The following is a 72,089-nucleotide window of genomic DNA, read 5'->3' as shown; positions in this document are numbered from 1 at the left end:
CCAATCTGGCTTTGCGTTAAAACAAATGTACAAAGAAACAAATGAAATTTTGTTAAATTCAAAGTACAGAAAGTGTGTAAATGCAAAATAGTGAGACGGTAATTTTATCTTACCAACAGAGGTTTTCATTCTTGCCGATTCTTATACAAATACTGAACTATAACACTAGATAAAGTATGAACAGGATATTCATTAATATAAAGGGTACAGCTGATATTCGTCCTGAGTTTCTAAGTCAGGACAATGATGTAACGAATGTATGCATTGAAATTTTGAAATATGAAAATATCAAAGAATTGTTTGTTGTCAAAGGAGAAGGACATCAAATTGTAGTTAAATATCAAGCATTATATTTTATAAGTGAACTCAAGCAAACTTGGCATTTAAAATTTGAATCAATAAATGGTTTAAATTATATTATGAAAATATTAATAAATATTATTCTAAATAAGCAAACTAAAGGATTAGATGAAAGTTGTAACGATGCGCCATCTGTATTATTTCATCAGGAAAGAATCTTCAGAAGTTAAGAAACAAAAAACTTTATTGTCTGACTCTCCGTGTTCATCGTTGGCCTTGATGTATTTATTGAAACCATAAGGCACGCGGTGAATGCCAAGAATGAGACTGGAAGACAACAACTAAAAGATTTTAAAGCATCGGGAAGAAGTTCTGTGGATGTCCAAACTATACTGTTGAAGAGGATGATTGGAAGACGAGTTTGGAGTTTTAATGACACAGGATAAATGGTGCTGGCTTTCAGTTTACACTGAGGAGGATCCGTCGTTGAAGAGGAATCGTGAAAGGTCTAAATTAAGATATCAGAAAAGAAGAAACGCGTAAAGCTTTATTCAGTAAATTATTATTTTTTTGTAAGTTTGTAAGGAAATTTTTCCTAATGGCTCTTTAGCTGCTAAATGTCCACATTATGTTTGGTTTGTTTAAAATTTCGCGCAAAGCTACACGAGGGTTATCTGTGCTAGCCATCCCTAATTTAGCAGTATAAGACTAGAGGGAAAGCAGCTAGTCATCACCACCCACCGCCAAATCTTGAGCTACTCTTTTACCAATGAATAGTGGGACTGACTGTCATGTTATAACACCTCCACGGCTGAAAGGGCGAGCATTTTCGGTGTGACAGAGATTTGAACCCGCGACTCTCAAATTACGAGTCGAGTGCCTTAACCACCTGGCCATGCTGGGTCTTTCACATTATTTTTAAGTTTCTTCTTTTGAATTGAAATTATGATGTGATCCATTTCCCAAAGATCTTGGATTATTTAAACCTAATGTGCCACCTCCTGAAGATAAAGCAGAAACGTTTCTAGATTTCACTCAACATATTTATCTTTTAAAGAACTGCTTAGTATTTTCAAAAATTAAGTCGACAGTGTTGGTAAGCTTTAATCTAGCAGGAGTTTTTACTGAGTTACAGCGACAAGGTTATTATCTTGGTTTAATTTCTCACTTAGTACAATTTTGTTTCGTGTGACTGCGCTAGGCCTCTTACGCTACGTTCCTGTCTTTGCAACAACAACCTGCTCTTCTGTTGACTTACATGTGAGGAAAATAGGGCTGTACAAGGTCTCGTGTGGCGCGTTCGGATCAATTACGGGGCTTTTCGAGTTGCAATAGCAGCCTTTTATTGTCTTGGTTTAATATTGATATGATAACAACTTAGTTATGCGTTGTTGATCCAGGCGTCGTATGGCACGTTCCAAGCGACTGTTCATCTAAAGTGTGTGCCATCAGTTGCACTTTTTCGTTTAACAGTACAAAACTAAATATTTGTTGTTTCCATTTAATGTACTTAGACAAGAAATACAGAAATTAGGAGAGCGAGATGCGAAAGCTGAAGCCCACAATGTCCCACATCTATATCACCCTTCACTGACCGCAGACAGTTGTGGAAAGGTAACTCTTCTACAAAGTAAAGAAGATGAAGGAAAGAAAAGAAACATAAAAAATAAAAATAAGGTACTACCATTTGGGGTAAGTAATTAAATAAACTTACCTCCTGAAGTTAGCATTTCAGCTCCCATTAGCCCCCCCAGTGGCATAGCGGTATGTCTGCGGACTTACAACGCTAAAAACCGGGTTTCGATACCCGTGGTGGGCAGAGCACAGATAGCCCACTGTGTAGCTTGGTGCTTAATTCAAAACAACAACCAGCCCCCATTATGGTGGTTAGGTACTATTTCACAGTCCAGTAGACGAATTATACTAGTATGGAGAGTTCCAACCAGTTATCTGAACTAACTGGTATAACTCCCAACCACCACCCATAAGTTTGCTGTAACTATTTCAACAAGCCTTTACATGCGGTAAGGTGTACATGTGCATAAAGTAGTACTAAGCTGTGTAAGGACCTCATTCACATCTAAAGATAATTATCAGAAACTTTTAGTAAAATGTATTTAATTTGTATTTCTTTATATTTATTTAATGCACTCATATATATTACAGAATACTTTAATTATTTTTTTAAAGTTTCTTTATTAAATCCATTAACTCTTACTTTTGTATCGATATTTCAAATTACTAATAAAATATTGTAATTTATTACAAATTTTGCAAAATCTGAATAATTGTGGACTTATAATACTTCTAACAGAAGGATGTGGTACATTACTAATAAAAGAGGGTAAACCATATACTGGAAAAGCAAAATATTTATATTGATATCATTATCAATTACTTTAATTTCTAAACCTAAACAATATGCTTTTATATTAGATATTGAAATATTCTCAGGTTCCTAATTCTACCACATAAATAGTGTTACTAACATTATTTTTTCATGATTTTGTATAATGCAGTATAATGTAAATCTTTGTATAATAAAAAGATAAAAAAGACTTTTATCGCAATGTCTCTAGAGAAATTATCACCAATGATTGTCAACACTTTACATGTAATAAAAGGACACCTGATTTTAATAAACATAATTAATTAATTTATTTGCATATGTCGTGTTTTCTGAAAAATCTGTATGCGATGAAGAAAAAAATGGATATCATTTTCGTGTTCAACGTACAAGAATTACTGTAGGACATGTAAAAACTTCCAAAGAATAAAACCATTGCAGGCCTGTGTTATAGTTGTTAGAACAAACTATTTGATTTTACACAAAGTAAAGGAAGGAAAAGTTTAGACTAAATTCATATCATGTATTTTACGACTATTTTGTTGAAATTTCGTGTTGTAAAAGACGTAGTTTAAATGCTAAAATATTGTGGAAAACCAATGGGCTTAAATTTGATATAAAAAAGGTTAACTGTAGATAAAACTGCAACAAGAAGAAAGCACTTATTGCAGCGTCGCTCTAACAAAAAAGTGCACATTTCCTGTTCTTGACATTCCGTGTCAATTCTTACTTGCTGGCTGTCCATTATCCGTCCGTTGATATTGATTTTGTCATCAAAGTTCAGTATGTAAACAGATAGGTAGATATATTACGTACATTTTATTGACCTCGATGAGGCAGAATCGAAGTTATCCTAGACAAACACAAAAAAGACTATAAATTATGCTTTAAACCTTCCTCTACACAAAGGTCTGTGAAATTTTCTAGTTTTTGTTGTATTTTTATCATCATTTTTATTTGTTTAGAAAACCCTAAAAATAATAACAGTTAAGGACACCCCCTTGTTGTGTAAAATGAAATGTTCACTTTCTGTTGAAAACGTAAACCAACAAACAACGTTTGAGATCAACAATGTTTGAATAAGAGACAGATATAAGAAAGAGATACACGAAATAAACAAGTTCTTACTTCATTAAAAATTTTACCTAAAGCTCTTAATTACTACATGTTAACTTTTACCAGGTATTTATCAGGAGATGTGGTTTTCTTGAATTTTTTAGAGGTAACCACCACCACTATAAGAAATATTTAAGAAATCTTATTTATTAGATTTTCTGTAGATAGCTACTACCACTTTAAGAAGAATTTATCGCCGTTTCATAAATATCAGCAAATTCTAAGTGTGGTGTTAGCTATTTCTCATTCTTTCATGAAGATCATTACTTTCTGACTGGGGTTTTAATTATTTCTCATTGCTTCGTGAAAATTGGTATTCTCTAACTGTAGTTTTAGTTATTTCTCATTGTTTCATGAAAATCAGTACTTTCTAACTGTGGTTTTAGATATTTCTTATTGTTTCATGAAAATCAGTACTTTCTAACTGTGGTTTTAGATATTTCTTATTGTTTCATGAAAATCAGTACTTTCTAACTGTGGTTTTAGATATTTCTTATTGTTTAATAAAGATCAGTACTTTCTAATTCTGGTTTTAGTTATTTCTCATTGTTTCATAAAGGTTAGTATTTCAACCTGTGATTTTAGTTATTTCTTGTTGTTTCAGAAAGTTAGAAACTTTCTAACTGTGATTTTAGTTATTTCGCACTGTTTCAGAAAGATCCAAACTTTCTAACTGTGGTTTTAGTTATTTTGTGCTGTTTCAGGAAGATTGAAACGTTCTCACTGTGGTTTTAGTTATTCTTGTTGTTTCAGGAAGTTACAAACTTTTTAACTGTGATTTTAGTTATTTCGCACTGTTTCAGAAAAATCTAGACTTTCTAACTGTGAGTTTAGTTATTTCGCACTGTTTCAGAAAGATCCAAACTTTCTAACTGTGGTTTTAGTTATTTTGTGCTGTTTCAGGAAGATTGAAACGTTCTCACTGTGGTTTTAGTTATTCTTGTTGTTTCAGGAAGTTACAAACTTTTTAACTGTGATTTTAGTTATTTCGCACTGTTTCAGAAAAATCTAAACTTTCTAACTGTGAGTTTAGTTATTTCGCACTGTTTCAGAAAAATCCAAACTTTCTAACTGTGGTTTTAGTTATTTTGTGCTGTTTCAGGAAGATTGAAACGTTCTCACTGTGGTTTTAGTTATTCTTGTTGTTTCAGGAAGTTACAAACTTATTAACTGTGATTTTAGTTATTTCGCACTGTTTCAGAAAAATCTAAACTTTCTAACTGTGGTTTGAGTTATTTTGTGCTGTTTCAGGAAAATCGAAAATTTTAATTGTGGTTTTAATTACTTCTTGTTTCAGGAACATCAGTATTTTTTAACTCTCGTTTTAGTTATTTTTCACTGTTTCAGCAAGATTTATATATTCTGTGTTTTTCATATTTGTTGTTTCAGAAAAATCGAAAAATTTTAACCATGGTTATTTCTGTTTTAATCTCCCAAAGAAATAATTCATGATAAGAATCTTAAAGTGAGGATAACCAATTATTTCAGAAAACGGTAATATTAGTAGATTGAAAAACCTTACTTCGTTTAAGTGTGTATTGCTGTTTTATAAGGAGAACAAAAATGAACAGAAAAATATACTCTTCTGGTATGTTCGTTATAGAAGTAATTCCATCATTAACTGAAAGTTGCTGACGATAGAATGAAATAGTTTAATTGGAGTGGTCTGAATCATTCCCAATTTACATTCATTTTTTTAATAGTTGTACTAGAAAACTAAGTACTTTCAGTTAATCTAATTCAGAGGAATAGATAAAATCCACTTCACATCAAAGAAAGTTGCCTACATAGATAGATCGGAGTTAAAACATCAACCCGTTAATTAGCATAGTTAATTAAATGCTCTATTCTTACATTGTTTCTTTTGTAGTTTAGCGATATTTTCGGTCGTTAAACCAGTTAATCTCCTTACTGTAGAAAATTCTGATTTAGTGGACTGACGCCGATATTTCAACTAGTTTAAGTCTGAAGTATCGAGAGTAGAATTATTACTTAAAAAAGACACTTTTATCCTATATAATTACCTTGGTATATTGTTCTTAATTCTAAAATCCTCTAAATCATAATACAGAACACTTTAGAAACATTTCATTCGTACAATCAAACGTAGAGAAACCTCTTAATGTATGTATTCAACTTGGACGTGGATTAGCTAATTTTTTATAGAATTTAAAAAAATTGTTTCACTTGAATTTTCTAGTGGAAAGATGTATTACTGCAGTTTTAATAGAACTCATTTTTACTGCATTTTCTAAAGAAAAAATATGTTATTGCATTTGCTAATGGAAATGAGCTTTATCGAATTTACTAATAAAAATTAGTTTTACTCCAATTATGAACGAAATTGGTTTTATTGCATTTGGTAATGGAAACATATTATACTGCATATTTCTAAAGATATTTGGTTTTATTGAATTTTACGGTGGAACTTTTTACTAAATTTTCTAATATAATAAGGTTTCACTATACTTTTCTAAAAAATAAATTTTAGTTACGTTTTCTAAAAGAATAAGGTTTCACTATATTTCCCAAAAGAATAAGGTTTCACCACATTTTCTCATAGAGTATAGGTTTGCTACATTTGCTAATAGAATAAGGTTTCACCACATTTTCTAATAGAATACAGTTTCACTGCGTTTTGTAGTAGAATATGGTTTCACTATATTTTCTAATACAACAAGATTTCACCAAATTTTTAATAAAATAAATTTTCACTTCGTTTTCAGTAGAATGAGGTTTCACCACATTTTTAAATATGGTAAAGTTTCACTACATTTTCTAGTGAAGAAAGGTTTCACTGTATCTTCTAATAGAGTAAAGTTTCAGTATACTTTCTAATAGAATGAGATTTAAATACGTTTCCTACAGGAAATAGGTTTTTCTGCAACTAGTATTATTACTAGAGAGTTCAAGGTTAGAGCAAACGCTCGAGTGTAAGTTTCTGTTTTAAATAAAAGTTTCATAACTTGCTAACAAGTTAATACTTAAATTACTGTCCAGTTTAAATTAACTAGTAATTGGATTTTAAAACGTTGTCAGGAACAAACCATTCTATTAACATGTAAAAGAATATTAATTTTGGGCTCTAGAGAGCGCACTCTCTAGGTAACCTGTTAAATCTTTTGACTGACGTTGTTTTCTGATCATATTTCAACTTTAGTGTTAGACTAAGGAACTGAAAATTATTCTAAATTTAAACTCAGCATCGTAATAAAAGCAATGGCTCAATCATCACGATTTTCTCAATATGAACGATTTAAACTTATGTTTCATATCAGTAGTTAAATAATATTTTGGTTTCAGAAATAAACGGCTAATCAAACAAATTGTATCTTCAATATTGAATATTTAATTTTATTCCAGTTACATTATCTACCGACTAACATCGATAACATCAACGTCCTAGCAACAGCAGCTCCTTCTACATTCAACGAAACCTATTCACCATCTTTAAAGCATGCGTAGAAAATATGAAGTGAAAGGAAAGTGGTGCAGTATTGATTTCCAGCCAGTTCTACATACATAAAACTCGGGTTGTTGTCATGGCAACGATATTTGATCTAAAAACGGAAAAAACCACTATCACTTGTCTATTTTGCTAGATAATAGGCTTGCAGGAAAAATGCCACTACTGAGACGCTGCTATTATAGGCCTGATAGAGAGATCTAATCAGTGAAGGTCCTTAATTAGTGAAGGCCCCTGTGGTAGTATCTTTCCTGCAGGGAACTTCACTGATTAGATCTCTCTATCAATATAATTGTTAAAAACCCTTGCAGAATGGTCATGATTATTTACAAGATTGCTCCCTAGTGGCTTATACTACTAAAGACCGGGTTTCTACACCCGTAGTGGGCAGAGAACAGATAGTTCTTTGTGTAGTTTTGTGCTTAATAACAAACATAAACAAGTTGCAAGATAATAATACTAATTGGAATGTTATTAAAAATAATCTTTACGTATCACCACCAAGTAATCATTATATAAATTGGAAAGTTATAAATATTCTAGTCTGAAAAATAATCCTCAACCTGTATTCTATAAATTGGATTAAGATAATTATTTTAAATATTGATCCTAATTTGTTAATTTTCTGAAGATCAGAATATTGTTGATATTCAATCATGACAAAAGACAACGATTTTTTGTAACAAAATTTGAACTTTTCCTTTCTCGTTGAGTTACAAATTAACAAAGATGATATATCTCTAATATAAAAGAACTACTTATTCTTAGAAGAAGACAGCTGTTATTTGTAAACATTTTGTTTTAATTTTGCTTTTAATAAAGCTGCAATTCATTGTCAATTTTGGATCCGAGGTCTTAGCTTTATTGAATGAAATTAATCCTGACGTCATATCTAATTGCTTCAGCTATAGAGTTTTTATTACTAAAGTTACAGGATCGTTAGAGACACGGTTTATACTTCAACACATTATAAAGAACGGTTTATGTTGTTTTCCTTCGTAGATGTTGTGATAACATCAGCAAAATGTTATGCTTTAATAAAAATACTTCTTTTCGACCAACTGTAATATTTAGTTCGTTAGTAACCTTGTCAAAATACCTTTTAAAGCTCAATAACCACCGCTTAATTAATCACCTGCGTGAGGCAGATAGAGATTTTGTTGTCCGTATAAACTTAATATTAAAGATTATATTTTGTTTAAAAATAAACTGCAATTTTCTCATTTACGAGAAACTTCTAAAGAAGGCTACTGTCTGTTGAGAATAAAATCATATAATGCGTTATTTGCGCTCTGTGTATCGTGGAAAATCAAACCCTGGATTTTAGCGTTGTGAAACTTAAAGAAAATATACTGTACATTTAAGTCTTAACGAAAACTTGCAGGAATATTATAGTAACTGACCTGAACAAAATATATTTACCGACTTCAAAAGTTTTAGTTGATTTGTTAATTTGCTTTTGAGCACATAAATACACAATATGCAGTTTGTGTTCCGTTCATCGCAAGGATTACACGTAAAGTTTCGTCTTGCAAATCTTCAAGCCTCCAAGGGGGTTGTGTTTGTGGCTTGTTTGGGGCTCAAAACTAATGCAGCATCGATGTGAAAGCTGAAGAGACAGGTTTATAAGCAAACAGTCTCCAGGTGGAAAGATTAGTTCCTACTGGATCATCAAACAGCACGAGGTTCTCTTAAGAAAACACAAAGTTCTTAGATAAATCTTTTTCTCTCCGTCAAACTCAGACTGGACACAGCTCGTCAGACAAAAATTGTTACGGCCTTAATGCGATTAGTAGACAGTGAAAATTTGAACAGCGTTTGCTGAAGGACGAACAAAGTAAAGAGTTTCTTTGTTAATTAAGATATTTAGTAAAAAATACAGATACAAAAGCAAAGAAAGACAGAAGCATGTGGGTCTTAACGAAGTACATTCCTCTTCACAGTGGCCAGTTGCACATTAGATAAAGATAATTTTCAAGTTAACCAGTTGCATTTAAAAACAAGGAATTTTAAGAATGTTATGCAAAGATTTTAATGATGATTCAAAAGCTCTCACAACCCTCCAAAGATTTTAATGGTGACTCAAAAGCTCTCACAACCCTCCAAAGATTTTAATGGTGACTCAAAAGCTCTCACAACCCTCCAAAGATTTTAATGGTGACTCAAAAGCTCTCACAATCCTCCAAAGATTGTAATGGTGATTCAAAAGCTCTCACAACTCTCCAAAGATTTTAATGGTGATTCAAAAGCTCTCACAACCCTCCAAAGATTGTAATGGTGATTTAAAAGCTCTCACAAAGAAAGACAGTAAAAAGTTATACATTACCATACAACATATAACAAAAATAGTTGTTACAAGCAAACTTGTATGGCTCTAGAATGACGTACAGATTTTACACACAAACGTGTACTGTATAGAAGCTAAATAGTTAGTTATCAGCATATGTTTTGGAGGTTTGTCGTTTAAACCCTCTAGCCATAAACCCCATGTTCCAAATGTAGGTATATATTACTCAACACCTTATATAACCAAAGAAAAAACATTTCAAAGATATATCTGCCGATCTATTATAATACGATACTTTTAGAAGATTTAGACTGTATTAAACAACAGATACTTTACTATAGCAACATTTACTGAAGCGTTCGATAACAACCGAACAGAGAACATGATTAGAGGCCTCATTTCAAGCTTCAGTAAACTCTTTATTTAGGAATTCCGTTCACTGTTGACACTACATAAGACATTCAACAATTTAGAATGGATAACAATGTCACGTAACTAGTTATCTTAAGTCACCGTGTTCTTAATCATTTTGTCTTGGAGAGCTAATACAACCTGTTTATAGCAGTGACAGGTGAATTTATAACGAAAAAAGAAAATTGTAAGGTGAAATCAAGTTCTTAAATAAAAAACAACAACAACTGAGGCGACATACGCCGAAACTGTATCTTCGAGTGGTTTGATTGGTTTGAAAGTTCGCGCAAAGCTACACGTGCTATTTGCGCTAGACGTCCCCTACTTTAGCAGTGTAAGTCTAGAGGAAAGGCAGCTAGTCGTCAAAACCTACCGCCAACTTTTGGGCTACTCTTTTACCAACAAATAGTGGGATCCTCCGTAACATTATAACACTCCTACAGCTGAAAGTGTGAGCATGTTTGGTGGAACAGGGATTGGAACCTGCGATCCACAAATCGCGAACCGAGCGCCCTAATCATCTGGTCATACCAGGCCTATCTGCTAGTATGCCCTACGGATAACATTTATTCGCCTAAATCTTAATAACCAAAAAAGACTATTTACTCACAGTTAAACTAATTACCAAAGAATGTTTTAATACATCTGAAGTACAGATTGTAACCACATTTCGCTCAGTTCAAAGAGCAACGAAATATTCTATGAATGAAACAGCTTGAAAAGTCATTAAGAAACAATTATTTGATATCCATAAACTCTTTATGTAAATCATAATATGTGATAAATATGTCAAAAACATGCGAAAAAGTATTGAAACTAAATTTCCTTTAAAGATGGTAGGGATGAAGCTAACAAAATTAAAATGTTATCTTGTACAAACTTTTTAACAGTACACTTTACGTTTACACACGCATTAGTACCATTTACTAAATTCTCCAAGAACGGAAACATATCACACTCTTTATATATATCAGTAGACTTCATACCTCTGTGTCTACTGTTCAGTAGTAAACTCCATAGATCTATGGCTACTGTTCAGTAGTAAACTCCATAGATCTATGGCTACTGTTCAGTAGTAAACTTCATATCACTGTATCTACTGTTCAGTAGTAAACTTCATATCACTGTATCTACTGTTCAGTAGTAAACTTCATATCACTGTATCTACTGTTCAGTAGTAAACTTCATATCACTGTATCTACTGTTCAGTAGTAAACTTCATATCACTGTATCTACTGTTCAGTAGGAAACTTCATATCACTGTGTCCACTGTTCAGTAGTAAACTTCATACATCTGTGTCTACTGTGTAGTAGTAAACTTCATACCTCTGTGTCTTCTGTTTAGTAATAAACTTCATACATCTGTGACTACTGTTTGGTAGTAAACTTCATACCTCTGTGTCTACTGTTCAGTATTAAACTTCATACCTCTGTATTTACTGTTCAGTAGGAAACTTCATATCTCTGGTGTTTACTATCCAACAAATGTACAAATAGGGAAGTGTGATAAGAGTTTTAAACCAGCAAAGGTGTTATTCACATACCTGTAATAGGTGCTATATACACACCTGCGAGTGTAAAGTGTTTTAACTTATAGCAAAGGGATTGACAATTATTGTTTCTAGTGGAAACACAAAAATAAGTTGATAAAAGATTGGGCTAATCTTAAATTTATGGTGACACCACCAATCGGATTAAACAACTTACAGTACAACAAGATTATACAACATGATTTTACAACATATGCAAATTTAAATCAAACTCTTTAGTTGCAAAATCTGTTTATTAAACAAACAACATTTCTCAGTGCTTACTTTGTTGGAATTATCGTTGTAAATCAGATCAGGAGAAGGCTGTATAGTCTCTTCTAATTGTTTATTTGTATAAAATGATTCAACATTAAAACTGGTACAAAAAAACGTCACTATAAACTTCAATTGTCAACTTTCATTGTGTAATTAAAACATGTTTCATAGCGTATTTACTGTCAACTTCTTTAATAACTCAACCAAAAATCCGGCAAAAACGGGATTATAAGTTTTAGTATTGGATACCATTGGTTGTAAGGAATATCCTACTTTATGAACATTTGTCAACCATAGAAAATTCCTGGATGACTAGTTGATGGTCCAATACTCCAACCTTCATTAAGGATATTATCTTCAGTTGTTGTAAGTATAATCACTTTAGCTTCCTTTTCATCAGTATAATCACGCTGGAGCTGCACAAATTTAGTGAAATTACTAAAAAGACATTTATTTTTATATAAAATAACAATACTACAATATTCACCTGAGTTAGTGTGGTTTTTTTACAGCAAAGCTACATCGGGATATCCGCTGTGTCAACTGAGGGGAGTCGAACTCCTGATTTCAGCGTTGTAAATCCGTAGACCTATCACTGTTCCAGCAGAGGACCACCTGAGTTAAAAATAACAATACTGTCATTTTTATTAAGATATTTATAGCTTCTAATTCTTATGATCGTAAAGTTAAGAAGTTTTTGGAATTACTGTTTTAAATATTAAAGGCAGGTGGCCCGGCATGGCCAAGCGTGTTAAGGCGTGCGACTCGTAATCTGAGGGTCGCAGGTTCGCATCCCCGTCGCGCCAAACATGCTCGCTCTCCCAGCCGTGGAGGCGTTATAATGTGACGGTCAATCCCACTATTCGTTGGTAAAAGAGTAGCCCAAGAGTTGGCAGTGCGTGGTGATGACTAGCTGCCTTCCCTCTAGTCTTACACTGCTAAATTAGGGACGGCTAGCACAGATAGCCCTCGAGTAGCTTTGTGCGAAATTCAAAAACAAACAAACAAACAAAATTAAAGGCAGTTATCACTAAACCACTAACATTTGTAAGGAATTATACTAAGTTATTTCAAATTTGATGTCACAGTATTTCCAAAAACGTTTTTTAAGTTCTGAAAGATAATCTTCAAGTTTAAATATATTTGAAATATTGAATATAAACAATAAGTCGAAATATTTTCTCAGCATAATTTAACACACAATTAAATGTTACATGATCAGAATTTTCTACGAAAGAATTCTTACCTAATTGTTTCCTCAATTTATCAAGTTTATCTAAATGTCTGCTTCTAACATTCACCAGAATGTCGTTATTTTGTACCCTAGTGGGTCAATGCAATAAGTTTGAAGGCTCATAATACTCAAATCTGGGTTTCGATAACCGTGGTTGGCACAGCACAGATAGCCCATTGTGTAGCTTTGCTCTTACAACAAACAACCTTAAAATTTAAACTTAAATTTATGAAATCTAAAAACAAAGTTTCATTTTCTAACATTTTAAATATCTCATCAAACTGTTTGGATAAATATGTAAGAAACTTTTTTTCTTATTTCGAAATCAAAAACTTTTTGAATTGAATATTACTTTCTCTAATATCGTGTAACGAATTTACTAATGTATATTTATTTTAAAATTGGTGTTTGCTTTAGTTAAATATATATTTAGAAAAGCGTGTATCTTATATTGTTAAATGTGTATTGTAAAAATCCCGCCTGTTTTCTAAATTTGTAAAAGTTTCTCGAGCGTAAGAATAAACTATGTATGATATGTATATGTAAATACTAAGGACTGTCAGTATTATTGCCAGCTGAATTTTCGAGAATCTCGCCTAATGAGCATAAAACGTAGCCATCGCAACATGCAGGGAGACAGTTTAATGTTGTTGGGCGCAGATAGCCCTTGTGTAGCTCTGCGCGAAATTCAAAAACAAAAAACAAACAAACAATATTGTTGGTTTGCTACAGTCAGTATATTCCAAACCTTGAGAGCTATAATTTTGATAAATGCTTATTAATCGGAAAACTACAAATATTTCACCAGGAATTTCTAACATTATAAATCGTTCAACTTTAGAAAATTAACTTCGGACGTCAGTATTTCTATGAGAACATTAGATACTTTCTTGGAAAAAAAATGAGTTTATAAACCGACTGAGGCCAGTCAAGAATGGGCTAGCTAACCGTTAAGAGAAGTGGACCGTTATATCAACATAGAATTAATTCGTTCTCTGCAAACTGTCGATAAAAAATAGTCTCAAATCAGATATAAGACTCAGTGTTGTTTGTAAATTTGTAAAACTTGTGTATATAAATTATTATTTGTAATAACTGCTATTTTAAATTGTATTATTGTTTGTATATTAAAATATATTTCTGTTAAAAGGAAATTTTAAATATAATATGAATTTTACTACAAATTATGGCATACACAGAAGTAAACAATACTACGTATAACAATTAAAACGTAAAAATAAAAAACCTCCTGCTTGACTATAACTTAACCATTAAAATAGTCGCAAGCAAAGTCCATCTTGGAGTGTAAAAGGAAAAATAATAAAAAAAGATGTTAACGGGTTCTCAGAAAATATCTGCCACATTGTTATAATTTTGACCCGAGAGTATTGGCAAAACTGAGATAACTTATTTGGAATATCAATTTAAACGTCAGCAAATTGTTTTTTATTCGGAGTTTCTGATGGTCATTGACCCTAACTAAGACCTTAAACAAGATACAATGGATAAAAATTGATGAATACAAGTTTACAACTGCTTACCACATACAGTGCCACAGTTACAAACACGGACTACTAACCAAATTAACATTGACATGTGTATAACTGATTCAGTTTTTATTCTGTACTCGAAGCATGACGATGCATACGTTTTTCCCCTAAGTATATGCCCTTATCTTAGAGCCTCAACGAATGAGGTCTGCTGTTTTAATATATATATGAAACTGTCTCTTTCATTCACGTAAATGAAAACATATTTCATTTATTAAGCCTGTATTTCTTTAATACGAGATTACAAGTACGAAGTTATAAACAACAGAAGTCTTGCCTTCACATGCACTGTGTTCTTTATTTACTATAGGGAACGCCTGTGTATAATTCAGCATTTCGATTCAAGGTAAAATTCAAGTTGTATAAAAAAGTAGTTAGAAACATAAAACGATAGAAGCGTACACAATAATGTTTGTTTACAGCACACTTCAGAAAATAACCAGCAAAAGATAGGATGTGAACAACAAAACAGTACCATAGTAACAGTTGTTTACAAGCTGCAATCGTTACAATACAACACATACACTTACTTGTAAGAGAAAAAAAGAAAAGGAAAAACAACTCCTTTTGATGGATAAAAACTAAGTAACGAGTATTCAAACATGCTCAATTTTAAGTAGGCAGCTACGTATTTTAACAGTGAATGAACGACCTTATTCAAAGGGGTATTTCTTATTATTCAAGTATTCCACATTCAATGTGATAATTACTCACAAATTAAAACATTCGTGATAAAAACAAAAATGGAAACTTCAGATCTTATTTTTAAATACTTACTTCGTAGGTGATTTTTTCAAACAAAAGAATTCAGTTTTCTTCTTACTAAAAAGCTACAATAAATGTAACATTAAACAATCTTACTTGACAAGATCCTGTTCATTTAACAGCCTCTTATTTTTTCTTAAGTCAAAAATCTCTTAAATAGTACAGTTCACGTAAACATATATCTCACGAACAAAATTAATTTAAACACAAAACAGTTATTAGAATCACCATGTTACAACATATTCCACGAACATGATTATTTTAAATGGAAAACATTTATTGAAATTACAATGTTACAGTATATTCCACAAACATAATTACTTTAAACAGAAAACAGTTGTTAGAATTACCATACTTTTCATAAACGCAAACCAGTTACTAGAATCGCAGTGTTATGAGATATCCTATGAATATGATTATTTAAACACAAAACAGTTATAACAACCATAATGTTACACGGGAAAGGGGCGCAGATGAAGGGAGAGAGGACGTTGAAAAGTTAAGCTGCTACAGATTTCTGAAAATTATTTAATATTTATATCATAATGTTTAGTAATTTTGGTTATATAACATAAGAGTAATTAGATATATTAATTTTGGTAAATGCAAGTAAGACGGTAAAAGTTTTAACTTAAAGTTTATTCGTGTAAATTTGACTACATCGTGGCCCGGCATGGCCAGGTGGTTAAGGCGTTTGACTCGTAATCTGAGGGTTGCGGGATCGAATCCCCGTCGCACCAAACATGCTCGCCCTTTCAGCCGTGGGGGCTTTATAATGTGGCGGTCAATCCCACTATTCGTCGGTAAAAGAGTAGTCCAAAAGTTGGCGGTGTGTGGTGATAGCTAGTTGCCTACCCTCTTGTCTTAAACCGCTAAATTAGGGACGGCTAGCGCAGATATCCTTTGAGTAGCTTTGCGCGAAATTCAAAACAAACAAACAAACAAACTTCATCATTAAAATTGACTGAGGACCTGTAATAGTACTTTAGGCTTAAGCATGTTTTAACTTACTGGTAAATCGTAAAACAGGATAGATACATAATTTTATTAATAAGTGCAGTATAAAAACTATTTTATTAACTCTTGGTGTTTTAAATTCAGCTTATACTGTTATAGGTAAATCAGGTTAAATACATTTTGTTAGTAATATTACGTATACTGTTAGTGTGAATAAATTAAGTTCTGTTTCTAAGTTGTATATAATTAAATATAAATTTAGCATGAAAACAAAGTAGTTATCAAAAAATAATATTGTTGATTCTTAAACCTTTGGCTTAACAGTTGTAATGTTAATAATACAGTACTGGTATTTTTATTAAGTATTTATTTTCAGGCCATAAGTATGAATACAATGATAAAGACCAGTGTAGAAGCTAAGCATTCACAGTTTGTCAGGTGTAATGGGTACAATGAGTGGGTTTTATTTGGGAACTTGGGACTGTCGTGTACTTTTTAATTAGTTACTAATGAAGATTTGTAATTGGAGGAGAAGTTAGAGGCTATTATAATTAAAGTAGAGACAATAGATAAAGAGAAGCATAGACTATAGAAGATGTCAACAGGATTTCAGGAGGGGCTTAAGTTTTTACATGCAAGGGTTATATCAGCTAACAATGATATCCAGGTAGTTGAAAGCACTACTATTAGAGAAAAAAAAAACAATAATGAATTTAGTTATATGAGCCTATTCTCTTCAGTAATAAATTTCAGCGTCTGGCTTCTTCCGATGAAGAACTTTTAGAAGGAAGGAAATCAAAGGAATCAGCGAATGATGTGGATGAAAAGAAGATTATAGTTATAGGTGATTACTTCACAATGCACGTGGATATAATAGCTGGTAATGCACGTGGATATAATAGTGTGTGAGATAAATAAGAAGTAAAGAATCATATTATGCTACCCATAGACACAGGTGGAGGATATAATTGACAGAGCAAGAGACATAATAAAGAGGGCTAACAGAAATTCTGTTTTTGTGGTATATTTGGGGTCTAATGTGGTGGGTAGAAGGGAGACCAGAAAGATAAAAAGATAATTAATAAGTACAAGGAGTCGATAAAGGCATTTGAAGTAAAGAGCATAACTTAATTTTGTCAGGGATACTTTCCAGAATTAAAGGTGAGGATCAGGTTACAACTAGGTCACTAGGGCTAAATGCTTATGTTAATATCTAAAAAATGAGCAGATAGGCTGGTTGTACTTGTGGGTTTGGTTCAATGGACAAAAGGGTTGTTTGTTTGTTTGTTTTGAAATTCGCTCAAAGCTACTCGAGAGCTGTCTGCGCTAGCCGTCCCTAATTTAGCAGTGTAAGACTGGAGGGAAGGCAGGTAGTCATCATCACCCACCGACAACTCTTGGGCTAACTCTTTTACCAACGAATACTGGGATTGACCGTTACATTATAACGCCCCCACGGCTGAAAGGGCAAGCATATTTGGTGCGAACGGGATTCGAACCCCCGACCCTCGGATTACGAGTCGAACGTCTTAGCACGATTGGCCATGCCGGGCCGGACGAAAGGAGCTTTTTGGAATAGATAGTTTACATTTAAATAGTGTAGAAGCTGGTTTGTTTGATAAGGATATAATTCTGTTGTAAGGTAAGTTTTGAATAGCCTTAATTGTGATAAAATTGTCCCGTAGACCTATTAGTCTTATATCACTTGTGGGAAAGTTTCAGAAAAATATGTTAAAAGATGCTTTGCAAAGTCATTTCACATGCTTAGAATTTTATTGGATAGACAACATGGTTTCACTAAGGGAAAATTATGCCTTATTAATTTTTTGGCATTCTTTGAAAAGACTACTGCTTATGTGGATGAGAGTAAGAGTGTAGATTTGGTGTATCTGAATTTTCAAAATGTATTTGACAAGGTGATACACAAAAGGCTTGTAAAAACTTGTCTCTATCGGTGTATGAGATAAGTTAGCAAATTGGGTAGAAGAATTACTGGTTGGAAGAAAACAGTAGTATGTTACAAATGGAGTTCAATCAAATTGGATTAATGTCACAAGTGGGTATTTTAGGACTCAGCCTTAGAACAATTGCTATTTTTGATTTTCATTAATGGAAGTAAAGAAGCAGTCACTAAATTACTTAAATTTACAGATGTCAAGATCTTGGGTGTTACTAGCTGTGAAGAAGATGCTGCTACTTTACAAAATGATTTTGATCATTTATTGAGTTGGGAAGATAAAAGGCAAATAGGGTTTAATTATGATAAATGCAAGATAACGCATGCGAGGTTTGAATAATTTGAATTATATGTTTATATGAATTATATGAATGGGTTTTGATATCGTCATGAAAGAAAGAGATTTTGGTGTAACAGTAAACTAATTTCTAGTTGTACTGTTGCTAATGGTTGGACAATTAGGATTTTGGAATGTATCTACAGAAATGTTGAATACAGGTCTAAAGATAATATAATTTCTTTGGACAAGTCACTGGTTACGTTACATTTGGAATATTGTGTGTAGTTTTTGGCTCCTTACATTAGAAAAAAGATATCGAATTGCTGTAAAGAGTTTAGAGAACGATTATTATTAAGGTACTTGAGATGAATGGGTTGTCATATGATGAGAGGCTGAAACCTCTCAAATTATTTTTCTCTTGAACAAAGAAAGGTTAGGGGATTTGGCTGAGTTGTTTAAGATTATATATAGAAGTGATAATAGTAACGCATGATATTTTTCATATTTAACAGTGAGAATAGTAGGACTAGGGGACACAAGTGTAAATTTTCGCAGGATAGGAGTCATATTCAACTAAGACAGCTTTATTTTTCTAACAGGATGGTTGGCTTTTGGAATGGGTTGCCTTCATATGCTGTACAGGCAGTACATTTAAATGAATATAAGAAAAACTTGATAAGCAGATGAATGACAAGTGTTGGTCTTTTGTTTTTGTTTGTATTTGTCTTAAGTTAATTTACTTTAAAGTGTGAAAAAGCAAAGATAGACCAACAGATCCCATGTTGTTTCAAAATGATTATGTTGTATCCCAAAAACATACTTATTTCAAATACAAAACAGTTATTAAAATCACAATGAACATATTTATAATAAATACAAAACAGTTATTAAAATCACAATGAACATATTTATAATAAATACAAAACAGTTATTAAAATCACAATGAACATATTTATAATAAATACAAAACAGTTATTAAAATCACAATGAACATATTTATAATAAATACAAAACAGTTTTAAGAATGACAATGTTGCAATTTATTTTACAGAGCACTTATTAGGATCACAATGTTACAACATATCCACGATCATCATTATTTTAATACAATTCAATGCCAATAACATTTGTGAGTCATAGCTGTTCCTAATATACAGTTTCGTTAACCCAGAATTTCATTAATACAACTTAATCCCAATAACAATGGTGAGCCGTAACTTTTTCTGATGAAGAATATTGATGAGTAATAATTTTTCATGATGCAGAGTTTCGTAATACAATTTAAAAAGAGAATATCGGTAAATCATATATTAATCAAAGCAGATATTCATTAATATAACTTAACAGCAACAATATTGGTGAGCCATACTATTTCCTAATGCGCAGTTTTATTAATAAAACGTAATGCCAACGACACCTGGTAGCCATAACATTTACAAATGTACACCTTCATTAATGTAAGCTAATGCTAACAAAATTCGTAAACCACACATTTTCCTAATGCAGAGTTTCGGTAATACAACTTTAAGCCGACAACATTGTAGAGCCACATATTTATCGAAACAGAGATTCGTTTACACAACTTAATGGCAAGAATATTGGTAAGTCGTAATTTTCCTAATAAAAGCTTTGTTAATATAACAAAATGTCAAGAATTGTGGTCAGTCATAAGTTTTCTTAATACAAACCTTCAATAACACAACTTATGTCAACAGTATTCGTGAGCCATATCTTTCCTGCTGCAAAACTTCCTTAATACAACTTAATGCTAACAATATCGAGGAGTAATTACATTTCCTAATGTACACTTTCATTAACAGAAGTTAATGACAACAATATTGGTAAATCATAACTTTTCCCAATGCAGAACTTTATTAATACAGCTCAATGCCAGCAATGTTATTCAGCTCTGACGTTACCTAATGCATTGCTTTATTAATATTGCTTAACACTAACATATTGGTGAGCCATAACTCTTCCTAAAGCAGAACTTCATTAACACAACGTAATTCCAACAGTATTGGTCAGCCATAGTTTCTCTAATGCAGGGTCAACAATACCAGGTACTCAGTTAATCTCTTAATCTAGGATTTTGTAATGAATAGATATTCGGGAGGGAGCTAGTTTCTAATGGAATGTAGAAGTATCTTGAGGTTGACTACCAGTAAATGATTTGAGAATCAGCAGAAATGAGCCTTGCCAGTCAGAAATAGTGTATTTACTACAACATTAAGCATTCATGTGCTTAAAGACTACTAAGGTTTCATATAATACTCTTGTAAATACGCTAGATATGAAAGGAACCCTCTGGGCAACTACAGAACCATCACAAACTCTAGCTGAACCACCCAAGTCATTTGAATGATGAAGAAGGGCGAATTTACTATTAGATGCAGTTAATTTTTTTTTCTATAGCTCAAGGATATAACATTACAACTGATATGTTGAGACAGAATTTGTAGCTTTACTTTTAAATCCAAAAATAGTTACTTTTGTCGAATGTGGAGTGGATGTACACATAACTCATTTTACATGTTCTGGTTTGGAGAAGTGTGGAATGCCAAGCTATATACTAAATATCCAGATGTTCCATACGATCAAAAACTTTAATGCAGTGTGTTTGGATAAAATAGCAAACACAGTCCTCCTTGAGAAGTTCAAGGTTTGATGAAGGCCCAGGATAGCATTTTCATTTGGAATTAATCTTATCTATTTTATATATGGAGGTGCAATAGTCAACTCTGTAAAGAACTTTTTCACGACAAGGAATGGAATCTCCTGGTCTTAATATAAACTATTTAATAGTGAAAATACATACCAGTAATTCTGGATCAGTAAAAAACAAAATCTCTACTCACATAATTTGTTAAAGACATTCTGAAGGTACCTATCAATAAAGTTCATATTCGAACCTCTGACGAATTTTGAAAATTAGAATCATATAGTTGAAGAACCTATTTACGTAAACGTTAAACACCTTCAAACACTTTAATGAAATCTGTTGGCCTAAACTTTAAACTTCTTCAGGCGTATTGAGAGAAAATATTAACATAAATCTGAACGACTATCAAACGGGCTGATCAAACCGGTTGACGTAAACCTTTAAAAATTACCTTCAAATACATTGATGAAACCTGTTGTAAATCTTAAACATTATAAGACAGATTGATGAAACCTGTTAACGTAAGTTTTAAACACTATCAGATTGATGAAACCCGTTTATGTAAATGTTAAACACTTTCAACATGTTTGAAAGTATCAATAGACTATCAATTAGGATAAATGAATCAAAACTGACCGTTGAAATGCTTGAAATAGATACATCTTAATCAAAGAAAAAGGTTGATTTAATATAAGAACATTTGTTTTTAAAAAAGTAATGTTTACTACTTGCAACTTGTTCAAATTGTGAACACAGTTTTCACGTTGAGAATTATCAGAAATCAGTCGTGTCGGTAGTTTAACACATTTGTTGGCGAGTAAACCAGTAACTTAACATATTTACCGATTGAACCAGTAGTTCAAAACATTTATTACCAACTATAAAGTATGCCCTTCCTAGAATCCTAATATTCGGTGTTAAAATCTGTTCAACCCTCACTCCTCAAGTAGTTCAGTAGTATATTTGAGTGCTTATAATGCGAAAATCGGACTTCGATACATGTGGTGGGTACAGCGTAGGTAGCGTATTGTGTAGATGCGCATTTAAACACAAACAAACATTCCTTGATAAATTTTTTAGGCAGAGTATTCATGATAACACTTTATAGAATGGACGACAACTGCTTAAAGAGCTGTTATGAACCGGCCTCTATCAAAAAAACAATCAAACAAACATGTTTGTATGTGTATCCATGTCTTTCTAATGATTTATTAATATTGTATTACATACTTAATCTCAATGTCACTTGTGTCGTAAACTTATGTTTAGTGTGTTTTCTTAAAGCAAAGCCACACTGGTGTATCTGCTGAGAGGAATCGAACAGCTGATTTAAGCGTTGTAAATCCGCAGACTTACAAGTGTACAAGTGGGGGAGAACTCGTGTTTAGATAATTCCTGATGTTAATTAATACTAGTTTTTAGCTTTACATAAATAAACTAGTACTTTTAACTGGAGGACTTGATGACATCATTCAATCTGTCTAGACATTTCTATGGTATCTTGCAGCTTGTCTAAATATATTTTTCTATGCAAATTTATAGCTATAATTTTATCTTTTGTTAAAACACATTTGTAAATTTTTCTCGTAATACTGACAATTACCTAAATATTTCTTCGTGGTATCTTGTCTGCAGGATTCCCCTATTTGAGATAATGCAGTATTCAGTGTTCTGACTTCTTCTGAAAACTTAGCCACTGAACCCCGGGTTTTAAATCTGTCGATCCGTAAACTTATCTCTGATCCATCGGGAAAAGGAAATATATCTTGGTGAACAGACTAGGTGGTTTATTCACTTAACGACTTGGTCTACCTAATGCATCCATTGTCCGTGAGATGGTGATTGTGTCGAATTTATGTGTGTGTGTCTTTCTTATACAAAGCGACATTGGGCTACCTACTACAGTCATCAAGAGAAATCGAACCCCTGATTTTAGCGTTGTATACCAGTAGACTTACCGCTGTCTCAGCGTGGGACAACTTAATTAAACCATAAATATAACGAAACTGATATATTATTGTATTTTTACAATTACTGTCCATTCTCATACCTTTCTAGATGAACGAGTTAGTTGATTATTAATTCTAATATATTATTAACTAAAAAATTCAAGTGTTATGGGTTTTGATTACACAACGAATGCAAACAAGTATTATACAGTATGTTTACCCAAACAGAATAATATACTTGGTAATTATACAGTATGTTTACCCAAACAGAATACTAAACTTGGTAATTATACAGTATGTTTACCCAAACAGAATAATACACTTGGTAATTATACAGTATGTTTACCCAAACAGAATAATATACTTGGTAATTATACAGTATGTTTACTCAAACAGAATAATATACTTGGTAATTATATTAAATATTCAACTGACAACACAAATGTTGGTAAATCTTGAGTCTTCCAAAGCCTCTAATTGCAAGCACAGTCTCTTATATTGATACAGAAAACTTCTCTATTTATCATGATTGTCTCATGATAGTCGGCAGATTTAATACTCTTTAAATGTTTATATAATTTTGAAAATATAGAAAAATAATCAGTATCTGTGACTCAGATAACTCCTAAATCGCTGGTTATACGATTTCTAAATGGTACCAAACGAATCGTTTCGGTCCTGAAGTTTGCACAAAAGTAAATCTTTTCATCGTGCCCCTTAGGGCGCTTGGGTATGGCGCGAAAACACTTTTACAGGGATTCCGAAAAAGTGGATCCCAAATTTGACATTGATTTACATTAGAGCACGTAAATAGGCTTTTAATTATCATTTCTAATTTAATTAAAGAAATCAAACTTGAAATACAGCGGATCTGTAAATGTGGGTCATAAACCCTTAGGTTCTCTAATTTGTTAACTAAGAATCATTGTTTGTTTGTTTGTTTTGAATTTCGCACAAAGCAACTCGAGGGCTATCTGTGCTAGCCGTCCCTAATTTAGCAGTGTAAGACTAGAGGGAAGGCAGCTAATCATCACCACCCACCGCCAACTCTTGGGCAACTCTTTTAACAACGAATAGTGGGATTGGCCGTCACATTATAACGTCCCCACGGCTGAAAGGGCGAGCATGGTTGGCCCGACGGGGATACGAACCCGCGACCCTTAGATTACGAGTCGAACGCCTTAACGCGCTTGACCATGCCGGACCAACTAAGAATCATCCGTACTATTTGTGTTTAATATTATCACTGTGCTCACATACACATCAACTGAGTGAAATACTATTAGTGACCTGGCATGGCCGTGTGGTTAGAGATTTCGACTCCAGTTGCTTAACACTTTCAGCTAGACATTTGTCGGTTTAATATCAATTCTTTTACGTTTAGGATTATCACCACCACATCTCTGTCACGCCATCACCAAAAAATATCTGACAAAAGGATTAAAGAAAAATAAGTTAAGTAAAGTAAACTTAAACAAGTAGTGTAATATAGAAAGAAATTCTAATGCGTTTAAAATTGAAAAAAAATAAAATATGTGAGCAATGAGAGGCAGTTTCTTTATTTGGTTTATTCTACCAATTACTACATCTGTTGTTCCAAAAATAAAATACTTCAGATATCAGTAAAATTGTTTTATCATTCTAATTAAAGTTCACAATTAGAATTCCATCTGTAAGTTCTCCAGTAGGACAGCGGTTAAGTTTATGCACTTACAATACTAAAATCCAGAGTTAGCATACGGTTTTGTTTATAATCAACCAACAAAACAGTTGAAGTGTGTTGGTTGGAGAAATATGTAAACCCTGACATTTGCGATGACGTAAACATTCCCCTGTGTCTTCTCCCATTCATCTAGCCTTCAATTCAATCTCTCTGTATCGTTAAATCTAACATGAAAATCTTAGTTTATAAACAAATTCTATTTTGAATAAGAAATTTGACCAGAAATGTTTTGTTTCTATTTAGCTAATGGCAGAAGTAATTACTTTAAAGATATGTCTGACTTTTTTTTTTAAATATGGCCGGTCATACCTTAATATCATCTATATTAAGGTAACCTGGATGATAGGTTCGGCATCCATTACTTCAAATGTTATGAATGGAGGCCTCAAAAGTTAAAATACAGATAACAAAATTACACTTTTTCATTAGCTATAAAAAAAATCAAACAAACTTTACCATTATTATATTTTTCTGTGATATATGGTGATTTAAAGAGAAATAAAGACTTGACTAGCCTAAATGTGCTTGAAATATTTACGTTCGTGGAATATGTCGCAACACTACGTTTGTAATAACTGTTTTGTGTTTCAAAGAATTATGTTATTGAGATGCGTTGTTACATTGTGATTCGTATAATTGTTTTGTGTTTAATTGTTGAAAGACAGTTTTAAAGTTTCTTTATAATTAATGGCCAAGCATGGCCAGGTGGTTAGGGACCTCAACCCGTAATCTAAGTGTCGAGGGGTCGAGTCCCCGTTACACCAAACATCTCACCCATTTTAGCCGTTGGGGTGTTATAATGTGACGGTCAATCTCACTAATCGCTGGTTAAAGAGTAGCCCAAGTGTTAGCGGTGGGTAGTGATGACTAACTGCCTTCCATCTAATCTTACACTGCTAACTTAGGGACGACTAGCACAGATAACCTGTGTAGTTTTTATCGATATTCAAAACAAACAAACAAACGTTATAATTAGACTAATGTAAGACAACAGCTGATTAATACATACAAGCATGTAATAAACACACCAATTACTTTCCCAAAGATCATCTAGAAATTTCTTGTTTGTGGAATTATTAAATACAGCATATGATCAGTATATTTACTACACACATCACTAAATTTTTGAAAAATTGTTGGAGAGATCCTTATTATTTCAGTCATGGAAGGAAACATTTCGTCAACACATACTAACGTCCACTAGACACATCACTTAATTTTTCAAACATTATTTCAGAAATTCCTTGTTGTTATGGTTAATGAAGATAACATATGGTCAATGCATACTAACATATGCAAGATGCATCACATGGTATTTGAAAGACCATTTACAGAAATTTCTTGAAGCTTGAGTCGTGAAAGATAACAACTGATCAATACGTACTGATATCTTTAAGACACATTACTTAATTTTTGAAAGATCATTTTGAATTTTCTTGTTGCCAGATTCATGGAAAACAACAGCTGATCAATAAATACTAACATTTTCTAGAAACATGCCTTTATTCTTGAAAGGTTACATTAGGAATTTCTTGTAATTAGGGTTATTAAACAAGTAGCTGGTCAATACGTACTTACATCTACGAGACGTATTACTTAATTTTTGAAAAATCATTTTGAAATTACTTATTGATAGGGTTATTGAAGTTGGTAAATATATAGTGAGATCGACTAGACGCAACACTGAATTTCTGAAATATTATCTTCGGAAATACTTGTTATCAGAGTCATTGAAGATAAAACGTGATCGATACATACTGACATTTGCTAGAAACATCACTTACTTCTGTAAAATTATTAAAATTTCCTTTTTGTTAAGGTCACTAAAGACAACAGCTGGTCAATGCATACTGATATCTATTAGACACGCTTTTTAATTTTTGATAGATAACTTCAGGAATTCCTTGTTGTTACGTTAATGAAATGTATAATCTGGTCAGTACACACTAACATCCACTAGACTCATCACTAATTTTTCAAAGATCATTTAAATATTTCTTTTTGTTAGGGTATTGATTGATAACACAATGTAACACAAATTTTATTCCTGGATAGTATGTGTTGTTTCTTAATTGCTTGTTGCAGAAGTACAGAAAATGGACATTATTCCCTTCAAACTTTGCTTTCGTGGCTTTGATAATGAAATTTAGAAAGTAACCTATTTTCTCTATGTAAAACCAGGCAAATTTGCACATAAGGTCTGAATAAAACAACATATGAATCAAGATTTACATGTATTTATACTAAAGTTATACAAAAATGTTTAAAAGTGAGTAGTTTTTCGAGATTTGCGACTGTAATGTAAATCATTTTCACGTATCAGCCCTCAAATATAGTCTCGGCATACGACTTTGTTAGACTAAGATCTCTGATCAAATCATTCAATGACCTCAGGTCTCTTTAGTTGGTGTCGTATGGGTTTTTTTACCAGCTACATCTCTGAAATTGTAATCTGGATCTTTAACATCTACCTCTTCTCCTAATTTGCTGCTGCTCTCTTCTGAGAATGGCTGCTTCCTCTCTGGTGGAGTGGGTACAGGGAGCTCAGGGCAGTGTGGCATTGGGGCGATGGATGGTGGAAGGTCCGGATACATGATAGCAGATGCATTCTTGCCAGCTCGACGTTTGGAAGGGTCCACCATGCAGAAGTAGCAATTGCTTAAGTGTTCAGTGGGTTCACGCCAAATTGTTGAAATAGCAAACTTCATGGCTCTCTTTCCCTCTCTGTACCATCCTGCAAAATAACAAAATAAAATTATTATGAAGAATAAATTTATTTTATCCACAACTAAGAGGTTCATGCAAAATATATTATATGTGATATTTTGCTATATTATTGGAAATTTAAAAAATAAATTAAAAGATTAAATTTTAGAAGGTCTAAAATTTATATAGTATAAAATCTTACTATTCAAGCAATCAAAAAATGTCCGTCTTACCTTCCAGAGTTTTTTGTAGTGTTTGCAGGTAAAATAAGGTGCCCAGGGTTTGTCTTGATCCCCGACAGGAATACCGAAATATGTCTTGTAAGCTTCACACATTTTAGTAGATGCTGTCACAGAGTACTTTTTCACTCTTGTCTTGATAAATTAGCCACATAATAGCAGAATGCGTCAGGAGAATGCTTGCAAGATCTTGATGCCATCTCTGATAAAATCACACAGGTCTATGTGTTCACTTAGGCAGTTAAAACTAAACTGAAGTGGTGAGTGGTGAGCCTCTGTGTATATATTACTCTGGAAAGTTTCTAGAAAATTTTTGTAAGTTCTATAATATTCTAGAAAATTCTTGAAAATCCTTGTAAGTTCGAGAAAATTCTCTATCAGTTACTCAGCACTGAATATACCTGGAATGTTCTGGAAAATGGGTAAATTTGAAAATTTCATTACCCAGGTCACAAAAGCAAAGTTTAAAGAGAAATATAGGTCTTTTTCATTTACTTTAGGCATAAGCAATTGGGAAATAACACTTTCATCCCAGGAACAAAAAAGAGTAAGAATTTTGTTATATAGTGTAATAGCTATTAAATACATACTGACATTGAATAAACATATCAGTTAATTTTTGAAAGATCATTTTATAATTTTTTTATTGATAGAGTCATCGAATGAACAGCTAATCAATACATACTGACATCTACTGGACACATCACTTAATGTCTGAAATATTATTTTAGGAATTCCTTATTGTAAGGGTCATTGAAGACAACATTTGATCGATATACACTGCTGGCCAAAACCTTAAGGCCAATGAACATAAAGAAAAAATATGCATTTTGCGCTGTTAGACTCAACCACTTACTTCCGTAGAGCTTCGAAAGATGAAAATAAGAAAAGGGAAAATAAAAATAAAAACCTTTTTAGCATTAAATAGGGAAAATGTGAACATTATGACCAGCAGCGTATATACTCACATCTGGAAGACACATCAGTAGGCCCGGTATGGCCAAGTGGTTAAGGCGCTTGACTCGTAATCCAAGGGTCACGGATTCGAATCCTCGTCACACCAAACATGCTCGCTCTTTCAGCCGTGGGGGCGTTAAATTGTGATGGTCAATCCGACTATTCGTTGGTAAAAGAGTAGCCCAAGTGTTGGTAGTAGGTGGTGATGACTACCTGCTTTCCCTTTAGTCTTACACCGCTAAATTAGGGACGGCTAGCGCAGATAGCCCTCGAGTAGCTTTGCGCGAAATTCAAAACAAACCACATCAGTTAATTTATGAAAGATTAGTTTAGAAATTCCTTGTTGTTGGGGGCGTGAAGATAGCTTCTCATTCTGTTACGTGAATAACTTAATCCTGAAAATATTGTTCTATATATTCCTTTGTTGTTACACTCGTTGTAGACACTGAACAATCCCTTGTTGCATCTGCTAGAAGCAATAGTCAGTATTTGAAAGATTGGTTTAGAAATTCCTTGTTCTCAGCGTCATGGAAGAAAACAGCTAACCAATACATACTGACATCTGCCAGATGCAATATTTAAATTTTGTAACGTCACTGTATAAATTCATTGTTGTTAGAGGCAATGAAAAGGTATGCTAATCAAAACATATTGAAATCTGCGAGAAGCCTGACTTAGTAATTAAAAGATCGTTTCAGAAATATCCTATTCGAATCATGATAAATAACAGCTTATTAATACGAACAGTGACTTACTAGACACGTCACTTAATTTGTGGAAGATCGTTTTTACAAATTCCTTCTTGTTAGAATCATGGAAGACAACAGATAATAAATACACATTGATATCAACTAAACCCGTCACTTATATAGTAGCATCTTCTGACTAATAGGAAACTAATATTACTGTAATAAATGTACAGTGAAATTAAAATGTGGTTAAGGTTCCAGCTTACCATGGAAGACTGCTATAATTTTTTATCCTTTTTATTTTCGGGCTTACAATAAAACAGTATATTAGTTTACTGAAATATTGTGTGGGTTTATGTTTGTTATTCCTTTACTTGCTACAAACTGCTATGATTTTCAGGAACATTTGTTAAACACTTGATGACACAGTGGTGCCTATCGAAATGCTGTCCTCGTTTGTTTCTGAACTTGGATTATGTTGTCGCTTCTGTACGTAACAGTGTAGGAAAATAAACAGTATGAAATATATTTATTACACAAAAACAGATAACAATTAAAGCTCAGTTTTCAGGTATTGAGGAATTTTTTCAAGTAAATCTGTTTTTTATAAGTTCTATTCAAAATAAAACTTTCTTTCTTTTCTCTACATTCTCGAAAGCAGTTTTAAATTAGATTCCATGTTTCAAATGTTTTGGGATGGTTCAAAAGTATACATTACATTTAGTATCTAGAAATCGCCTAACATTAGCTGATGATATATGAAGATCTCTCAGAACATCTTAAATCGCAGGGGGACACTCTCAGAACTTATAACTCCATTTTGTTTTTGCTTTGAGATATGTTCCTTTTAACTTTCTTCTGTTTCTGATCGAATTACAAAGTAATACCTCAACAAAGCTCTCTATTATTGCACACACATATTTAATTCAAAATTGTCACTTGAAGGTGACGGTTTTCTTGTTTTCTTGCTTATTGGCGGCTCGACCATTTTCATCAGGAGTTGTGCTACCTAGCCGAGAAGAATTACACTTATTTTCTGGATGGTGAAAAACAGCTGATGGAACGTGAAAGGCAGGATTTAGAATATTTCCAGCGGCGCTTAAAGTAGGAGAAGGCATTGCACATGGATAGTATGTACCAATCGAATCTACTGAAGGTCGAAGCAGATGACATGCAAGAGGTAATTTATTCATGAAACTGGAAAACAAATAAAAGTAATGTTACTTAATGAGATATATATAAATAATATAAGCTAATGCATCTAAGTTTATAGAGATACTATTAGTTTATGAGATTTTTAAAAATAATATTGTTTAATACATCCAAGGTTTGCTATTTTTGTTAAGCACAAAGTTACACAATGGGCTATTTGTGCTCTGCCTACCAGGGGTATCGAAAACCGGTGTCTAAGGGGGGGTGAGTCTGCAAACATACAATTGTGCCTCTAGAGAGCTCAAGTTTTGCATAACAAATTTTAATTAATGTAATGAGATTTTTATATATAATATTACTTAATACATCTAAATTTTGTAAAATAATATTACTTAATGAGATTTATGTGAATAACATTACTTGAAAATGTACATTTTGTATACACAATATCGCTTAATGCATCTAAGACTTGTATATAAATGAAAAATATGCAAGTATTAAATGCAAAAAAGTCGATTATTTTACAGGATCTTAGTGTTTCTGTTGCTTTTAAAAGTTCCAAAAAGAAGGAACAACCTTTCAAGATAGTTGTATTAAAATTTTCTGTAACAATACAAGAATGGCTTCGTATTGTTTGATGTTCTTTTTGCAACAACAAAGTGTTTATTGAATACGCATTAATTTATTTTTGGTCAAAAACTCTCAGTCCTTTGCAAGTTCCGTATTTCAAGGTACACAGTAGCTTGGAAATACGTTTCTAAGTATATGCAAATCACAGAGAAACTTAAATTTACTTATTATTTCTATTTTTCGTATCTGTAAATGCTATACGTAACTTTGATTTGAAAAAAGTGTAAATAATTCGTTTTGACATATACTTCGTCCACTTGGTAGAAGAGATGACTATCCAATTGACAGAGAAATATGTAAACAAAGAGATTCCCTGCATTAGATAAGTCGATATTATTTTTGTTACTGAAGAACTATACATTTTAAAAACCATCCGCTTGCCTTTGAGAAACATAAAATGGATCCTGAAGTAACTGACTGCTCGTAGATGGATTACTGGAGTAAGAGGAAATGTTAATATTAGGTCTATCAAGGGGACCAGGGCGTAGCCACGAGGATGAGGGAGTGTTGTTAAGACCAATATGCTGGAAACGCCAAGCATCTTGCAGAAACTGCATTTTCCTGTGCTTGCGCCATTTTGCTCGTCGATTCTGAAACCAGACCTGTAAAACAAAGATATGATAAAAGTTATATATGCACATATATAGCTTCTAAGTAATTGGATGAAGAAAATACTTCGAAACGCTCGCACTTTGCAAATACCTTAAAGAAAACTTACCCTGTTCTCACTAGGTGTCATAGTAGTGAAATAAAATTTATATTCTTTTAATAGGAAAACGAACATTAAATTTTATAGTTCATTAGACTGACACCAGGATTTGTAGTTTGGGAATATTTCAGTGAAATATTTTGTTACTAATAGGATCAAAATCTTCATAGATGGGATGACAAGGAACCCATGTTTGAGAAAATGAAGTTTGAAGAGAGCTTGAATGGGTAGCAAAAGAAACTTTATTAAAAATGTGTAACCTAATCACATATTAAGAACATAGCTTGCTTGTTGAAAAGTCGTACGTTTGGAACAAAGTTTCTTTCACTAGCTAGTCAAACCGTTTACTAACTTTGTTCTAGTTTGTTCTAATAGAAAAGTCACTCGTTCTCTCAAGTAAAGGATACACTGTTATAGATGGTAAAAACTGATTGATGAACACCAGTCGCTAAGGAATTAAACAATGATTATTATCCTGTTGTGCACCAGAAGTTAAACAATGGCTGTCTTACTAATGAGCACCAGATGTTAAACAGTGTTAAGCAATGACTTCATGCTCTTGAGTACTGGATGTTAAACTATATTAAACATTGGTCGTTTTACTGTTACTTAAACTCTTGACATTCAATAGTAGCTAAAAGACACTCCTGTAAATGAAAAATATGATTTTTGATTATCCGATTTTGAAAGGAGTTGAAGAAATAAAGGTATACTGTTTATCAGACTCCTAATATTCAACAATGACTCTCAAAAACTAGAATTGCTTATTTCTTTAAGAAGATAATTTTGATAATTAATTGTTGAAAAGTGAAATTAAACATGAATTATTAAATAATAAAAGTTACTCTATTTCTAAGCATTATATGTCAATTAATGTCAAATGATGAGTCACACAGAGTACTGCCTTTCTGCTAACTTATATTATAGGTATTACAACTGAATGTCAGCTTGTGTTAAGTTTCATAGCTTGTCGACAACTTCATGACTGTTTCGTTATTACAAGTGATCCCAACTCGATTTGATTTGTAAATTATAACTCTCGCAGACATTAAAATGACAAAATGGCAAGCAGACAAGCACATATAACCCTGTCTGATAAGTTATACGTCAGTTATTAGATCTGAAAGTCAACTAAAGTTGTTAAGTTTTACAGCTAACGAACTACTTCCTAACTATTAGGTTACATGTTAATTATTACAATTTGATGTCAACTTGATTTGTAAAATTCTAAAGCTCACAAACTACTCCCTGAATACTAAGTAATATGTTAGTTTTTACAATTGAATGTCAAGTTGACTTGTTGAAGTCTAAAGCTCATAGACTACTTCCTCACTGTTAAGCACTATGTCCTAATACTATATATTAAAGAATAATGTTCGTACTTGTACTCTGGCTTCTGAGAGTTTTATCTTTCGAGCTACTTCTTCGCGGAGAAATACATCGGGATAGTGCGTTTTTTGGAACACTCCTTCCAGTTCTACTAGTTGTTCTGGTGTGAAAGTAGTTCGATTTCGACGCTACAAAGTATATAAAACAAATTAACAACTGAAATTCAATCAACGATGTAATGATCGTTGCTTTATAAGCTACGAGAAATGAATTTTTATTCACATATTAAAATTTTCTTAATGTTTGTGGACTGGTGGTTATGACTGTTGGGTCTAACTCTACAAGTTGCAGGATCAAAATTCTTCGCTTAACCAGTTCTTTTTTTTTTATTCGTGAGTAGTTATATTAGAAAAATGAATCCCATTATTCGTCTGTAAAGGATAGCCCAAAAATTTTATTGTACTTACGACAATGTCAGCTACAGAGGTTTTATTGTAGTTATGATAATGTCAGCTACAGAGGTTTTAGTTATGATAATGTCAGCTACAGAGGTTTTATTGTAGTTATGATAATGTCGTCAGAGGTTTTATTGAATGATAGTGCTATTACAAGGTTTTATTGTAGTTATGATAATGTCAGCTACAGAGGTTTTATTGTAGTTATGATAATGTCAGATGAAGAAGTGCTATTAAAACTTGTGATAATGTCAACTAAAGAAGTATTATTGTACTTATGATAATGTCCACTAAGGAGATACTATTGTGCTTATGATAACATCAGCTAAAGAAGTATTATTGTACTTATGATAATGTCCACCAAGGAGATACTATTGTGCTTATGATAACATCAGCTAAAGAAGTGTTATTGTACTTGTGATAACATCAGCTAAAGAGCTAGTATGGTAGTTGCTATAATGTCAGCTATAGAAGTGTTATTTTATTTGGTAATAATGTTTATTCTGTTTTTCACACTGAATAAGTACATTTTTTTCAGTTGCTACCCTAAGAACAGCATTGTTTTCTCTTGTATCAGCTCAGAAAAGATATTACGTAGAATCATTTTAGATAAAATATCATTTTCCTACCAACCATTAAATATTTGTTTCTGGGCATGTGATCTAGCAATCATTCAACAAAATACACCATATCAGCGCTACCCTCAGTACCATAATTTAGCCTTAATTTTTGTTCTACTGTTCTTAGTGACTAAATTATTTGGCTTCTAATAATTTTTCTAATTTTATACATTATTATATTAAAAGTTACAGATATTTTATTTTGAAGGTAATTTTTAGCTGAAGTTAACCAGTTGCTAATTTTATGACGTGATAACTTCGCAAAAATACTTTAAAAAGAGCTACATAACTGACTATGAAACAACATCATAGTCTCTTTTTCAATTTTATATCTGACGAAAACTAAATATTTGACACATACATATATATATACATATAAAATTACTACAAAACTTATTTTTTGTCTTTTTTAATTTCTTGAAAATTTGTTTTAAAGGTGAATAAATGGTTAAACACATTATTAGTACCTGTCTTCTCCGTACGGGATAAAAGTCACTGTTGAAGAGTGAGTCTGAGACGTGGTGGAAAGACTGAATTGTAGAGCTTGGATGGAGATGAGAAGAACTGAGAGATGACGTCATTTTTACTGTTGATGAGAAAAGCGTTACAATCAAAAAGAGTGAAAGACGTAAATAAAACAATGTCTAAACTTGTCTATATTTTTCTTATCTGTTTATTCGTAAAACGACATTGAAAATTTGCCCGAGTTATTTAGAGATAAGTTTGTGGTGAACTTCAACACACTTGCTTCTTTTGGTGAGCATTACTGAAGTGAAACCGGTGTAACCAAACTGTCTTTAGGTACATGTTTGTAGTGAACTTGTAGAAACCGGCTTCTTTTGGTGAATTGAAACAGGAATTTTGCTTTCCACTTTAAGCACAAAGTTAATCTGACATCTCGTAGTACATGAGTAAAGACCGCCGTCCAGTAACAAGAACACACCACGGTTTCCTTCGATATATGAACATCATGTATAACACTTGACCCTACATGATATACATGTTTTATAGGAAACGATTGTTTGTTGTTATTACTGGACGGCAATCTGTAACGAATAATATAATACATTTGAATTGTGTTCCAGTAATAGAACGACCTAATTAAAAATTCAAACAACCAATTACTGCCAACTCTTGCTATATCTACTTGACAATGTAGAGTAGTACTGTACACACTAACGTGATAAGAAAGGCTCCACACTAAAGTAGAGTACCACTATATGCACGAATGTAGTAAGAGATACTCCGTATGACAGTAAAGTACCACCATATGCTGGGATGTGGTACGATATACCCCACACAATACTAGAGTATCACTATATACAAGAATGTGGTAAAAAATACTCCCCATAACAGTAGAGTACCACTGACAACAGAAATATGGCGAGGAATATCCCACACAACAGTAGAGTACCACTACATATAGGAACGTAGTAAGAAATGCTCCACACAACAGTAAAGTAACACTATATACTGGAATGTGGTAAGAAATGCTCCACACAACAGTAGAGTAACACTATATACTGGAATGTGGTAAGAAATACCCCACACAACAGTAGAGTAACACTATATACTCCACACAACAGTAGAGTAACACTATATACTGGAATGTGGTAAGAAATACCCACACACACATATAGTAGAGTAACACTATATTCTGGAATGTGGTAAGAAACACCCCACACAACAGTAGAGTAACACTATATACTGGAATGTGGTAATAAATACCCCACACAACAGTGGAGTAGCGCTACATATAGAAATGTCATAAGAAATACTCCACACGACAGTAGAGTACCACTACATACAGGAACGTAGCAAGAAATGCTCCACACAACAGTAAAATAACACTATATACTGGAATGTGGTAAGAAACCACACAACAGTAAAATAACACTATATACTGGAATGTGGTAAGAAACACCCCACACAACAGTAGAGTAACACTATATACTGGAATGTGGTAAGAAATGCTCCACACAACAGTAGAGTAACACTATATACTGGAATGTGGTAAGAAACACCCCACACAACAGTAGAGTAACACTATATACTGGAATGTGGTAAGAAATACCCCACACAACAGTAGAGTAGCGCTACATATAGAAATGTGGTAAGAAATACCCCACACAACAGTAGAGTAGCGCTACATATAGAAATGTGGTAAGAAATGCTTCATACAACAGTAAAATACCATTATATATAGGAATATGATTAAAAATACTTGCAACAACTGCAGAGTACCACCGACAACAGAAATACGGTAAGAGATACCCTGAATAGTTGGGTACCACTGTATACATTAATGTGGTAAGAAATGTCCCACACAACGCATAGTATATTATTTATGGGAATTTTCTTATATATCATCAAGTGTATATATTGTTCAAATCAAAATCAACATTAACAAACTGTAGTCTGTTGTAAAAAGTCTTCCTTCCCCAGTGTGGTTTGAGTTCTCTTTCTTAAATAAGTTTCTGTTCGTTTCAATTAGTTTGGCCCTTTTCTATGAAGCTAGATATTTTGACACATAGTTTAACTGTAATTCAAATCTGTTGAAGTTATATAGGTGCTACCTATTACACTTTCGGACTTTTTAGATGCAAACTGATATATTTCCTAGAATTGTAGAACTAATATATAAATTGGTTAATTGTACCTAGATTAAGATCTGAATTCGGAAACATCTGAGATATACTGTGGAAACCTTGAATTTCCTTTCTCTGGGTATTTTAGTACTAATACTCGACGTCTGGACTGAATATACGAGATGAAATGGATAAACTGGCACTCCATGACCTCTTGGAGGAGATAAGAGGATTTTTCTTCCTGCGATCGAACATCTCTAGACTTATAATATTTTTTCAAGTTTCAAACAAATAATTTTGTTATATGTCTGAACACACTATCTAATTTAAAATTTAATAAATTTATTAAGTAACATTAAACTTATTTTCTAATTAACAATTAACTTGATCTCCATTTGAGTTTTTACTAAATATTTCAAAAATAATTTGATATCTCAAAACTTCCAAATACTATATATGTACCTAGTGACTACAGTATTGTTTGCTTAGAAAACAATTATCTGGTTTACCCAACTTACCAGTAAGAACGTCGAGAATCGGTCCTCTTAGAAAGTTTTGAAGAAAGAACTGGTGAAGTCTTGAGTCTTCTCAAATAGGTCTTTCCTTTTATTCGTTTCGCAACAGGTAGGAATTTCGTTCTCAGCTTTTACTTGTGGTACATCATAATATGAAGACTAAAATCATCCCATAATTCAGTGCGTCTACGCGTATTTACTTTTGTTGTGTGGTCAAAACCAATCATGTAGAAAGTATTTTCCTATTTGTTTTCATAGGATGATTACACCCATGCCGACCGTTGTAGTGATACATGATTCAAAGAGTGTCCTGTTTCTAATTACGCTAAGCGACTGTATACAGTATACAATGGAGTCCCGAACGGGAATACTTCAATAACACGTGGATGCTTAATCAGGATAAGATACGCCGATACGTTCAATAGCGGACTTGATGAAATCCTCCTCTTTATGTAGTTTCATGTAATTAAATACGTTGAGACGATACATATGCGCTTACAAAAATACCAGATGAATGATAACAAAGGACGGAGTGAAATAAAAAGGATCTCAAGCTTATTCTAATTAGATTTACTCAATAAAAGGCTTGTAAATAATGGCCACTGATTGTAATTAATTTAATATTCGTGTATAGACGCGAGGTTGGACGTTAAATATGTTTGATTCAAAATAGAAAGTTAATCTGGTTTTGGCAGCAGTGCAGAGGGCGATGTGATAATAAAGAAAACAAAATTAGTAAACTCTTTGAATATTATTCATTGAAAAGCTAATTGAAGATTATACTTTAAACATTTTCTCGTATGTTAAGCTTATGTTATGGCTTGCACACTCATCGCTTCTGTCAGATAAAAAAAAAAAACAACTATCCTTCGCGAACAGGAGAGAACTTTACAAAACAGTGATTTATTCTATGAGAGGTTGGAATTCTAATCTCTTTATATTTTCGCTGATTAACAAAACACTGTGACGCATTTCATAAAAAAAATCCGCACCGTTATTACAGTATCTCGTGCACTATACAAAGAACGGCAAGGAAAAATGAGGTCTTAAAAGATGTAGTTTACGTTTGCTAGCTAATCCACATGTTTATCAGAACATTTTATATGAAAAGAAATTGATGGATTAGACAAAAATAAAGCGGTATATTTATTATAAACAGTAAATAATCAAATATATTTGACGATATTTTAATAAACCATAGTGTTTCTAGACTCACTGCTAGTTTCTATTTATAGAATTGTAAAAAACAAAAAAAACACAAAAATCAAATAATACGGGCTGTGTTTCTTAGATATTTTTAAATACGTTTTTATATTTGACATGATATAATGCTTATTTTAAATTCTGCTCTTTACAGTTTATATATATTTTTATTTTCACATTGATTCTCTTAAACCATCTTACTAGCCAAGACTCAATATACTATTCTATTAAGTTGTAGGCCTACACGTTTGGCTTAGGTATTTACATATGTTGAATTTATTGGAGTGTTAACACTAAATTGTAGAAGTAAAACTTGTATTTTATACCCTTAAATAATAATACAAATATAAATTCGCAGACACAGGTTGCACTGGAGAGAAGACGGGGATGCTCACCTTACTTAAACAGTAACACTGTTGAATCAGAAAATATAGCAGTAATCCTAGGAAGTGAAGTGTACTCCACTGGATCGTTTATTATATTTTAGACCAATCTTTCAAATTCGATGTTGTCGGTAAACAATAAGATCAAAAGCAGCGTTCCAAAATACAACATCAATACATTCATGACATCATTGAAATAAAAGGCTATTTACTTAAGTTGTGGTTAACTTATAGAAGGGTTGCCTTTATCTTCTTCACTGAAAGATGAACTAGATTAGATACCAAATCAATATAGAAGTGGTCGGTACATTGAATAATAAGAAATGTTATATTTGAGATAGGAATACCTCATTTACCAAATGCGAAACCCGATCCGATATAGTGTTTCAAGTTACAGAGCAAGCAGCTTTACGACATATTCTTCTCTTTAGTTGATTTCTCTATGATCTACTCTCACAAGACTGCAGCTCGTGTATTAAAGTTTGTTGTTGTTTTTTTAAATAAACAAAAAAGAAAAAGAAAAATTAATCAAGTGTGTAATTCACCTGAACCAGTGAAATAAATTAGTTTTGTAGTACATTCCTTTTGGCAAATACAAGCATAGCTTGCTTTAGTGTTCTAGACCTTCTTCTAGATTAACCATAGTGCACAAAAAAGTAACAATCTGACATTTTACTCTTAATTTTGGTTTACAATACTTTTTCCCCAACACTACAATTCTATACCCGTGATATTTGTAGAAACATTCGTCATTTTGTTTATGTTATTCTACCAGAAAGACGCTCAAGGTTTACGTTTTAACAAACGGAACTGTTTTTGTCAAAATTCTTAATACTTAAGCTTTGTCTTGCTTCGATGTTACTTTACCTTGAAAGAAGTGTGCGTGTTTTAAAGGAAACCACTGAAGAAAAAATAGACAATAGAAAGACTTCAAAAACAGGCATCATCAATCAAAATTAATTAATCCTGAAGACAATTACCTTTTATTTTCAATTTAAACTAAGTTGAAGTTTGTTTTTATTATGGATAAGAGAAAATTGTTCTTTTAGTTTTTTAACCAATATAATACTTCTTATTAGAGTCCTAATGTTTCAGTCTCGAGTGTTTTTAAAGAAATATACACAACCGTTGATTCTACACCCAATTTTACTTTAAAATACACACATTTTTTGGGCATTTCGAAAATTAGTTTCTCTTCGTCAATATGTTTTTTTTATGTTATTCAATAACAAAGATGATTCTTTAAACACCATTTTTATCTTTCTTTTTTAAGTGAATGTTTTTCTCTTATTAATTTTAGAGAAATATTAATATAATACCAGTTTCAATCAGGAAATGCAATATATTCCAAATTTGTTTTTCTGCATTTAATAGTCTTTTACCCATAATTGTTTAAGTGTTGTAATTTTATGTGACTGACATAGCTAAATTAGGGACAGATAGCGCAGATAGTCCTCGTGTAGCGAAATTCTAAAACAAACAAACAAGAAAAACCCAGATGGAGTCAGATAGGTGTGTCTTCTTTCACTGAGGGACGAAACTGTTCAAAATCAACTGAGTTCAATGGCTTTACAAGGATTTCCCACTGGACTTCTTGGTTTAAAAAGGTGACAAGAAATTATTCATTTTATTTTTACGACTCCTCAAATGATCATGGGAAGTATTAATTTCAGAATGTTTGGGGTGATAGGTATGTCTGAGAGAAGTCCAAAATCGTGGCAAACTCGATACCAAAGTCAAAGAGTTCTTAAGGAAATAATAGTTGCTTACTACGCAAGCCCTAATGATTATAAATACTTGTAAGTATTTGGGGATTTATGTAACAATTATACTATCCAAGAAACAATTTCTTTATTTTTAACTGTAGGTATGGATAATGGTTCTGTGTGGTTTCTGTTTTGTTTTTTAATTTCGCGCAAAGCTACTTGAGGACCATCTGCGCTAGCCGTCCCTAATTTATCAGTGTAAGACCAGAGGGAAGGAAACTAGTCATCACCGCCCATCGCCAACTCTTGGGCTACTCTTTTATCAATGAATAGTAGGATTGACCATCACACTATAACGCCTTCAGGGCTGAAAGGGCAAGCATGTTTGGTATAACGGGGATTCGAACATGGCACCCTCAGATTACGAGTCGAGTGCCTTAACCACTTAGCCATGCCGGGCCCTGAGGTCAGGACTTCACCACAGCACAACATCTAAGAAAACAATGCTTGTGTAGCTCACACTGTAAATTCATTTCTTCAAAAATCTGAGAGAACCATTTTTTCTTTCGAATAATTTGCCCCTTCAGTGACTGAACGGTAAGTCTGAGAGCTTTATAACGCTAAAACTCGTATTTCAATACCCGCTGTGAGTTCAGTACATATAACACACTGTGTAGCTTAATGCTCAACAACTCCCCCTGTGGCACAATAGTATTGTTTTGACTAAACTATTTATTATCTTTTTTTTCCTTAATAATTAGACCTAGTTACGTCTTTCGTTGATTAAATTTTTAGATCCTCCTTACTGGTTACATATATATGTATACCCAGGTGATACAGCAGCAAGTTTACTTATCGTTGTTATCGGACAACAACAGATAGCTCGGTGTGGCTTTGTTTTAAAAGAAACAAACACATTCCCCTAGTCTTTAAATTTAGTCTGCCTGAAAATTTTTGTAACTCTATTGCGTTGTCATTACAAGATAAATATAAATTCAGAGGATATTTGCTTGCTTTTAATTACCACAAAATTGTTATTTTTTAAGAATTAAAAATAATTAATTATAGTTGCTTCAGTTATATTTAAAATATCTTTATAATTTTCTCCAACTGAAAACCATAGAAATAGAGAACTTCAAATGTTTAGGTAGTGATTTTAATGGTTGTTCGTAAATGGCAGAATGAGCTTGATGGTGAACGACTCTTTTGTCTTCATGTTTAAAACTTTAATAATCGTAAGCTACATTTTCGTGTTAGTCACTTTTGAGCTTGATACGCACCTCGCAATTAATCAGTTGTTCATTTTACTCTTCTGTTATAGTATGACAAACATAATAGACATGAAAAAAAAAAACAGACTAAAAAAACTTCAAAGTAAAATTTAGCACAATACCGGTAAACCTATGGAATGGTCAAGTAACTATTTTTCGTGTAAACATTATCTAATTATTCTTGCAAAGCAAATATTTCTTGGTGTAATATTTGAAACTAAGCTGTAATGAAGCAGATCACCATTTTGTTAAACAAATATAAAACACTAAACCATCAAAGGTACATCTTGGATAGAATAGTTTTAATTAGATATATATGTTACAGTGGATATAGTTACATTAGAGAACTCGAAATTTGAACCCTTATAAAAAAAAAAAACGTAAAAATTTTATATATTTTGCCAAGCATCGTGTCAGCCAGGCAGGCGTTTCTCCGTCAACTGTTTACCGCGTCTACCTTCCAGTGATGAGTTTGGAAAGCTGCGTACGCACCAAGTTCAACACTGATTTTTGAAATGACGGTACAATACACATGAATAATGTTGAGACCAAATTTTATTTCACAAACAGAATATGTTTCATGAAACTGTTAAAATTAATTACACTATCATTCACAGTTCAAAATGTGACGTAACTTAAAAAACCGTCCGGCTTGGCCAGGTGGTTAGAGAGCTTAACTCACGATATGAGGATCGCGGGTGGGAATCTCCAAACCACCAAACATGATCTCTCTTTCAGCTACAGGAGCGTTGTTATGTGATGGTCAATCCCACTATTCGTTCATAAAATAGAGTAGTCCAAGGGTTCGAATCTCCATACCACCAAACATGTTCGCTCTTTCAACTAAGGGGGCGTTATTACGTCACGTTCCATCCCACTATTCGTTGATAAAAGAATAACCCAAGAGTTGGCGGTGGATGGTGACGACTAACTGTCTTCCTACTAGCCTTTCAGTGCTAAATTGAGGATGGTTACCGTAGATAGTCCTTGTGTAGCTTTGCGGGAAATTCAAAACACAAACTAACTCAAATAATAAAAAGGTAGATTTACTTTGTGTTATTATTAAGCGACTCTTAGCAAAACTAAAGTACTCTACAATTGTTTTTATAGTTACCGTTATAAATAGATCAGATCTCCAGTTCTGATTGAAACGAAGAATGCAACACAATTAGCCTTTTTAAAGCCTGTGAAATAATTCCATAGTTCAACTTGAACTTTTCCCGTCACTGGGTTTGTTTTTTGAATTTTGTACAAAGCTACTCGAGGGCTATCTGTGCTAGCCGTCCCTAATTTAACAGTGTATGACTGGAGGGAAGGCAGCTAGTCATCACCACCCACCGCCAACTCTTGAGCTACTCTTTTACCAACGAATAGTGGGATTGAGCGAACATTATAACGCCACCACGGCTGAAAGGGTGAGCATCTTTGGCGCGACCCCGTCATTGGGAACTAGAACTTTTACTTGTGCTAAATATGTTATACAAACAGACGAAGTCTTGGTTGGTGATAAAACTTGGTGCTTATCAGCATTCTAACTGTTACATTTTTTTTAATAATAACTTTGTAATTCACACACATATATTTAACAAATAAAAGGTTCTTGGTTTCAGAATTTCAGCACAATGCTACATAAAATTCTATTAACATATAGCTTCCCCAGATCTGAATTTTTAATTGTTTGTTTGTCTATTAAATAATGCGTACAGCTACGCGAAGGTTATCTACACTATAAATCTATAATTGTGAAGCGATAGACCAGAGAGAAGACAGCTAATCGACACTACTCACAGCTATCTCTACGGCTACTCTTTTATCCGTAGAGAATATCCGTAGTCTTGATTTTCGAAGAGGGATATATATGGAGTTGACTTTCACGTTATGATGTCTTACAGCTGAAAGGACAAGCATATTAGTTGACGGGTTCCCCATTGGCTCAGCGGTATGTCTGCAGATTTACAACGCTAAAATCCGGGTTTCGATACTCGTGGTGGGCAGAGCACAGATAGCCCATTGTGTAGCTTTGTGCTAAACTCAAAAAACAACAACATTAGTTGACGCGATTCGAATTCTCGATCCATGTATTGCGAGTCGAGTTCCCTGATCACTTTGAACTGAAAATGAAATCGTAAATTGATATCTAGGTAACAGTATTTTAAATGTTTGATTCTCGAAGAGGGATATATCTAATTAAATAAAACAAACAAACATATTCAGTGAGTGAATTACTCTTCTTTTCATTCTTTCATTAATACTGGCACATTTTTCATTCTGAAGAAGTTTCCAAAGTCAGTGTACATCCGGATATACATGTGTAATATATTTATATCTGGAAATACACTGATTTTAAGAACAATTCCCAACGATCACGTTGTCAACGTAGAAATTACTTACAAATGTATATATTCTATTTCTAAATATATTTCTATTTAGATTAACTCAATTGCATTTTTATTGTATCATAAGATTTAAACTGCTGCGCTCACTTACTCCAACTACATTTCATATAGGTTATAAAGGCAATTTTTTTTATTATTGTGCAGTTAACGAATATAGACATTTTTGTGATAATAGTTATCACCATTCTGGACTACTAAGGACAGCTGAAACTGATATATAGTGATATTTATAACATTATCCTAAAGGAATGAGATAAGTATTGTTCGAATACCACTGACTTTTATTTACGATCTTAAATATCTTTTACCTTAAACACATGTCGTGTTGAGAAAAAAGAATGTTTACATTTATTTCCCATACAAAGGTCCCGTCTTGTACAGCGGTAAGTCTTCGAATTTACAAAACTAAAATCAGCGGTTTGATTCCCCTCGGTGGACTCAGCAGATAGCCCGATGTGGCTTTGCTATATGAAAACACTCACCCATACAAAAGTATCTCAACACAAGTTAACTTTTAGTCTATACTCAATTTATTGTTATATTAATAAGCTTGTTGAGACAAAAAAAAAAAGGTTTCTTATCCTTCAATATTATTATTTTCTTTCAAAATACGCTATTTATTTTTAAAGACAAAACTGAAATTCACTACACTTTAAAATAAAAGTTGAACTTTCAGAATAACAAATGGAGGTGAAAAAATTCGCAAATATTCATACTAGAAAAAAAAGCTTCAATGTAACTGAGTTGACAATTCAGTGCAGGCGCTACTTGCCATTAAGAAGATCCTTAACTTTTAGGGTCACAAGTAATAGAGGCAGTTGTAAAATAAGAAATTTAATAATACACATGGGAACAAACATTAGTATATATATATCATTACTAAGCTGTTTAATGACGGGAAAGGGAGGAATTTTCAATGTGTTAGTTGCGAAATGTGAAGACGGAGATAATCTAACAAAACAATCTATTTTAAACGGTGTTGACGAGAGAACTCACTTGTAGAGAAAATTATATATGTAAAAAAACCCAAAGTTTCTCTACCCATACCAGCCGTTTTTTTGGTGGTTTTTTTCTTTACAAATCTATTAAAAACCTGAGTTTGAATAAAACCAGTTTTGCTTAAATATTTTCGACAATTAGATCTGATCAAAACGAATGTTAAGTTTGTTTACGTGTTTCTAAGAGCTAATTGCACCATCAATCCTTATTAAACTGATATATTCAAGGGAATGAAGCCAATCAAAGGCACCACCTATCAACGTTTGGGATAGTCTAATTGAACAATGTCTCCTGACTTTCGCTGTTATAGAGCATCCATGGCTTCAAAGTTGTTAACGCGATTTTACGAGGAACAAAAACAAATTTACAAATGATCAATAAAATGTTTGTTAATACACCTTTAGATAGAGTTTTTTATTATTATTACGAGCCCTAACAGTGATGAAATTGTTAGTTCGTTTGAAGTTAAGCACAAAGCTAAACAATTGGTTATCAGTACTCTGCTCTCAATATGTATCGAAACCCCGGTTTCTACCGTTGTAAGTGTGCACTAATTCCGCTGTACTTCTGGAGGACAGTATTTAAAGCAGAGAGATAGCATGGGCAGTTAGGTCGTAATGTTTTTTGTTTGTTTTTAATAATTATTAATACCTTTGAGAAAATTAAAAATAATGTTAATAAGTGGAAAAAATATTGAAAATAAAAACATTACTTAATTTTTTAACTTAAGTGTACCTTTGGAAAGGGATAACGTGATTAAAGTAATTTTGCTGCGTGTAATTTTGTACATTAATTTAAAGAAAACAATGTTAGAAAAAAATGTCAGTTTTTGAATAAAATATTGAAATTGATGGCGTTATGATTAGTATTTTAGTTCCAAAGTTTTCATAAGTTAAATTTGATTATGTAGTACCATTATTAGTTAGTACTTTGCTAATGACAATGCTAGTACAAAATTAATTATATTCACTGGGCTTAGTTAGTAACAAACTTTTAATTAGGAGTTTTAGCTAAACCTAGTATTAGTTTTCATTGCGTATAGTTATACAACGCGATAGAGGTAGTCCAGCAATAACACTAACACTTTGATTCTGAAATTTTACTGATGATTGTTAATCATTGACACATGAGAAATGAATACGTCAGTGATTACTTATAGACTAATTACTACATTTAGACTCGGAGACATAAACACGTAATTGGTACACTATTAATGTGAAAGTAATATGCTCAAGATTTATTCATTAAGTATTTATGGTAAAGCTGTTAATGTGATGATCAAATATCAGAGATTGTTAGGGTTAATAATTTTTTCCTTCTTAACTACTAGATGGTAATTACAACTAAATTTTATAATATGTTTCAGTGCTGCTGTTTTCATGGAAATACTAAAACGGATTATTTTAGTAGTGGTAATTGCTGAGATTTAACCTGGAATAAACTGGTTTCTCCCTTTTTATTATTATTATTAGCACTTGAATCAACTTATTTGAATGCTTTCAAGAGAGGTGTCAAAATGTTGCTGACTCCTGTACTTGTGCTGACTAAGTCACTAAGTGTGTTATCAGTTAAATGGATGTAGAAAGCTTGTGTTGTCTCATCTTTATTATGTTTGGTTCATATTCTTTTATTTTAAGTTATTGTATGATCTTTTTGCCTATTATTGGTAGATTATTATTCTTGAGGTCGACTTGACATTACAATCATGATTTTACCTGATAATGTGAATGCCATCTTTAAAAGGGGATAAACAATAGTGAAATGACTATAGCTGTATGTATACAATTTATGTGGGTTTACCATGTACAAGAGTTGCTGCAGCAGCTACTGTGCAAATTCTTCAGTTATCTTTTCCATATCATTGATTGTCAAGTTTTCAATTGCAATGTTTTATCCATATGTGGAAAAGTTGTTGGCCTAGGCTTTAGTGAGATATTGAGTAAAGTTACAATTAATTGGCTTGATTCTTGTCCCTACTAGCACCCTGCTGACTCATGGATCAATTACCTGACAGAATGGTCCAGAGTGCAGTACTCAGTCATGTACAGTTTCCTTGCATTAAACAAAATCAAAAGACAACATTTACATGGTACAAAATGTGCTGCGCACACACACACAGATCTTAATTTGTTCTTTATGACAACTTTTATATTCCAGGTATCCTAGTAGCCCTGCTCTGAACCCTGTCAAATAATTCAGTATCCTTTATTAGGTAAGGAGCATAAAACTGAACACAGTACTCCAAATGTGGTTTAACCATTAACCTATACTGTGGCATCATAACCTCTTTAGACTTGTATTCTGTGTCTCTCTAGATACAACCTAAAATTGCTTGGATGGGTTAAGTGTTTTTTCTTATCATAAAACCACATCAGGCTATCTGCTGAGCCCACCAAGAGGAATCAAACCCCCTGATTTTAACGTTGTAAATCCATAGACTTATCGCTGTACTAGTGGGGGGGGGGCAGGATGGGTTAAGAGACTGATAAATCAAACAGAGTTCTTTCTCATCCATAACAATGATGATGTTATTCATATCAAAATTATTCTCATTACAGAAGCTTTGTTATCCTGTAGGTATTAATTTCTATTTATTATAATTAAAAATTATCTGCCATTTTTTCCCTAACTTTCCAAGCAACTCAAATCACCCTCTTCACAGCCAGTAACACCCAAAACTTCAGTGTCATCAGCAGATTTAAATAATCTATTGACCATTTCTTCATCTTTGTCATTGATGTAAGTCAAAAAGACCAAAGGCCCTAAGACTGGGCTCTGAGATGCCCCACTTTTGACATTAACCCTTTTGCAACAGATCACAGGTCAAAGGCCATGTCATAGCATTTGTTGGCTTGCATTCAAAATTTTATTGAATTACTACTTTATGAATTTATTCAATAAGTTTAGAATCAAACAACAGATTATAATTTAAACTCAAATTATATACATGAGTTAATTTCTTAATTTAAAAGTAAATATTAAAAAAACATCTAAAAATATATTTTAGTGAGTTGTGGTATGATGAGTGCAGCATTATTTAAAAATTAGATGTTTTTGATGTTAGAAACTAATTTGATAGTTTCATACAAATTTATAACCCAAATTACTAATATTGACAAACTAGTATATAAAATACAAAGCTTGTATCTTTTAATTTTGCTGAGATATGGCTTATGTACTGTGTCAAACATGGTGGTCCTGTTCAACTCTTTCCATCTTTTTTGAACCAGTTCCTATATACTCTTACTATAATATATGGCATGAATAACTAATTGACAGCTTAGAATATCCCCTCAGTAGTTTTCTCAGCCATTTTAATGTGTGAAAAGGTTACCATGTTTTTTTCAAACAAAGATTTCTTGAAGGTAGATTGTCTTTAGTCTGCTCGAGGTTTCATATTTTTTTTAAATCTAAATACAATTTAGATACTAAGCTTGATAAATTATAGTGTAATTCTATAGTAATGATGTAGTTATTTATGAGTTTTTGGTTATTCAACTGTATATATAAAAAACATAAGAAAACAACAACCGTGGTTTGATATCTTCCATGTGCAAAATTTTAAAAAGCTTAGCAACCAAATTCAAAGGTTGTAGCAAGAGGATATAATTGTTTGCTTTACTTCCAGATTTATTGTTCTATATTTTAAGAAAAATAAGTTTAATAATTTATTTCTATATGCATCATAATTGAAATGTGGCTATATTATTGGATAAGTAACACGTGTCATTGCAAATTGTGTAATGTTAGCTAGGCATGACTAGAAGGCCAATATAATAAATATATGTATAAACATATAAGATTTAAGCTACTTAGACTAAACATTTGTACTTTTGTGTTATAATACATTATCATTCTAGCACAAAAAAAATCATAATTTATATTTATTTTCTAATTTTTAAAAAGTGTTACAAGGTTGGTCAAGTAACAGACCTCACATAGAGTATATAATATAATATATAAAGACTTAATGACAACAAACATTTGAAATAAATTTAGGAGGTTTAAGAGATTACACAAATATTTGAGATTTAAAGGACGAAGAATAGTTTTCTTACTCATAATGTGAAATCATTGTACTTAGACTATTAACAACACAGACTATTTTCACAAACAGATCTTTATATTTCATTAAACAATGTTTTTTTGTATGAAAAACCTGTAATCTTTAGGAAACGTATACCAAATGTTGTGAAGAGATACATGCTGTATCAAAAGTTATAGTGTAGATGAATTTGTATATTATACTGAACCTGTCACAAAAAGGTTAATCTAGCTTGACTAAAACTCACTTCTCACAACACTACCTTATTTCATCTAGCTGGTTTTCTACCCAGTAAGAGTAGTAATAAATGGAGTTAGATCTCACTGGATCACAGTTATAAGTGGTGTGCCTCAGGGCTCTGTGCTGGGTACTTTGCTGTTTATGATTTATATTAATGATATTGATTCTGTAATGATTAAACAAATTTTGAAGATTGTGGATGGCTTTAAGATTTTTAGGGTGGTTAATTGAATCAAAGATGCTGCAGACTTTCCAGGAGATTTAGATTATTTGATGCAGTGGTTCCCAACCAGGGGTGCGAGATAACATTTCAGTTTATGCAACTTTTAGTTTCTTGTGATATTTTTTCTTCTCCAAATGTTTCGTTTTTGTTTATAAATCATTAAAAACTAATTATAAAAATTTCTTTAGGCCACCTACACATTTATTCTTAAATAAATAATTACTGTGAAGGATGCAAGAACATATCAAAATATTTTATGGGTGCAGGGCATAAAAAAGGTTGGGAACCACTGATTTGATGCATTGAACCAATATGTGGCAGTAAATGTTTAACTATCCAGAATGTAAGTTGATGAATGTAGATTTCCACAATTCAAATTATTGTTACAATTTAAATGTGAATGTGTTAAATACTGTGGTTGAAGAAAATGAACTTGGTGTTGCAATTGAAAAATCACTTAAGTTGTCCAAACAGTATATTGTAGCTAGCAATAAAGCTAATAAGATTTTAGGTAGTATCTATCTTGAATACAAGACAATAGATATTGTTTTACTGTACAGATCACTTGTGAGGCTTCATTTAAAGTACTGCATACAGTTTTAGGCTCCCTTTCCCAAGAAGGACAATTGTTGGAGAAGGTTCAGAAAAGAATGACTAGGATGATACCAAATATGATAGGATTGTCCTGAGAGGAGAGACTAAAATATCTAAATTTATTTTCTCCAGAGAGGAGAAAAGTCAGAGGGGATGTCATTTAAGGTGTTTAAGATCATTTAGGGTGTTGATCTGACAAATCCATTAAACCTTTTGTTTAGCATTAAAAACAATAAGACAAGGGGTAATAAATCCAAATTTTGGCAGTGTAGGAGTAGTCTGCAGTTTATACAGTATCACTTTTCAAACAGGGTGGTTGGTTTTTTGGAATGAGTTGCTTTCAAGGGTGGTGGAGGCTGAAAATCTAGCTGAGTCCATGAAAAGATTGGATGAATACTTGAGCAGCAAGGAGTTGTTATAGTTGGGAGCTGGAAGGGACATCCTTGATGTGCTGCCAAGTCCCTTTTTGTCCCTTTAAAATATTAGTTTATTTACGAATTTATATCCCCAACAAAAAAAGAGAACTTAAAAAAAAACCTTTATGTGGCAACTTATCAAGTACTTTCTTAACATCTAGATGGTAGCAAATTAGCAGACACTACATAAGATAAAACTAGTTATAATTAGTAGCTTGAAATTACAAAGTAATTAATAATTAGACATGGGTCTAATTATATGAGGTATTATCGATGGCCATGAGTAGTATATGATTTGGGTTTGTAAGACTTGACAATAGATAAGATAGTCCATCATACATTAATCAAAGTAATGACAGTGACTAACAGCCAGGCATTGTGAGACGTTAGAACTTCATGTAAGTCTTGTACTTTCCACCCTATTACACACTGTAAAATCATACCCTTTGGTTTAATTGTAATTTTCATCAATCAGGTTAATTGTCTGGCTCTACTGGTATGATATTTTCTGGTTCAAATTTCCACTTCAATGTAAACTTGAGGATTCATTCTAGTATTCTCAGTACAAACAACCAGTATGCCACAAATAAAATGGCCTGATATGGACTGTGAGATAAATTCTGGTGAGATTGCAATTTAAAACAAAACAGTTCCACATATATTAAAGTTTATTTTTTTTGTTAAATGTATTATTATTGAAAAATGTTTTGAAAAACAACTTCTACACTGCAAAGATGCAACTGTAGAATACAAGATTGATGTTGATTGTGTAGCTGATCAGAACCATTGTTACATTGGAATATACCAGTTGCTTAACTGAGCACAATAACAGCAGGAACAAATTTCTGAAATAAGCATTCTCTAATTAACGAGTTGTACTAGATGTTATAATATTTTTTATTGTTATCATACTTATTTACTGATAAACCAAGGAGCCACTATAGATAGATTTGATCAATTGATAACACCCTGTAATAGTGGTTGCTTAATACAGTATTTGATAGAATTAATCTTTATTTTTTGATTACTGTGTAACAAAGTGAGTATTTACAACAAATGTTTAGCCATGATTAAATCTTGTTTTTTCTAGTGTATAAACAGGTAAATGACATTTTATGGTCTTGACTTTTACAGAATACCACAGGAACAGGAGAGGAGAAGAAATGGATCTAGATGATTTGAGATGAATATCAGCAGGCATGCTGAAAATGATTTTTCAGGCATCAATATTTTTGTATGCCTTAATTTTTCATTTGTTTTTATACTTGGCAACTGGATTAGATGTGCATGAAGATGTCAAGGAACTCAGTGACTTGCTGGTGATTTCTCATTATCAATAGTGTAGAAGGTTAACTGACACCAATTTATTTAAGTATCTAGAAGAAGCTATCTTTCTTGAATGTTTTGGCAGAAAATAGTTCAGATAACATGATTATAGGGGTTGACCTATTTGCTGTCCAATACAGCAAACAGTAGTAATAGCTGTAGCTATGACATCACAAAAAACAGCCTTTTAAAATTTTATCAGAATTAGAGAAATATTTGAATAGTAGATTTGAAGTAACTTGATATGCCTTGAGCATTTTTAAGTGGACATTCTAAGAACATGTTGGATATATCTTTAGAACATCAGTAACCCATTTAAAGCAACCATGTGATGATGACTGGTGTAAAGTATGGATTGTTTAATCTCTAGTTAGATAGTTGTTTGTGTGTTCTTAATGATATTTAGAAGAACTGGCTTCATGTGAGTATAGACACATCTATTTACATATTTTGCAAGTTTTTATTGAGTGCTGAAGTTTCTTTTGTGTAAATTTACTAAATAGTTGACAGCATTCAGTGTCAGGAATATTGACAGGAATAGTTTTGGATAAGGATAGATTATTAATGAGCACCATGATGGTGTTGATACTACTAGTAGGGTTAAGTGTGGTTTGATTGTATAAATACATGTTGTGATTTTTGTACTTAGTGTGAAGGTGGTGAAACATTGTACTTGTGTAAAGAAATAAAATTGTCATTTAAAAGTGAGACAAAGACTTGGTCGAAGGTTATATTTTTATTCAGTAGAGTTTGATGACTGTTGGTTAAAGCAATGGTAAATAAATTTATAAAACTTGAGAGAAAAAATGTTAAAATATTGAAAGAAATCTTACTTATAGCTTCTAAAACTATCCATTAACAACACTGAAGATCTAGGTAGCTTGGTGTATAAAGTTTGTGATTATAAATATATTTTCCAAAATGAATAAGAAGTTACTGAATAAAGTAATGCTGTCAATTATATGTTGTACAAAAATTTTTATGATCTATATAGATTAATAAAATAAACACTTTATTGTCACTGTACAACAGTACAAGTAGCACTGTCAAATATACATCATAAAAATAACATTTTTTATATGTATATATATATCATGATAAATACTATGATCAGCTTTTTTTTTATTTTAAAAAAAGCTGCCAAGATGTTGGGGCAAATTTATGATCAGACTTAAGTGTTTTTAAAGGAAAGCATATAAAGAGATAACCAGTTACTGTGAAAAATAAAATATTCCCAAACACATGTCTGTCATGATATTATCTCAAAATGTTACTCTCATTATTTATAAAGATATCACTAGTACCTGTTATATTTTGTATTTTTTAAATAAAATTTCTAAATTATTTAAATAATAGAATTTACCATCCATTTATTTCTTTTAAAAGCTTCAAAACATCTGGATAGCCACTTCATTCCCTTGCAACAGAGAATTTAGAACTATTACAACCCATTCTTAAATAATTTCTCTCCAGTTTTCACATAATGTTGATGTTAAAAAAATCCACTAAGGAAAAACAGACAATTTTTATTTTACTTCATAAAGTAAGAATTTGTATTTAGAATAAAAAACATAACTTTTATCATAAAAGTCAAAACATTCAAAAGGTGAATAACCAAAGTATAACCCTCTGTGATTTGTTACCTTCTCCACTTTGCCTTTTGATGTGTAATCTGAAATGAGGTATTCTGTCTGTAAAACATCATATTGGATGAAATGAAAGTTAAATATTGTTGCTATTTCTTTCAAGACACAGAAGTGACATTAAAGATTCACATCATAACACAGAAATCCCTGTGTTAAATATTGTTGCTATTTCTTTCAAGACACAGAAGTGACATTAAAGATTCACATCATAACACAGAAATCCCTTGGTTGTTTGTTTCACAACTGTAAAACAAAGTTACACAAATGGTGATCTACTGATAGACTAAAAGAAGGATAGCTAGATGGCAACTTCACTCTCAGCTGGTAGTGAATGATTAAGAATTCTTGTCTAGATAGTAAAGAATATTTTGGTTTTATCATACCACAGAAAGGATTCTGTATTCACATGTCTACTGCATTGAAACTTTCTAAATTGTTATATAAATTTAACCCTGTGCCAAGATGAGTAAAAGAATTAGTTACATGAAAATGATAAAATTATAATATAGTTGAAAAACTTAAATTGTGTTAACAAAATGCTATCTACCATTAAAAAATAATTCATAAGGCTCAACCCTTATATTAAAGTTTTCTAAAATTGTCAGTAACAACCTTATTAACAGAAAGAACACATAGTTTGATAATTTTGGGAGGAAGATTACTAACCATACTGAATTGTTTGAATCAGCAGTATCTTGGTGATGATTATTCCAACAGTAAGAGTTACTCCTCTGATGGTTCATGCTGCAAGTAAAACTGGTTTAAGAGTTTCATTAAATTATTGCAGTACAAATGCTGAAATATAAATACTAGCTGTAAAAAAGATTGACAGTATTGAATTATTAGTTTTTCTCTCTTATTAGCCTAACATACATTAGGTAAATTTGAATTTAGAGCATCTATAGTGAGCACTAAAGTTCCAGTACAAGGCCAGTTTACTACACCTTCCCTGTGCTCATTGAATTAAGGGTTTTAAATTCCTGAATCATTACTTTCAACTGTTATCACATTAAGCCATCAACTCATAAACTTAAGTTAATGAGAAATTACTTTTATGATTAATTTATTTTGTAAGATATGGAAAAAATAAGAAAGGTTAAAACATATTAATATTTTACAGTTTAAATGAGAGAATTTTTAAAGCTTGTTTGTTTATAATTTACTCATACCTTTTTCTGCAGGGTAGATAAAGATCCATTGTGTGTCTGAAGAAAACAAATGGTGAAAGTACTTGTGCATTATTAAATTACTTGTTAGGTTTTGAAAAGTCAGATTCTTTAGAATAGGCATGTATGACTTGGTGATAAATTTCAACTGTAAATAAACAGTAACACTGTCTGCTTCTTTTAAAATGATATATTAAAACAAATTACACACATATATAGAAATGTTCATTACACTGTTGGTTATCACAGTTGTATCCATAGGTTTCAATAATTGTATCTTTTTTTTGTGTGTGTCAAACTCCACACTGACTGGTTCAGTTACTTTAGAACACAATTGACAAGACAAATTATTCTTCTCTACTCTGTAATTACAATACAATACATAATTGAATTACATAATGTCTGATTTGCAAAAAGTCATGTAATCCAACTTTACTATAAAATATTGCTTCTGGAAATAACTAAGTAGGATACCTGTATTATACAAACTATTTAAATCAAAACTCCTGCATTAAAACGTAAACAATCCTGTATATCTGACACTACTGTAAATGTTGTTTCATCAGCTTTTACCTGATAAAAAGTTTGATAAGTGTCAAATGTTGATACATGAAACTTCATTCTTTCAGTGATGAATTACTGTCAAAATTAGTAATAAAGCTCTATTTTTAACTATTGTTGCTCAAATGCAATGATATTCTTCATTTCATAGGGTCAAATTTTGGAGGTAATTCAAAACAAACAATCTGTCTTGTGCGTAATTCGGGTGCACCATAGTAGTTAGTATGACTGCATACTGTAAGTCATTGGTTATTTTGTTGTTGCCATAAAGAGTAGCAGTCAAATCTCAATATTCCACCAGACATGAGTTGGTGAGTGCTGTTTAATTGCTGCTTTCTTTCTCGTCTGTTAATTTAAAATTACAGATGGCTTTTTGAGAAACTTTACTTACAAAAATTCTGAAACAAATAGAAATAAAATTTTGTTCATAAACTCACTGTGATCATCCTAAGATTCAAAAAAAAAAGTGGACTTTTCTTTTTGCAGGCTTAAGTAAAGTAATCTTTCCAGTTTCTATTACGTTTTAATAATGTTATTAGATTGTTTAAACATATGGAGAAATATGAAATAAGCTACTCAATTATACAATCTGTTAATTGTATAAAAGATCACTGTTTACTGAACTGTAAATACAAAAAAAAAAAAAAAGATAAAATTTTTATCTGTTTGTCACGGAGAAATAATGTATGGTTAACATTTTACCCAAATAAACATACTGTAATAAGGAGAAGTTAAAGTGGGGAAAAGGCCAAGAAAAGAGAAAGAAAAAAATATAAATGAGATCAAAAGCCAGATCATAATCAAAAACTTCTACCTTGCGTAGTTTAGGTACTTTTGTAAAATTTAGACGTTGGTTTAAAATATCAGTTGTCAGACAAATGAAGATAATGTAAACATTGTTTCGAAAAGGTTTTAATTTGTATATTCTGTTTCTCAAAGTCTATATTGTTAATTCGGTCTTGCTCTCCTGTTGTTTTTGCTCATGGATTCTTAGAGTTACGGAATAATGGATATTGTTATATAATATTCTGTCACTGGGTGGATAAAAATAATGCCAAGTGTAATCCAAGTAATGGTTCCTATATATTTTTTGTACAGGTGACGTTCACTTTGAAGCAATACATATAGGTCTAAGTTTAGTAAAACATTTCAAATTAAAATTATCATGGTACAACCACGCTAACTAACATCAACATTGCAGAATCTCATAGCTAATCGATCCTTTAACTCAGTAGATGTGACAAGTCCGTATAAAAACACTAACTACTTCACTGAATTCTCAATGATTTTACTAACATCCCATCGAATTTTTACACAATGATTGCTTGTATTGTGATCACTACTTCGTAATGACTAACAGCTCCATCTAGCAAAGAAACAAACCTAAGCCTAAACCTTGGAAATGCAATTTACAACTACATTTCTTTTACTCTGTGACAAGGCTTCTATATTTCTATTACTTTTCTGGTGTAGGGAAAATTAAGACTTATGGTAATTAAAAACATATTATGCACTAAATGTAATGAAAAAATTGAATTTGCTTTTTAGAAGAAATTTACATTTCAACTACTACGATCTCTCACGCTAGGGCTAAGTTAGGAAGAGACGAAGCAAAGAATACAGTAATAACTGGAATAAATTGGTGTTACATACAAAATACATACTGATTGAAAAATTACTTTAACTTTAGTTTCTGAATAATATCGTTTACTGTTATCCTACATGTTTTTTTTCCAAAAACAAACAAACAAACTTCGTTTGTGGTCGCGGTTCCGATCAAAAAGGGCCCTGCATGGTCGGGTGGTTAAAGCACTCGACTCGTACTCCGAGGGTCGCGGGTTCGAATTCCCATCACACCAAACATGCTCGCCCTTTCAGCCGTGGGGGCGCTATAATGTTACGGTCAATCCCACTATTTGTTTGTAAAAGAGTAGCCCAAGAGTTGGCGATGGGTGGTGATGAGTAATTGTTTACCCACTAGTCTTACACTGCTAAATTAGAGACGGCTAGCGCAGATAGCCCTCGTGTAGCTTTGTGCGAAATTTAAAAACAAAGAAAAAATGTATTTGTAAAAAACATTTGTTTCATTGATTCATGTGGAAACCAAAAAAGAGAGAAAAATGTTAAAGATTACAGCATTTTAATATATTCGCACGAGTATGAGTCATTGGACCATTTAATGCCAGTGATAAATTACATATTAAATATTTTATCGCATTGTTTATTTTGTATATATAAACAAATTGGCATTATTCACGTACTTAATTCTATATTTTTTTAATTATCTGTATTCTTCATGTTTTCGATAAGAATATAGATATAAACATGTGTGAATATAAGAATATAGATATAAACGTGTGAATATAAGAATATGGATAAAAACGTGTGAATTTAAGAATATAGATATAAGCATGTGTGAATATAAAAATATAAATGTAAACATGTGTGAACATAAGAATATAGATACAAACGTGTGAATGTGATTTGATGAGTGAAGTGAGATAAAGGTACAATGCGAAACATACAATAACTTTTATGTTTTCACGGTCTTTTATTTACTGAAAAACGCACATCAAAACAATTAGTAACACGTCACTTAAATGTAAATAAATCCAGAAATTAGTGTACTTCATATATTAAATTATCTTTATATGTAAGTATAAATTTCTTAAGGGTTAGCTTTGATGTATATATCATGTTTGAATAGTTGAATGTAGCGTTTACAGTTTTTTTAGATGAATTTCGCTATGGACTAATAATATGTTATTAAACACTGTGGAACGAGAACAAAATAAAAGAGTTTTTTATGACTCTTTTACATCAGCATACAGTAGTCAAAGAAATAATGTCTTATAAGTTTATAGTGATACAGGAGAATTTAAGAAATAATTTCTTGTAACTATGTTAAACTGCTGTATAATGACCAACAAAATGTTTTTCTATATATAATTTTGTTATTTCATACAATTATAGAATAATGTAGAAAAGGGATTCTCTGTAAATTAACTATTGTTTGTAATATAACCCATATCTCTTTAACTTCTTGTTTTCCTCTATATTTTTACGGTATTTTTGTAATTTTGTCACACATTTTACTATTGTCTGTACACAATGGGGTTCGATTCCCCTCAGTGGGCTGAGCAGATAGCCCTTTGTGGCTTTGCTATACGAAAAACACACACACACTGTACACAATATCTCCGTCAATTATTATTTTGTTTTTCGTATATTTCTACACCAACTCTCGTTACGTGATCCCTTGGGTTATATTTAAGGTTTTTTTATTTGTTTGAAGTTTAGCACAAAGCTACATACACTGCTGTGCCACTGGTGGTTTTAAAGTTTTAAACCATAACATTGTAGTTTAAACTTGTTTGTTTGCTAGTCTTATTTCAATATTTCTTTATTTTATTTGTTGTTTTAGTGTAAATTACTTAATCTCTTGTTTTACTCTGTATTTTTTAGACCACACATATGTAATAAATAAAATTTGTTTTAATATAGATCGTAGAGTTTATTGACATATTTGTTACATGAAATCCTGTTATTATAGCTTTTGTAAGAGACAACTCTGTAACTTAAACTTTTTTTTTTTTACTGTAGGTCTCTAACGATTTTGTTGAAATCTTTTTTTGTTGTTTTGTTTTGGAATTTCGCACAAAGCTACTCGAGGGCTATCTGTGCTAGCCGTCCCTAATTTAGTAGTGTAAGACTAGAGAGAAGGCAGCTAGTCATCACCACCCACCGCCAACTCTTGGGCTACTCTTTTACCAACGAATAGTGGGATTGACCGTCACATTATAACGCCCCCACGGCTGGGAGGGCGAGCATGTTCAGCGCGACGCGGGCGCGAACCCGCGACCCTCGGATTACGAGTCGCACGCCTTACGCACTTGGCTGTGCCAGGCCACTTGTTGAAATCTGCACTCTTGTCCCCCGCTGGTACAGCGGTAAGTCTACGGCTTTATCACGCTAAAATCAGGGGCTCGATTACCCTCGTTGGACTCAGCAGATATCCTGATATGGCTTTGCTGCAAGAAAACGTACACTCTACACCCTTATTTTAGAACTTACTTTAAACAACAACTCTATAGTTTAAGCTCTTCATTTTAATATAGATTTGTTGTGATGTCTTTGTTATTCAAACCTCTGCTTGTTGTAGCTTCGTATAATATAAACCTTTTCTCTCCACAGAGAGACATACTGCTTCCTTTTTTTCCCTTTCGAACACTTTGAAATCATCTGTCGTTTTTTCATTTTTTGATGGATTAACTTGAAACTTAGTATGGATATATCTTGGTCCAATATGCCCAGACTTTATTTCATTTTTATTTAGGCCTTTTTCTAGTAATTTATTGGGACTAAAAGTCAAATAACCCAAATTTGTATAGTTGGGCTCTTGCGTGGTCACGTGTACAACAAGTAAGATTAAAATATAAATTTTCATGCACCCAGTGTGTTTTGTGTTTTTCTTATAGCAAAGCCACATCGGGCTATCTGCTCAGCCCACCGAGAGGAATCGAACCCCTGATTTTAGCGTCGTAAATCCGGAGACATACCGCTGTACTCGCGGGGGCATTCATGCACCCAAGACACTGAAAAACAAAATGTTGGATTTGTACATTTTGAGTCTCTTTGAGTGGTCATAGTTCCAAAAAAAACATAAATTTGAGGGTTTTGATCAATTACTTGGCCATAATTTGACCATTTTATATGAGGTTTGGTACAATGATATTTTTCTACAAGCGCCATACATACATACATACATTTACAAAAACATAGGATACATGTATTTTATTCTTCTTAGCTTATAGCTTTAGGTTATAAAAAGCATAATTTTAGGAGTTTTGGTTCATACTTTGGCCATACTTCTACTAATTTTCGTGGGATTTACTACAAAAATATTCTTTTTTAGTGTCAAACGCAGATATCTACCTCAATTTTGCAGCGAGAAAACCACAATCTGGATTTTTCATCGGCTATTCATTTCTATTGAAGCACTGTGGTATTTTTAGGTATCTCGTTATTTTCAGTGCTTCAAGAAGCGATAAATATAAGCTAGGAACGGCATGTACAGCCCATTAAGACGAAGTACTGATGACGCTTCACTATGAAAAAAAGTATGTCAAGTCTACACCAAAGACGCATTTGATCGATTGAGAAAGATATGTTTAAATCGACGCTATCATATCAGAGGAAAATCCATGACAGTGTTTATGTAAACTTCATATGTAAATCTCTTGAGAGAAGTTGCTAACTTACGATATGATGTTCAGAGCAACTATGATGATGTCTCTCTGCAAGGTCTAGAAAACATCTCACTCAGGCTTCATGTATATAACCAGTTTTATCTCTCCCAAACTGGATTACCTGATTAGGAGTTGATATGTAAAACATATAGCAGTAAGAAGAGCTCAAAATGTATAATTGAACTTAGCCTATGTTGGTGTTATTTCCGTAGATAGTTACTGAATTTGATAAAATATATAAATAGTATTGTAGGCCTATTCAGAAAATCTTATATTAAAACTTCAAGTGGGTGCTGAATATTCTTCTCTGTTGTGACTGGTGATAAAGTCGAGCTCAAAGGACCAGCCAACTCAGCCCATCTGTTAGAGTAAGTTAATCAAGTAGCACGAGATTGGTACTAAGATAGTTTTTTGCACATCTCAAGCAGCAATGTAGGCAACTCTTTCTTCTTTGTGTCTGTGTGCTGTTGTTGTTTTTTTACGAATTGTTTGGCGTCGAAATTGGGTATGTTGATTGTGTGTCGGAGACATGCTTCATTTGACTGAGAATTCAGCCTTTTAATTATTTAAACCTCTGTTTCATCGTAACTGTATAGACAAAACTCTGTAATTTAAAAGTTTGTTTTAATGTAATTTTTAGATTACATTTATATCATTTGAAACTCGTGTGTTAGTATGGAATATTTTGAAGACAATATTTTAATTTTCACCTTTTTAAATATGGAGTTTTTGGTGATATCTTTGCCGTTTAAATATTTGTCTTAAAATAACTTTGTATACAACAACCCCGTAGGGTAATTCCTCATTTTATTGTATATTGTTAACAATACCTCTACAACGAGAACAGTTGTTTCAGTCTAGATGAGGACTATTTAATTTACGTTTTTTTTGTTTTTTTTTTACAGTGTATATGTAACGATATTTCTATAGTTAAAACCCTTGTTTGACAATAGGTTTTTAGACGATGAATCTGACTGAACGTTTGTTGTATTTTTCAGTTGTTGTTTTTAGACGATACCTTTGTAACTAGGAGATAAGAAAATATCCAACATTAAAGTCTTAACTTTTTGAACGGATATTAATCAAAAATTAAAGTTTCTGCTCTAATGCAAAATTTTTGTTTAAATTTTCTTAGATCTGTGTGTAAAAAATACTTTATATGTGTCACATTGTTATGAAGAAATAACCTTTATAGTCGTATGGTTTGGTTTGGTTTGAATTTTGCGCAAAGCTACTCGAGCGCTATCTGCACTACCCGTTCCTAATTTTGCAGTGTAAGAATAGAGGGAAGGCAGCTAGTCATCATCACCCACCGCCATCTCTTGGGCTACTACTTTACAACGAATAGTGGGATTGATCATAACATCATGATGCCTCCACGGCTGAAAGGGCGGATTACAAGTCGAGCGCCTTAACCACTTGATCCATAGTCGTATGATTTTGTTCTCATAAACTATTGTGTAAACTTACAAAAACAAATGCCATTAAAGCACCAAACTTTCAAATTATGAAATCTACTGATTTATACATAAAATAAATCTGAAAACACTGAGCTATCTTATCATTTAATTGCTTTTCTTGCTATTTTCCTCAAAAATACATTCATAGTTTGCCTAAATACACCTTACATACCTCTAGTTAAGAAGATTCAATTTTTAATGTTATCTTTGATTATTGTTCCAACTGAAATTTGTTTAGAGTGCAAATATGTAATTTAGAAAATAATAAATACAGAGATTTTTTTTAGTTATTAAGTTTTCATAAATATTATTAAGATTTATCAATTTTCACCAATTCAAATAAAAGGTTATATTAATTCCAATTTGTTTAACAACTGGTTTGTTCTTGCTGAAGGAGTGGCTACATTAAATCGACCATTCACCACAATTTTAGAATGTATTTAAACACAAGTTTTGTTTAATAAGGTGTAATATCGTGGAAGTTGTTGTTTGTTATTCCTTGACTAAACTCATAACCATGAATACTATTCTTCCTTATTCCATAATCAAGTAGCTAGTCTTCCAGGGATAGACAGCCCACTTATGCTTTTTCTTCTATTTAATCTGTTATTATTCATGGGATCCAAAAAATTTTCCCTCAACTGGATAAATACCTTTTTAAGGAAATATAAGCTGCCAAAAACTCGACCAAAACAATAGTTCTAGGCAAGGGCGGAATTTTTATTCAGCCCCTTACTCCCGAAGACTCCACATATCTCTGTTCCCCATGTAATTTCAATTCTCCAATTGTTTGTAAACCTCCAAGAGCTAACGCAACTTCTTTCTATCTTTTCTAGGAGCGTCAATCATTTGACATAGAAAATAAACAAATTTAGAGACCATACCAGATTACTCGATCCACGCTGTACACAGAATCAACAGAATTACGGGCCTACCAACCTAGTATGTCAGAATAATGTATTGACAATTTCCGTCTTTATCTCTTAAACAGTATAACTAAGCTTCGTGTGAAAACTGTCCGTCCACGAAAAACTGACCTTCGTAGCCTTCAGTTTTTGAGGAAGTTGCTAAGCTAGCCAATCTTCAAGTGTCAGACCACTGTACACACCAACGACACAAATCCTTAGGACAACTTCAACAAGGAGTTCCCATGTTTAACTTTGACTTTCTAGTTTCTTTTAAAATTTTGACCATACAATCCTAAAGTGTGTGTTTTTTTAATATTCTTTGTTTTCTCCTACAGAATCTCCAGGGCACAGACAGGATAATTTATTTGGCGTCTTAGCCGTGAGAGTAAGTTTTAATCTGTTATTCTGTTTCGACAATGTATTGTGGTTGTCACTGGAAGTGAGAAATAAAACTTGTAGTTTATTGTTTGAGAAAATACTAATAACAAGTAGACATTTAAATTTGATTCTGTAGATATTTAAACTTCAGTGCCAATCGTTATGAGAGTATACATACAAATATATATTTAAAATATGGAAATGTCTACTTTGATTAGTAAGTTTTAATTTCAAGTTTAGTTTTGATAATATATTCAAATGTTTATTCACACTTCAGTTACTTTGTTTTCAAACATTTAACTTGTATGTTTTATGTAACACTAATATTTCAAATAAAATGAATTGTGAACGATCTGTTTTAGTACCAGACACATGAAGATTATCCTACTTATTTTAAGCTAATAATACACAAAATATTTAAAATATTCAATTACTGAACACTGTATGCTGAACAATTAAAATGTCATTAAAAGTAATCAACTGTTGTAAAATACACTACATGTTTCAACGTCAATTTTTGCCATTCTTAGAAAAGTGATAAACTGTGTATCATATAAAAAGCTAGACATGTGACTAGTTGTTTAGATGTCATGTTGATTATATGCTCAGCTCCTTCATATATTAACTTTCCTATACTTATAATGTAAGTTTATAAGGACCAATGAGTTTCTTACTTTTGTCAATGACAAACGCAAACTTGCAGATTATAATTTTATGTAAACTGTCCAATATGGTAAAGTTAAATATGACAGAAAAGATTTTAGGTGTGATTAAAAAAGATGTGGTCAAAAAGGGAGCTAGTGTGTGACTGAAAGGAACAAAATCAAAATTGGTAACAAAACTGATAACTACGCTTATAGTATTGATAAGAATATTACATCAACTATTCATTCATTTATTAGTTAGCAAGGCTAATTTTTTTGTTCAAGTTGGTGCGTAGTGGTACCAGCATTTTGGCACCACCTGTAGCAATTTTGGTGGTCAAGATGCCGCATATTACAGAGGATGCTTTAAGTTTCAACTTGATGCTGGCCCTACTCTGAGACTCTTTGTCCTTTGGCCACATGTCAATCACCAGTCAGCAGTTTCTAACACTTCCTCGAAAATATCAGCAAACATGAAAAATAAGCATTTCTACTGCCACAGAATCCACCAGCAGCCTGCACAATCTCCATAGCAACCGTCTGTTACAACCAAACATGCCAATTGTGCCTTTATGGTGGGTGTTCTTCTTGTGGTCACCACCACAGAAAAATAACTTCCCACCTTTCTCCAACAACTCTCTCAACTTTTTACATATAAATATTTAGGGAGGTTTACGATATGAAAAAAAATTAATTATTCAATCTAGCAAATGATATTAACCCATCAATTATAGCAATAAATGAAACTTTACTAAACAGTATCTCCAATTTCAAATTACCTAACTTTAAAATTTACTTAAAACCTAAAGACCAAAATGACAGAAAAATAGCAATACTGCGTAAGATTAACATATGTAACATCAATTAATTATCACACACAAACATATCATGCAAATAAAGAAGAGAAATACTACTAGACATGAACTCTGGTTTGTTGATTATTGAGGTTTACTGGTACAAAGCATCATGGCTATCTGTACAAAACCACCAGTGTAAAAATCAAATCAAAAGGTAAACCTCTAATAAAAAAATATAAAACGTTTAAAGTTAAAAGCTAAATAATATCAAGATGTTTGTAAAACACTGAAATATAATTTAAAATGGCAAGACAATGGCCCTTGAAAAGCTAAAAACAAGATTAAATGGGGCAATGTCAGCATCACCAATAACAGTCCAATGTCATGAATAAAACTCTAGAAAGTGTATGTCTAAAATGGTGAACACAACCTGTATAGGACATTCTATAGGAAATCACTGAGCTGCAATAAACCGTGGTAGAGCTCACAGAATCACCTGATTTCGAGCCATCTGTAAAAACTGGAACAGAATAATGGTTGGAAAGATATTCAACAAAAAAGAATATTGTACTTCCAATCGCAAATACCTGCATTCCTCAGATGATTAAAAAAAAGGTCACAGGTGGGAACAATAATAAGCCATGATGGGATGAACTGACCATTATAGATATCAACATCATCCAATGACAGACCCAATTCAGCCAGCTGCACATGAATACGAAAACAAAAAGAACGAATGGCAGACCATCTATTCTAAAAGAGCATATCACACTGAGGAAGGAAGACACAATCCCCGATGATGTAAGGATCGAAATTTCGAAGCATATTGCAAAGAAAGTTCCAACAGGTGGAAGTTAAATAAAGTTCGTGGGACTTGAGGTACAAACTCTGGGGTAATATGTTAAAAGTCCCCATACAAAGCCGAAGCCTCAAATTGTGAATAGCGTGCAACATCTTCAGGGCAGATGCCCTGGGAGAAACAGAAATCAAAGACCTATAGTTCAGTTTTGATCAAATGAGAGCAGCGTAGATCTTGAGCACATAACATTGATCCATTTCACAAGAGGTGGAAGAGCGGACACGGAGGATGTTGAGTGCTTTTGTACACTTGACACATAGCTATTTGATGTGAGAAATGAAAGTAAGCTTGCAGTTAAAGATAAGTCCTAATATCTTTACTTTAGGGACCACATGAAGAACAACATCAATGAGACGGAACACAAAAGCGCATGCAAACAATTTTGAAGAAAGAAAATGTAAAACCATTTGGTGTGGTGCACTTCAACAAGCAGTTAAAGACAGTCTGAAGCTGCTGCTCAATAAACCTTATGTTCAGTGACTGACATGATGTGTGGAAGTCATCGACATAGATCTCATTTGCAACAATAAGAGGAAGTAGTGTAGTGATAGAATTAATCTTGATACTGAAAATGGTGACATTCAAGACACAGAACTAAAGGTCTCAAAATTCCTGTGTGAAGGAATTGGAAATAGTCGAATCCATGAAGACTTAGAATAATCTCTCATATAAAAAGTTGCTAATAAAAAAGGAAATGGAGACTAAATGTTCTTTTGCGAGGAAGGCTTCAAGTCAAATCAGATGGTCACAATTTAATGCTATCAATGAAAGCCAAACTCGGTGAGAGAAAGGAGGTTGTTTGATTCAAGGAATCAGACAAGATGAGCATTAACTATCCCCTCTAAAACTTTACAGAGACAACTAGCCAAAGCAATAGTACGATAATTAGAAGAAACCTTGGGATCTCAGAAAAAACGGCAGGACAAAAACCTGGGGCTAAGTGTCAGGAAGAATGTTAAAAACAAGCAGAAGAAGAGCAAGATAAGCAGAACAGAGATGGTACAGCATCTCATAGTGAATGTCATTGGGCCCAATTAATGTACTGCTAGACTGATAAAGACCAAGGTTAAGATCTATCAGTGCAAAAGGGCAAATACAGTAATAGATATAATCACTTTAAAATAAAAGAGGCAATTGCTCTGCCCCAGGCATGATGCCCAGAAAGGTGAGGGAAGAAACAAAAATGCTGGAGAGAAAAAAAAACACTTCTCAAGGGTATGGGTAGTGCTCTGTATGTCAGTAGAAGAGATGCTGATTCTGAACATAATCCAAGGTTCCTTTTGGCTTTGTCTGGCCAACCTAACATGCGCATAGGCCCACTGAAAATTAGTGCAGTTGTTAAGAATGAGATATCTACGAAAAATATTCCGGACCCATTTCTGAGCCTCCATGTCTGCTACCAGGCGGGATACCACTACGGACGAAGATATCGTAGGAAACAAGTCAAAGATTTAGGGACAAAAATAACAGCTGCTTGAATTATACAATTGGTTACTCCCTCCATGCAGTCATTGACAGTTATAGGACTAATAACAGTAAGATTGAGTTTAGAGAGAGTGGTGAAGGCGAGCCAGTCAATCTGGTTCAACTTCCACCGTAGTACTCAGGTTGGGTGACGTCGACCACAGCTAACCTCCCTAAAAATGACAGGAAAATTATCACTGTCAATTGGGTCACTGACAATATAAATGAGAAAAGTGAAGGGAAACAAATGAATAGATTAATAGCAGCAAAAGACTAACTAGATGCATGAATAATATGTAAAGGCACCAGCATTGAAAACAGACAGGTTGTGATCCGACAACAGAACGACCCCTCTCATCAACGTCAGATCCACCCCAAAGGACATTGTTTCCATTAAAGTCTCCCAAGATGAGAAGAGGAGATTGCAATTAATCTGTAAGAGAATCAAAGCCTGATTGATCATAAGCCTCTCAGGAAACATATAGAGGGAGCAAATAGTGATGGTACGATCGAAGGAAACACGGATGGCTACATTCTCCAAGCTTGGATCAGAGTGTATATGAAATATCATTGTCTACTGGGCTGTTTACAACCGTATTTTACCACTTCATGTGTTGACTCAATAAGTAATATTTGTTTTTAAACAAAGAAGACTGACTGTACTGCACTGTTGGCAAAAATGTTTGGATTTAAATGCAATACGCGCATCAAGCACAATTGGGTAATAAGGTTGTCCACGTAGATGTGGGACTTTATTTCTTTTTCTCTACTGGATGACACCGTTCACCATCATTTTACTAAGCACAAAAAATCATTAATAATGTGAGAGCTTTTTGACAACTGTCATTTCTATAAGTGTCTAAGGAAAAATATTCAATTCACTTAATCAGTTTATTCCACATGGTACAATGTAATCATAAATGTTTGTAATATCTGCATGAGAAACTAATAATGAAAAACAGATACACATGTTCCTCTATTTCCTGTTCATGCTCTTCGAAATTACTTTTAGTCAGTCCACGGAAGAATTTGCTGTTTGTTTTCGTTGTTGTGAAATTGCCTGACAAAAAAGTTCTTAAGTTTTTGTCTCATTAACCATTTGGCACATACTAAGACTGAAAAATTAATGTTGATTAATACAAAATATTACGCACGGCAAAAATAAACAATCATCCAATAATGTGCCCTTGAACCATTTGGATATTGTTTTCTACAATTAACCTTTAGAGAGTTGACAATAAATAATAGAAGGCTTCATATATGATCTTCTCTTACTTTAAATTAAGATAATTATAAATAACAGAGGGTGTCATCTGATGTCATCTAGCATCTGAACACTGAATATATTTTTCCAATGCCCAAAATTTCTCTTACAGTTCATTCTCAACTTTATGTTTTAAATATATTTAGTATTAATTTGAGCTACACTTTTAAGATATAACTGATCAACCCGTTAGTCCTGTATTGTCCACAATCCACAGCCTTAAATTACTTGTGGATCGACACAAAACATTGTTGGCTTTGTCCTTCCTCTATAAATTAAGTTGTAAATTACAATAAGCTATTTTAATATTCATTTTCCTTATAAATTCTGCCGAAATCTCGTTTATGCCGCAGAATTTTCAACTTTTAAAACTTCTAATGGATTTTTGTTCATTCTTGTCCAGTATTTCATAATTGGTTCTATAATTTCTAGGACTGGCTCCTCTTCCATAGTATCTTTATACAATTTTCTCGAATACTTTGCTCATCTATCTGAAATATCAACTTCAAAAGGTATCTGCCATTATTACTTTTGATTACTAACACTGAATAACAGGATTTCCTATTCAATGGCATACTATAAATAATTCAACAACACTGTATTTTCTATTGGGCTCTGGCTTATAGCTCCAAATATAAGTTCAATTACATTTAGGTTGAAGAAGTATGATTATCTGTTTAGTTAACAGGTTATCTAATGATTTTCTATTATATTGTTATTATAATATAAAAATGAATAAGAAATAGAAACCAGAACACTTCAAGTCGTTGTTTCGAATATTGATTATGAATATAGTAGGTGGCGCAATAGCACTAATATACATCAACTTTGTGGAGAAAAAACTACAGAAGGAAAATCTTTAAAATTTGCTAGTTATTTACCAACTATCTAAAAGGTGGGCGATAACAATCACAATGACATTTTTTGTTACAGAAAAAATGCTCCCTCCAAAAAAAAAGCGGTTAAAAAGAGAAAACCAGTCAGTAGTTCGTAAAGTGACTAACAGGTGACGGCACAATAGCAAGAAAGTTTGTTTCAGAATAAAGCCATATTAGGCTATTTGCCGTGTCCAAAACGGGGACCAAAATCCCAGACTTCACCGTCGTAATTCGTAAACTTACAATTGTCCTACAAACAAGAAGACAGTTTGAACATAAATGCGGCTCCTTTATTACGTGTTAAAAAAGCCAAGGTAGACAAAAGCTCAAATAAATTTTCGGAATTAGCTTTAAGAAAAAGTAGAAGACATTAACAACTCTAAAATGACGAAAGTTCCAATAATATACAGGTAAATGACAAAACAAAAAAAATAACACAAGGTTGATTATATCAAGGTGGCCAAATGGTTAGCATGTTCAGAGCAGGAAAGCGAGAAGTCGTGGTTCAACCCTCCGCACAGCCCCCAGTGGCTCAGCGGTATGTTTGCGGACTTACAATGCTAAAAACCGGGTTTCGATACCCGTGGTGGGCAGAGCATAGATAGCCCATTGTGTAGTTTTGCGCTTAATTCAAAACAACAACAACAACAACCCTCCACACGTGAGTGGGCAATATAGTAATGGTCAAGTTCCCACTATTTCATCAGACAAGAGTAGCAGAATGGTTGTCACTGGAAGCTACTGACTTCTAATCTTCCTGCTACATTTAGTAACGGCTGCGTGCATCTAGCCATATTTGTAGCCTTAAATATGAAACAAACAAACTGAAGATTAAGTAAATCTGGTTTCGGATGTACAGATTAATTAAATATAACATAAATTACCAAACTTTTATTTACGTTTTTATTTTTATTGTACATTTAAATTTTGTTTGTTTATGACGAAGTTCCTAAACCTACCTGCCCCATCCCTAATTTTGAACTAATAAGTACAGGAAAAGCTCGCAACATCTATCTCCTTCTCTTTGACAACTCGGTATCAACGAATAGTAGAATTGGCCGTTACATTATAACGTCTCCACGACTGAAAGGGTTAGAATGTTCGATAGAACTGGATGTTTACTTGTATTATGTTATCAATTGAAACACAGCTGCCTTCCCTTTCTTCAACACTTCCAAAAAGGATATATATACGTATTAGCGGCAGATGCCGAGCGCCATAACCACCAGTACATGTCAGGTCTTCATTTGCAGTGATACGTGTAAAATCAAAATAAATCAGCAAATCATGTTCTTTACACAATACACAAAGGGCGCCATCACCTGAAGTTGTGAGTGGAATAATTAAAACAGTAGTTTGGGTTAATGTGTTTTATTTGTAACTTATATAACGGATTTACTAATATATATTTATTTTAACATCGACTTTCGTGTGAGTTACATTTATATACAGAAATTCACGTAACTTATTCTGTTAAATGTGTAACTGCTAAATTTCCGCCCATTTCCTAAATTTGTTGAAGAACCTCGATTGAAAGAATCAACGATATATGTTTTATGAAAGCACTAGCATATTTTTGTACCGACTGAAATTTTTATAACCTTGCCTAAATATTTATAAACTGACACGCCGAGAGACAGTTCTATATTGTTGGTTTGTTACAGTTAGTATAATATAAACCTCTGAAGCTCTAACTATGAAAAACTCTTATTAATCGGGAAACTACAGTCATGTGAAAAAGTTAGGACACCCTATGGAAGCCTCTGTATTTTTGCAACATTTTTCGATATATAGATATTTAATCTCAAGTTAACAATACTGAGAGATCATAGGAATATAACTAAACAATTAAAACTGAAGAAAAGACTTTTCAAGATCTTCTGTAAATGTAATTTTACAAAAATGCACATTCTAACTGAGGAAAAAGTTAGGATACCCCCACATTTATTCCCACTTAAAATGGCTCAACTCACACAAGGTATCACACCAAGTGCACATGATTAGAAGATCGTTACTCAGAATTCTGAATGAGACTTGCCCTATTTAAACCTCAGACATTTAGTTTGGTGTGATCCTGACTGTTGAAGTGAGAGTGAGCACCATGGTGAGAGCAAAAGAGCTGTCTGAGGTCTTCAGAAAGAAAATTGTAGCAGCTTATGAGTCTGGTAAGGGATTTTAAAATATCCCAAAATATTTTGAAATCAGCCATTCCACTGTCCGGAAAATAGTTAACAGTGGAGGACTTTCAAAACAATTGCCAACATGCCCAGGTCTAGTCGTCCAAGCAAGTTCACCCCGAGAGCAGACCGCAAGATGCTAAAAGAGGTTTCCAAACACCCTAAAATGTTATCTACAGCAGGCTCTAGCTACTGTTGATGTGAAAATGCATACCTCTACAATCAGAAAGAGACTGCACAAGTTTAACTTGCATGGGACGTGTGCAAGTAGAAAACCTTTGCTCTCTAAGAGAAATCTCAAGGCCAGATTGAAGTTTGCCAGAGAGAATGTAGACAAAGACCAGAACTTCTGGAATATTGTTCTTTGGACAGAGGAGTCCAAAATTGAATTATTTGGACACCAGAACAGAAGAGATGTTTGGCGTAAACCAAAACATA

The 72,089-nt window shown here is 32.7% G+C and overlaps 1 protein-coding gene and 1 long non-coding RNA gene across 2 annotated transcripts; one reads left to right on the top strand and one right to left on the bottom strand.

The window, feature by feature from the left end:
- Nucleotides 1-30,335: 30,335 nt before the first annotated feature.
- Nucleotides 30,336-37,517, bottom strand: LOC143235601 (paired box protein Pax-6-like). Its single transcript, XM_076473838.1, has 5 exons — nucleotides 37,402-37,517; nucleotides 34,763-34,881; nucleotides 33,274-33,408; nucleotides 31,564-31,784; nucleotides 30,336-30,597 (listed from the first exon to the last, which is right to left on the bottom strand). The coding sequence occupies exons 2-5, from the start codon at nucleotides 34,874-34,876 to the stop codon at nucleotides 30,336-30,338; spliced, it is 732 nt and encodes a 243-aa protein (XP_076329953.1). The 5' UTR covers nucleotides 34,877-34,881; nucleotides 37,402-37,517.
- Nucleotides 37,518-45,633: 8,116 nt separating this feature from the next.
- Nucleotides 45,634-53,251, top strand: LOC143235404 (uncharacterized). Its single transcript, XR_013019164.1, has 2 exons — nucleotides 45,634-45,967; nucleotides 52,009-53,251. It is a non-coding gene; the product is annotated as an uncharacterized LOC143235404 (long non-coding RNA).
- The last annotated feature ends 18,838 nt before the right edge of the window (nucleotides 53,252-72,089 follow it).

Source organism: Tachypleus tridentatus, chromosome 12 (assembly GCF_004210375.1).
Source record: "Tachypleus tridentatus isolate NWPU-2018 chromosome 12, ASM421037v1, whole genome shotgun sequence".
Lineage (NCBI taxonomy): Eukaryota > Metazoa > Arthropoda > Merostomata > Xiphosura > Limulidae > Tachypleus > Tachypleus tridentatus.
Note: the sequence above shows the minus strand (reverse complement) of the source record. Positions and strands in the feature narration are given on the sequence as shown.

What these genes read in the sequence shown, in the direction of transcription:
- LOC143235601 (XM_076473838.1), bottom strand. Translation starts at nt 34,876, where the DNA reads ATGACGTCATCTCTCAGTTCTTCTCATCTCCATCCAAGCTCTACAATT. An exon ending in TCTCAGAAGCCAGAGTACAA is followed by an intron (nt 31,785 to 33,273) that starts GTACGAACATTA and finishes TTTGTTTTACAG; the next exon opens with GTCTGGTTTCAGAATCGACG. An exon ending in CCATTTTATGTTTCTCAAAG is followed by an intron (nt 30,598 to 31,563) that starts GCAAGCGGATGG and finishes TTTGTTTTCCAG; the next exon opens with TTTCATGAATAAATTACCTC.